We start from the raw sequence: 70,426 nt of genomic DNA, 5'->3' as shown, positions 1-70,426 counted from the left end.
TTTCAGAATTTGGCCCTAAACCTGTTTAATTTTCTCCTCTGATTCTGCACTCAAAAAGGGGGAAGATTTATGTTACCTGTTATATGTAGGCTTCTGCATTTCTCAGTTCCTCTTCAAATGACAAGTTATCAGGCTCTTGGGAGAAATAAGTGGGGGAAAATCTAATCAAAAATGAGGTCAGACTGAGTAATTTCCTCATCCCTTTTAGCTCCGAATGTCTGACAACGTGGGTGCTGGCACTTCTGCCTTTTTCCACTCTTCCCTTCCTGTCCTGTGTCACTCGATCGGCTCGGCTGTGCTGGAGACCCAGCTTTCCCTTTTGTGCCAGCACGGAGCAAGAGGTAGGCAGTGACCTTGGTTTGCAGGCATCTCGCTGTCCCCCGTGGCACTGTCAGATACCAGATAAAGAGACTCCGTGCTTGATGAGCACTTTTACCTTCCGTCTCTGAGCCAGAAAGAATATTTCAATTTCCCATCCTTATTTCATTTGTTAACCCTTCCCCACCAGCTTTCAGGGTGTTTTTCTTCCTCCCAGACTCCACTGGAAGTTACATTTACCGATTAGCAGTAGGCCAACATGCAGCGCTGGATGTTCAAAGACCCTTTTTTCCCCAAGGATCTCTAGGATTAGCCCTTTAGAGAAACATCATCCACCCTGCTTGCAGCACAGGTGTGCTGAATGCACAGGAATGGAAAACTACAAGTTAAAAATGTCTATCAAAAGTGGCTGGTTGTAGTTACAGGGGGAATTTCAGTGGCAGCATCAGCTAGGAACATCAGAGCTGCTGTCCCTTCTCATATACCTGTTTGATGTATCCCAGGGATGAGTTTAACACAGGAGGAAGGACTGTGACACCTCTGCTGCTGCGACCTGATGCCACACGCTCAGACCATGGCAGAACTGTTACTGCACACCCTGCCTCTTCATTGTGCCCTTGTGGCTGCATCCAGTCCGGAGCTGTGCAACGCTCTGAAATGTAATCTGCTCCTCCTGTCGTTTGCCACCAGCTGCACAGGGTTAAGAGCGGGGAGTGGGATATCCCGTGCACACCTGCAGCGTGGCTTCCCAGCAATCAGATGCTGCATTGCGACACGGGTGAAGCCCATAACTTCCCGACACACCTTTCGTTTAGCCTGGGAATAGAGGGGTGGCTCCTTGAACGCAGGCCACACAAAGCCTGTATTCTCCGGTTGCCGTATCGCACCGAGAGGCTGTGCCACCAAGCCACCCTTACTGCCGTGCCCTTGGGTAAACAAGGCGCAAGCATGCCTACAGGTTCCAGGCACACATCCACCTGCACACACCTACGGGCTTTCACTGATGAGACAGAGAAAACAGTAGCTTCTGAGTGTCCCTGGAGAACTTCTCCGTAACAAGAACCCATGTACTTCCCCATGGGGGGAAATACAGTGTATTTAGGGAACTGCAGTGCATTTACCTACATCCCCAGGTAGTCCTTTTTGGGGGAAGGAGGCTGCCTTCCCTCCAGCTGCATCCCTTTCCAGCCTGTATGGTGTCCACACAGTCTATCAGCCCAACCCACTTCAGTCCATAAATCCTCAATCCCACATGTTCCTCATAAGAAACATCCTTTCTATCATTTGATTTTTGAGTGTTCCTCTCCTTTACAGTTATATGAGAGGCAGTCTGAAAATTAGACAGCTCTTCATCTGGTATGTAGAGAGAAGAAAAGAGCTCACATAGCTTATTTTGAGCACTGTGATCATCTTCACCAATTTTCCCATGACCTAAGATATTTTTTTTTTAATGTTCCAAATTCTTCATTAATGGGAAGCCTGGGGAAGTCTCAACTTTCTTTGTAAAGGAAAGGTGGTTTCTGGATCTCACAATGCAGAGCAAAAATATGAATCCTTAAAATCCTAAAAGAACCCCCAGATTCCTTGCTTTAAAAACCTCATATATTGTAATTCAATTCTGGGATTATTTGGGGCTGGACTCAGGGGAGGAATGTCTGGAGGTGTTGGTATCACAGATGTGCCCTGGGAGTGGTGCATCAGGAGAAGGTGAGTCAGCTGCTACCCAGTTAACACCTGTGCTGGTGGGAGAAGGAGAACCTTGCATCAGGTTTACACAGTGACGCCTCTTCATAAAGACATGCAAAAGAATGAGAAACATGCACTGAACTATGAGATTACACGGGTTAAACCACGCACAAATGTATTTTCTTGGAACAAAAATCACGTGGGTGCAGAAATTATACTGGTCACTTGTTTTCATACGAATATCCTGTTATTTCACGTCGATATTTTACCGTATCTTCTCTGCCAAAACTGGCTTGTGCAACCCAAAATCTGAATATGAACAGAGTGTGACGCTTCCGACTCTTGTTTCCCCTTCAGTTAAGAGCTCTGTGCGGTCTGAACAAGAGGGCTGCTTCCACAAGTGATGCCCACACGTTGCATGCATGCTGCAGAAAAAAACATTGGCTAAACAGGAGGATATTTTGTGGGTGTTAGGCAGGGAAGAATGTAGAAAATGGCTACATACCCATGTTTATTCAAGCCCTACAGCTCAGGAGCTCCTGAGTTTTCCATGAAATTCAGTGCTGGTGGAGAAGGGTTGGAAGCTGCACAACAGCCTGATGAGCGGCTCAAAAGTGGTTTCAATTTTGTTTTCTCACCCCTCCTGCAAAGAGCTCTCATTGCATCGCCCCCAGCAAATGATGTCTGTGCTCACAGATATTGTTTGTCCCAGAAACCTGCCTCCTGGAGCAAAGCCTACCCAGCCGTGGCTCTGCGACACTCCTGTTATGCCTAACCCAGCCTAACCAACTCCGCTTTGTTTTAGAACCTCTGATATCAACAGCGCTCACAGCAGTCTGAAAAGCTGCATCTGAGAGGCCAAAGCGTCGGGAAAATTTTCTGGGAAGTCTGATCAAATGGGGACTGAACAACAGCAACAACGAAATAACAAAATCACAAGCCTCGGGAACAGAAAGAGGATTGTGCCGAGCGATCCCATTGTTTGCTGTAAATAACACGGTGCAGGCACGCTGACTTTTGCAAACACTGCAATTACTGTCTGGCTGCCCTAAATCTTCGCCTTCCCTCTGGAGACTTTCTCTGCTGTGTGTGATTTTTCACCGCTCTTCCCATGGGCTTTTTGCTCCCCAGCAGTGTTGCTTGCATGCTCGTTGTTTTCCGCTTTTCCCCTTCATTTCCCTATAACCAGGTCAACAAAAAAAAGCGGTGTGTAGGGGTAGGGTGTGAGCGAGTGCCTGCGAGGGGTCAGTGGCGGCTCAGTCGAGCCACACATCAGGAGGTGCCTGCTGACAGCGAGTTCATCTTCCGAACGTTGGAGACAAGTCTGCAGCAGAGATAGTCCTCAGCGAAGGAAAATGATTGATGCAGTGCTCTGGCAGAGGGGAGAATGGGAAGGAAATGAAGAGAGAGATGGTCCGGGCGAGAGGCAGAGATGCATTCTCGTTGCAAGAAATGAATCATTTTCACCTGAGGATGAGGGGACACCGTCTGCTCCCGTTTAGCCCGCCAGGAGAATTTGACTCAGCCGCAGCACGCTTGTCACTGCCAGCAGGGCACGCACGAGAGACGTGGCCGCGGAGGAGAGATGTGACTAAATCCTCTCAAATGAAGTTTTCCGCTGATTTTTCTTGGCTTCTGCGTTTTAACCAGACCTGAGTGTTTCCAATTCTTGGGTCAGAAATTACACTCAAAACCCGCTTCTATTATGTGGACCTCGATCTGGGCAGCTGTGCCGATGCTGGCCAGCTGCAGCGAAGCTCAGTTTTAGGGAATGTTGACGAAACATTTCCTCGTGTGGCCACGATCTGAAAACCAAGGAATACAGGTTTCTAAACTAGCTTATAACAACTAGATTTATAGGTTTTTCATGGCTCTCAATTATAAATAGAACACAAATTAGATAATTTCAAGTTACTCTTTCTGCTTGCAAAGCCTTTTTTTCCTACTCCGTCCCTGATGCAGCTATACCTCGCTACTCCTAGGTGTTCTACATGTATTATATGTGTTTTTCAAGGAATTCAGTGCAACCATCTGCACAGGAAGATATTAATGCGTTTTTAGGATATAACGCATTTAGGAGGAGTAGGATGCTGAAGTAGGCTCATTGGTGAGGTGATCAGGAAATTAAATTTCGTAGCTTTAAAGCTGCTGAGTCCACTCCCGGAATCTGTGCAGCCGGTGTTTTATTGATGTTGATTTACGTTTATAGACACCGGGTGATTTTATCACTCCTTCGTTTACCCAGATCCGTGAATGCTTCCACATCTGACAATCTTAGTTAGATGCTAACTGACAGTAATTGCTGCACGGCTGGCTTTTTTCACATTCCTTAATTTACCATTAATGCCTCATTTATTATTTTGACTGTAAAAAGCTTAGGTGTTCATTACTAGCTTCACAAAGGCCAGGCAGTTACTCCAGATAACTGCTGGACAGATTTGAGTACCAGTGCTAAAACTAATCGGGTGTAGCAGAATGCCACGCAACTCATTTCCCAGTTGATTTATAATCCTTCATCAGCACAGCAACGCTTATCCGGATTTGACAGGCAGATCATACAAATCGATCAGGACACCTTTGCCGAGCTGCAGGTACGGAAAACCTCACCTAGATGACACCTCTGTGGCTCGGGTTCGTCCTCCTTAACCTCGGACACTTATCTGATGCTCCTGTCGGTGAGCCGCCTTCTCCCCTGGTGGCTGCAGAACAAAGGGTACACGCCAAAGGCTATTTATTTGCACAAAACTTTGGCTGAGTGACGGAAAGGGTAGTGCTGGGGGAGATTTCTGCCTGCACTCCCGCTGCAGCTGGAGCTGTGCAGGGGGACGGAGTTGGCAGCTTCCCCCACGCTCCCACCGTGCAGCCACGGCACCAGGATTAACAGCCTTCTCCTTTTTCCCCAGCCCAGCAAACCCCCTCCCGTTATACCCGCAGAAGTCTTGATTTATGTGAGGAAGCTTGAAGGCTCCATTTTGGAAATCTCTGCGTGCTTTCAGATACAGCCAGTCCTCATCTCTTGCGCTGCGGGAAGTTTTGTTGTGCCTCGCAAGGAGCAGGACAGGAGGCTGCACAGCCTTGAAGCTTTCTCCTGTTTCTCTTGATCTCACACAACAGCCCTTGCACGTATATTTTAAACTGATCAAAACGGAAGATGCCACAATTACCGTCCTGATACAATGACGTTTCAATGATTAACTGAAAACAAAGAATTAAAAGGGGGATTACAGTATATCTTCAATCACAAGCAATTACTGTTTGCTAATAGCAACAACTGCAAGCCGTTAAGTGAGTACGCCAGCACAACTGACAGTAGGTCTGCAGTATTAGCATGCCACTCAACTAGAGCAAACCTACGGCACGCTAGCCTGCATTTCAAGTGGGAGCTAGAATAAATACCAGGCTATTTTATTTATATTTTGAGGGCTACAATTTAGAGCCTAAAGTAAACGCCAAACTGGTTTATTGATATGTTTACATTCAGGTTGTACTTTAAGCTCCTGCCTTCTCCTAAGACAAACTCTTCCGATGCAGAGGCATAAACAAGATTCTCACTAGATCACCCTGGCAGTTTTATATCGCTCTGTCAACCAAGATCTTTTTGTATCGAATTAAGTGAGGCCAAACGCTTCTGAACTTCCAGCACAAATATTTTGCGGTTGTTGCAGAAAAGAGAAATTGTCGTTCCCAAGCAGATCGATGTAGCATCCTGTCTCTGAGCGTGGTCAGTGTTGAATCTTTCAAAAGGCGAGCTAAACCCTCCCCTTCCCAGCCCCTCTGTCCCTAAGTGCAGACGATGCACTTAGTTGTTCAATCCAGAAAAAGAATATCTTCCTGACCTTAGCAGAGCATAATTGCATATAGCTTTATTTATATCAACATTAGCATTAATCTTGATGGTGATTACTGACACCGTTAGCAGGAGGGACTGCATATTTTATTAATCCTGTACTCCAAGCTCACTGTGCCAGCCGAGGACTCGTGGCAATCCTTCACTCCCTGAAGTTCCTGCTATAGAAACCTCCCACTTCTTTGCAGGAGCTCCCTGCGTGTACCCATCCCTCTTTCTCATCCCAATATCCACACACCAGAATTTATCTGCGGCCTCTTTTTTCACTGGGATTCTCCATTCTTCCCCCCGCGCCAGGGGCAGGTAGCTGCTCCCTTTTGCCTGCTCAGATCCACCGGGTATTACACGCCTCGCTGCAGCATGGCTCTGCTAACTTCTCTGCTCATCTCCTTACTGGCACTGCTCTCGATATTAATGATCGTTGTGCTTAGGAGCCCTGGCTGCAGATTCACCGATCTAACACCGGAGCAGAGTGCTGCATCAATTAGCTTGACCTCCTAGATCGTGGGGGCCGCTACATTTCCCCCAGTTACCTTTGCGTTGCGACCTGAATTTTGATTTTTAAAACGCCGTCAGCTCTCAGGATTTAGATGTACCTCCGATGCCTTTGCGCAAAGTCAGCTCGGCTGCCATATGATTTACTGGTTCGGGCTGCGCAGCGCATACAGATGAAGCTATGCTTGTTCTGGGGCCAAGCTGGGTCCGGGAGCAACGCAGCTGCCTTGACACGGTGCTGAGCCCGGGCTAACAAACCCTGCCTGCGCGCAGCCGGTCCTGCCTGCAACCGGCTCGAGCATCTTCTGTGCCACGTGTCACACCCCTGGGATCGGCAGCAGTGGGAGGACAGCGACAAGGTGTCCCACGATCGCCACATGAAGCCACATCTGGCTCAGCGCAGCAGACGAAGCATTGCTCGTGGTAGACCTGGAGCCCCTTGGATGTCTCTGCTCCGTGGCCCCCAACGCAGGCTCAGCCCCGAACCCGTGCTTGCTGGGTACGTTTGCCCGGCATCAGAGGTGAATTAATAAACCCTCCTGCAACCCACTGTGCTGGCAACCAGGGTGCAGAAGCATCCAAGCCGTAGCTACTAAGGGCTGAAGTACCTGAGCTGACTCGGTTCCAAGCGGTCCCTCCCGTGCTGCTCAGCGGAGCGTTTGCAGACGGTGCCTGGTGAGAAAAGCAAGCTGGGCGTATACATCTCTAGCACAAAGGTAAAAAGATAAATAAAACTTCAGAGAAAGGAAAAAGGGGAAAAAACACACAAACAAAAAAACAACAACAAAAAAAGGCAAAAAGAATCACTGTCCCATTTTCCCCTCGAAAAGCTGTTAGTTATCAGTTTGAATCAGAGGGGTCCATTTCGTGCCAAGCCTCTCGCAGGGTCAGTGAGCCTTCTTCAGCAAAACATATCATCTTTCCTCTTTTCTATTTGTTCAGTTCAGTTTCTAGTTCTAATTTCTACCTCACCGCTGAATAAGGGTAGGATTTTAGTCTAAATTGCCTTATTTCTTTTACGGAATTAAGACTGATACAGGTTGTCAAACCGCTCACCAAAATACATTTGTTGTTATCCGTTCCAAAAGCTTAAAACCACCGAAGACAACAGGCTCGGAGAAACAGATGGGGGACTGCAACAAGCCAGTAACACAAACAGCCTAATTCTACCGTGAGAGTAAAAACTGACTTGGGCTGCTGCCATGCAGCGTGGCCCCTCAGTGCTTTCCACGCAAGACTCCACATGCAAAATCAGGCATCAGTAACCTCTGCACTTTGCTGTGGCACCAGGATTCACAGGTTAATTATATGCTGCCTGAAATAATCTCTCTTTTTTGACCTAACCGAAGTATTATAGAACGGGTAAATCAAGTCTGATGTGAAACAGGATTCACCCTTCGGACGAAGAATAGTCTTGATGACTAGTAAGACATTTTTTGTTTCAATAGCCTTGAGTTCTAACCCACAGCAGTAAAATAAAAATAAATAAATTGCACTGAGGTTTGGATCAGGCCAAATGAGATCTTCAGATCTACACATTTTATCACCCCACACATCAGACACCTGGCGTTATGGATGAAGAAACTATGAAGTCATCAACCCCCTTCCCTAAAAGGAGTGAAAGAAGAGTGAAATGGAGATATCTCTGTAAAATTATTTGGAGAGAACCCAGATACTAACGATGGGGAGCAAATAAGCAGCCAGGCAGCTGGAAACATTGTGGAGGTAGGGATCAGTTTGGAGCAGCTGGGAGAATTTTATAGGAAACCCTGTGAAACGACAGGGGGTTTCAGCTCCTGAACTCACTCGTATTCAGGTTCCTTCTCAGCATTTGCTTTTGAGTTTTCGGGGTGAGATGTTGGCACTGCCGAGATTTATGCCACCTCAGCCAGCGGGGCTGAAGCTGTTAATTCATCCAGGGAGAGCACAGACAGCTAGAGAAGACCCCTTTCACCGTATCCATAAGCCTCCCAAACCTCTCTGCAGTTGGCAGGCGTTATTTCCAGGCTCAGCAAGCTGCTAGCCATGACCCGCACACAGCGTGCCTGCTTAAACCCCTGTGTACCAGTTCCTCTGGGTGTCAGGGCCTAAGGAAGCTGTACGCACAGGGATATACCCTGACCACACAATTTAGTGTGAAACAGATTAATGATTTGCTTATATTTTTATCACGCTGGGACAATCATTAACAAATTCTGGTTACTGCCTGGGTAGCAGATGGCTCCACCTACTCATGCCAGGGATGGAAACATTCCTCAAGCTTCAGGGCAGGACGGGGGAGTGAGCTCAGTAATCTGCTAGGAGGGATGTTAACGGTTCAGGTACTAAGAGTTATGGTTCACGGGAAATCCCTGGGGAAAGGATGTGTGAATAAACAGAACCACGGGGAGCGTTCGGATGCGCGAGGTTACAAATGCCCCCATAACCTGTCTGAGGAAATATGAGTCCTCAAATCAATGCTCTTTTCAGCAAAATCAAGTCTAGGACAAAGGCTTTGCTTGAGACATGGCTTCCAGCTATGGCACAGCTGTGTAAGTGTCCTAAGAGCTGGTCAGAGACAGAAGAGAGAGAAATCCACTGGATCGGACTTGGCGTACGGGTGCCTAGGATCTGGTTTTATTTTACTTCTGTGCCCCCATCACTATGAAGCTATTCATGGCATTGCTAGGGAGCTAATAGTAAGAAACATACTCTTCCTTTATTTTTACCTAACGTTCGTAGCCTGTGAAAGAGTGATTCCCAAAGATCTCCCTTTCCAAATGGGAAATGGGCCAGCTATCATCAAAGGCAGGTGCTAGTGGCAGTCCACCTGCCCAAACCTCCAGATTTCCCTCTGCACATGCAGCATTCGCATTTCAGTAGGCTGGGGTTCCCATTTTACTCGGTTCTGCCAGAGCAGGAGCCACAAAGTGCCTCTCCTGCCAGTCTCCATAAGCACCCACCCTTATAATGCTCCCTGTAACGTGGACAGGAGCTTCCTGCTGGCCATACGCAGCTCATCAGCATCTTGGCATTCGGTGTATGGAAAAAGGTCAGATATTACTGACACGGTGTGGATTTTGATCAGCAGCCTAGAGCTGACAGATTTTGCTGTTTGCTACTTATCCCCAAGCCATCTAGTTCCCTTTAGCACTCTGAACTCCTCACTCCAATGCTGGCACGTGTGGCTTTTAATTTGGTACCTTTTCACTGGTTAAGTTTGCTTAACAGATAACTGCCTGTCGGCTTTTACTTTTAACTTTGTGTTTGCTCAACAGCAAGGCTTTTCATAATTAAAGCCATTTTTCAGTTATTCCAGTATGCAATATTTATACTTCAGAAAAAAAATACCGAAGAAATGGTTTTGCATGACTGAACTACTGAAGGAAACACTCGCAGTGCTCCTCTGTTCTACCACAGTAACACAAGCTTTTAAATTTAGCTGGAGAAATTTCTGGCTCTCTCATCCGGTGTCTCTCGACGTTCATCATTTGTGACCCTCGTGAAGAGCTCTGAGTCAGTTCTCTCAGCACCAACACCTCGTATCCGTTCACACTGGATGAGATCCGCGCGGAGCAGCTACAGAGCGAGATCAAGAATAAGCAGTCACGGATTTGCCTCAGAGAAGTATTTTGAGCACCACCACCACAACCAAAATGCTCCACATGATGAAAAGCTACACTGAAAATTCCTCCTCTTTCTTATCTAAGGTGCCTGCAAACCGCAAATGAGGTAAGAAGCTAGTCAGCATGCAAGGAACACACCAGAGGTTTTTAGGACACCGGGCCCTCTACAATATTACAGTTGACAAATTAAATGTAACAGCAATGGCAACACCTAGAATTGCATAAGAAAGAACTGATCAAAAACTCGTTGCTCATAAAAAGCTTGCTTTCAGTTTCAGACCCAGGCTCCACCTACGGAGATATCTTTTATCCAAAAAGATAAACAAAACCCTCTATAAATACCTAAACATTAACCTTGAAACAACAGCTGGTTAGGTAGAGCTTCCATGGCCACATTTAGACTAATACTTATTAGGACAATTAAAGACACTTTGGAAAATAAAGACCATGTCCCAGTTTGAATGGTTTCCCCCTGATTTGTATGTAGGCCACAGAACCTAGTATTATTCAAAAGCAATTCGTCATCCATAACTCCACTGCCTTGCCACACAGGCCATAATCCCCCTCAAACAGCCTACGTCCACGGTCGCTGAAATCAATGGGGACTTTGTCGCTGTTTCAACGGGCACAGGACATTTCCAGAACAGCATCTGCAGCAGTTCCTACATAGGAACACCAGGAGCGATCTCCATTTGTAACTAAATGTTTCACGTTTCAAAAGACTGGCCTCAAATATGCTTTAGATTTTTTTTTTAATGTCTTTCTTCCACCAGGCTGCATATTCATCAGCTTTAGTCCTAGAGATGATCTTAAGAGCTTCTCCCAGGGGACCAGAAACTTCTTTCTAATTTGCGTCTTTATTAAAATAATCACAGCTTGAAATTAACTTTTTTGTTTTAATTGCTCACAATCTTTGCTACTTGCATGAAAAGCAAGTAGCACATTTCCATGCCTTTTATGAGTCTTTTGCTTATTTCTTTGTCCATTTGCCTTTAGCAAGCAATTCATATTCCAAACACAGAAAAGCAAGAAACTGCAGGTAAAGAGAAATTAATTAGCAGTTTATTTTAGCTCAGGAGGAAAAAAAAAAAAAAAAAAAGCAAAAACATCAAAATGCAAACATATGATATTCCTTGTTTGGGAAAGATTAGGGAAATCAAGAAGACATTTTCAAATGTTCATTTTGGAAAGGAAATCCTATAGAGCTACTTAATTTATAAGTGATATTTCTACTTGAATACTTAGTATTAATTTCTCAGTAGCCTTGTTTCTCAGTTTCTAGTTTTAAAGTGAGGCAAATAATAGCCTTCTATATTATAAAGGCATTTCATAAATAGTTTAGGGCCAGACTATGCTACATTTTTTTATGTTGTGTGATAGCCTACAATGCAAGTATCCCTAAAGGACGTATGCAACAGCTCCAAAGACCAGCTTCCTGAGGGAGCACTCGCACAACCAGGTATTAGGGACAGTAAGGAATGCCAGAATCCGGCTGTTAAAACTTCATCGGATGCTCAAATGCTGTGGTGACAGCAGCCATAAAAGCTATAGATCAAGTACACCTAAAACAATTCCACTTTGTTACATTCCTATTGTCGAAAACATCCCTTGATCTCAGTGCTGCCACTGTTTATTCTCAGCACATTTCATTTTTCTTATCTAAGACCTCTGAATTTCTCTGTGGACAAGGACATAAGTGCAGATACTGCTGCCAAGTAAAACTACTGCAATGAGTTCTGCTTTGTACAACTTTTGAAAAACACAGAAGCAGATTGCTTCTTGGGTGGTGAGGGCTTAGTAAGGGTGTCCCTACTGCTCAGAAAGGTACAAGTCATAGAATCACAGAACCATTAAGGTTGGAAAAGCCCTCCAAGATCATCTGGTCCAACATCCCCCCTGCCACCAATGTCACCACTAAACCATGTCCCCAAGCACCACGTCCTACCTCTCCTTGAACACCCCCAGGGGCGGTGACGCCACCACCTCCCTGGGCAACCCGTCCCAACGCCTGACTGCTCTTTCTGAGCAGAAATGTCTCCTCATTTCCAGCCTGAACCTCCCCTGGTGCAACTTGAGGCCATTCCTTCTAGTCCTATCACTAGTTACCTGCGAGAAGAGGCCGACCCCCAGCTCCACACACCTTCCTTTCAGGAAGTTTTAGAGAGCAATGAACTCTACCCGAGCCTCCTCTTCTCCAGACTAACTATTCTCCAGACTAAACTTATTACTTCCAGAAAGTCTTCTTTCTGGAAGCAATACAAGATATCTCTTGCACAGAGTGGTGGGGCTGTGCTTTAGATGGAGTCTGTACGGGATGTAGGTGCCATAGGTCGTGCAGGGTATGTGCTCTGCTGCCTTCCGCCATCTCCCACAAAAAGATGACCGTAAGGATGCGAACAAAGTAATTACACAAATGAGATGGATATGAGGGGACACATGAAAAGCTGTTGTAAGCTGCTGGGCATCCTTGCTGTGAGGCATGCCTGAAGGATGTTGTAGGCTCAAAGTGAGCAGGGGATTTATGTAGTTAGCAAGGAGACTGGCACCTCTAACCTGAACAACTTGACAGTTCAGTAATTAGTAAAGAGCTTTTTTTTCCAGGCCCTGGGATGGTCGCATATCCCAAATTTAACACATATATCTGCCTCTTCTTGCAGATAGCTAGTGATAGGACTAGAGGGAATGGCCTCAAGTTGCGCCAGGGGAGGTTCAGGCTGGAGATGAGGAGACATTTCTGCTCAGAAAGAGCAGCCAGGCACTGGGACGGGTTGCCCAGGAGGTGGTGGCGTCACCGTCCCTGGGGGTGTTCAAGGAGAGGTTGGACGTGGTGCTTGGGGACATGGGTTAGTGGTGACATTGGTGGCAGGGGGGATGTTGGACCAGATGATCTTGGAGGGCTTTTCCAACCCTAATGTTTCTGTGATTCTATATATGAGCTGCTGTAATAATGACATTTCCTTCAGCTCCTCCTGACGCTGGCTAAAGGAAGCACCAAGGAATTGGGAGCATGACCAGGGACAAATCGCGGTGAGCATTTCAGTCAGGACCTGCCCCAGCTGCTCAGACACCACCAAACGGCGGAACCACAGCGCGGAGCTTAAAAACAACCAAACGCCCCTTAAAAACAACCAAAAAAAAAAATCCCCCCTCAGCCCGGGGAACGCAACATGGCCGCCCCCCGCGGGGGGTTCCTTCCCCTCAGAGAGCGGCGCGAAACCGCTGAGGGCGGGAGGGGGCGGGGGGGGGGGGGAGGGAGAGGAGGGGGCGGGGCGCGCACGCGCGCGGCGGGGCGGGGCGGGGCCGTGCCGAGCCGAGCCGGGCCAAGGGGCGGGGCCGTGCCAAAGGGGGACAGGGGCGGGGGGCGGGGCCTACGCGCGGCCGGTTCATGGCGCCCGGGCCGGGGGGGGGAGGGTGAGGGGGCGCGGAGCGGGGACAAAGCGCAGGGGCCGCCAGGTAAAGGGGGGCGAGGGGAGGAGGGCTTGGGGGGCGCCCCATTTTGTCCCGTTTTTTCCCTCCCCCCCCTTCCTCCCCTCCCTCACACGGTGAGGGGAGAGGGTTCTCACGGGGCCGGGCCCGGCTCGGCTCGGCTCGGCTCGGCTCGGCTCAGCCCCCGGCGGTTTCTCTCCGTGGGCAGGTGGTGAGGGCGAGGGGGCAGCCATGGGGGTGCAGGACCGGCCCCAGTGCTTCTTCGACATCGAGATCAACCGGGACCCAGGTACGGGGAGGCGGGGGGGGGGGATTTGGGGGGGGCTGGGGGAGGAGGAGCAGGAATTTGGGGGGGGTGAGGGGGCTGGGAGGGGGTGGCAGGGTGGCAGGGATTTGGGGGGCTGGCAGTAATTTGGGGAGCCCTTTGGGGCGTGGGGGGCAGTGGAAGGTGGTCTGGGTCCTGCTGGAAGTGTGCTAATTACCCCTAATTAACAGGGGGCTGCTGCCCCCCTCCTGCCCCGGGGTGGACATAAAGGGCCGGCCTGCTTTAAAACAAGGAAAAGAAATGTCTCAGAACTCCTCTTTTCCACGTAGAAAGTGTGACCCGTGTGGCTAGCCGGGTGTTAGCCCTGCTGGCTGCAGGGGGGCTCCTGGTCCTGGGCTCCCAGCACCGGGTGCCTCCCGGCCCCGCCGCTCTCTCACAACAAGATTTCTTTGCTTCCTTGTGCTTTTGCTTTCATTTTCTGCCTCAGTCTTTCTCCAAAGGACTTAGAAAATGGAGATTTAAAAACTCTCTCCGCAGGTTTGCCTTGCGTTCAGGCACGGCTGTCAGGCGTTGGGCTTGCTCCCAAACTTCAGCCCAAATTCGGCTCCGGTGGCCCGAGAGGGCTCCTGTGTAAATCCCTTAAGGTTTACGTTTGAGTTCCTTTGGTTAGCATTTCAGAACTCATTTCTGATCAGAAAAACGCTAAAGGAAGTGGAGTTTATAACGCTGTGCTTTAAATCCAGATTTACTGTGGAATTAGGCTACTAAAAGCTGCTTTATTGTGGCGGGGTTTCTGGTGTGGGAGCTGTGGTTTGAGGCTGAGCCTTTGCCGAATTTCCATCTTTGGCAGGGATTTTCGATGGGGCTCCTCGTCTGGGGAACCTCTCCTTACTGTCTGTATGCTCGCAGCCCCATCCCCACTTGGTTTTCCCTCCTGTTTGTTACCTTCTTGTCCCTCCTCAGCCTTGTGAATCCCGAAGGCAGCAGGTTACCCCGTTTTCCCTCGTATCTGCTAGGATTTGGTGGCTGGTGCTGCTGTCGGCGAGGAATCACGCTGTTACGTTCCTGGTGGTGCAGAGCTTAAGTTACCTGGCATAGGCGCGGGGCTCGGCTCCGTTGCTGCCAGTATTTATTTTCCCTTTAAAACAGGGTGAACGTGAAATGCAGAGCCCTGCTGCTTTTATTTCACCTGATTAATCACTCGTATTTTTGCAGGGAAGCATGTCAGTGAATAAAATACTGGTGCAGGACTCGTGTGTAACGTGGCTATGCTACTGTATGCGAGCGTCTGTTTATCAATTTGCTATACAACTCTATCTCGGGATGTAAAGTTGCATTTAAGAAACTTAAACATCACCCTTTGGCTGTGAGGTAACCTTCAAGAGCCGAATGAAGTGTGAATGATAGAACAGTGCTTCCAGATGACACGAAGCGTTAGCTCTGCGAGATGGAGTGTCCTGCTGATACTAGGGTGGTACTAATTTTAACTTCCAAACTGCCAGCAGTTTGCCAAATTAACATTTTGCTTGTCTGGCCTTAATGTGATCGGTCTAGCTGCTTGTTTACTTTTATTGAATGTAGGGAGAAAGACCTGGAGGAAAGAACAGTGCTGCATTTCTTGCTAGCCAGGAAGTAAAGCATTGGCCCCTGCCCTGTACGCACTAAGAAATCGAAGTAACATCTCCCCAGAAAATGCAGAGAATCAGGACGTGCCTCTCGCTGCAGGAGACATCTCGCCTGCAGGACAGGGAACTGCGTCGTTTTTTGAGTGTTGATTGCTTGGAGACCATCGGTGTTCCCCCAACTCTCAGCTTTCCCTTCCCCGATTACGTTTACCCCGTGGCTGTGCAGATACCTGTAGCAATTAAAAATAGGAGCTCAGTGCACAGGTCAGGTTAGGAGGAGCCGCAAAAGGTGGTGTGTGAGAAGGAAGAGGAGTGCAGAGTGTGAATTAGTTCTGCTGTTTAACTAGATCCCTTACAAAACAGGGAGATGAATGGTGTGGCTTTGGTCGTGCTTTCAGAAGCTGCGTTACAGCTTTTGTGCCTCCGTGTCTGTTTGGTAACTTCAGCTGCAGAATCTCGAAATGAAACTTGTGTGCCTGCTGGTACGGGCTTCTTGCTCGGGGCAGACTCTGTAGGCTTGGTTTCAGTGTTTTCAGTGTAACTCGAAATTGAGACTACTTTAAATAAATTGCCTCTTCGTTTTCATGAACGCACATTGTGGTATTTTTTTAAAAAGCAAAAGGAGATGAAATCAGGAATAGGGATGTGTTGTGATAGTTGCACAGGCAGCACTTGTCCCTCGTTTTGGGTCCATCCCAGCTCAGACACCCGGAGCGTGCCCAAGTAAACTCCTTGCAGCAAGCCAAGAATCTGGGGATGGCAGCAGATGCCTCTCTAAATAATATTGGCTTTGCTCTGTGGTGCAAAACCTGTGTGGATCTCCTGTTCTGACCATGATACCCGAGCCTGATGCCTGGCTAGGGTGTCACGTATATAGCCTGCTGATGTAGCAGTTTGTGTGGCCATGCCAATTTTTTCTTCCCCATTCGTGCTGCTGGCTGGCTTTGTCCATCAGAAAACACGTTACGCTTGGGTTTGCTTTGTTTCGTTGCTCTTCACGATAGACTTTTCCTTATTCTTACCATTTTTTCTCGTGCCTTCTGTTGTTGCTTGACCTCTTGTTCATTTTTCCTTTCACTTTGGTTTCTTTTCGTCCCGTCGGTCCCTTTGTCAGGCGGGCTGTTCCTTCGTTACTTTTCTCCTTCTAGTCTCCAGTCTGAATTTACATTAAATAAGCTCCGCTGCAAAAGGCATCGCAGGACTGTCTGCGTTAGTAGGGCCTGGGAGTCCTCATGGGGTCTTTCTTGCCCTTCCTGAGGAGACGAATTGTTCCCAGCTGGCTTCCCTTTAACTTCTAGCACTTGGAAGGCAGAAAGGTGCCGGTGGGCAGGAAACAGATCCGTGCCTTGGCTGTCCGTGAACAGTTCGGCAATCCAATTGAGTGCTATATGTGAGTCAAAAGGACATACAGCATGGGGAACCCTAATCGCAGAGCGTGAGGGCTGTAGGATATAGCTAGAGTCTGTGGGGAGCTGGTTTAACAACACTGAAATCCACTTTTTATATAAAACTGCCGTGGCCAGTGCAGGACGGAATCCCCCAAAGATTTGTCTGGAGGTCTGGGACAAGTTCAGTCGGTAAACGGGAGACCAAAGGGATCGGCTCGTGCCTCTGGGGGAAGCCAGGATGTGTTTTCTCCCTTTCTCTCTGCGAAACCGAAGCCAGTAAGTTGGTGTGAGCAATAGCGAAATGGTCGCTTTTGGGGAGAGCGTGGAAGATTGGACCTGCGGATGCCTGGGGACGGGGCTTAGCAGAGGGCTGGGGAAGGAGGCTTGCAGAGGCTTTCCCTGCAAAGAGGGGTGGTGGAGGCACTAACAGCGCTGATGTGTCGAGACCTCTGCAGGTCTGGGCTCAGAGGACGTGCACCATCCATTAACTGCTGTTTTGAATGAAATCTGCTCTTTTCCTGCAGGCAGCTTTCATTTTTTTCTCAAATCAGTAGCCACGCTCCCACTTTAAAGCAGTCTTTTACGGTGTATATAACTTAGAATTCCCCAATTTAGGGATAAATAAATAAGCTCGTGAGATTAAAATAACTTCATTTTAGTGGGGTGCTATCGAAATTGTTAGGCAAACGTACCCAAGCCCTTTGGCCTTGGGTAAACTTCTGCTCTCAGCCTGCAGGGGCTGTGCCTTCGGGCTGTAACCCCGGGGTTGTAACCCCAGCTTTTTCCTCCAGCAGGGCCTTCCCCCCATATCCAGGGGAAATTCTGTGGTGTCTTCTTACCTGGCTTGCTCTGAGAAACCGGGAAAAGACAAGCGTGTTCAAATCTACTTTAAATAACAAGGTTTATTCTGGGAGTGTCTGAAATTGGCACCTTTGTGGCCTAAACCTAACGCGGGCGAGGGAAACAGCTTGTGTTCCCTGGGAAATGCACTCCGCAATATGTGGCCGTCTCCAGAGCTGGCTTCCGAACAGAAGTTAAGCATCTAAATGGGGGGGAAATCGCTGGGTAACCCCTTGAAATCAGTGATCGTTTTAACCAGCTGTGCTAGCAGGAGTGCTTAGTATGGTGTGGTGGGGATATTCCTGTCCTGGATTCTTTACGGCTTCGTTCGAATCCAGAGCGAGCGTTTCCACGGCTGAAGGATTGAGGGGTTCAAAACCAAAAAGTTTTCGTCTTTCAGTCTGGAAATAGAGCATTGAAATAGGCCCGTATCTGGTCATTATGCTGTCTGGTCTCTCTAATTGGCGGAGCTCATTAGCTTTATGATAACGCTTTATGAAATCAGACTTCAAACCAACCTAGAATTTATCTGTACATCACTCACTGTAGTTAATTACAGCAACTTAAACGCTACTTTTACCACTTCCTCTAATTTCTACCCCAAGATATCTTTAAGGTAAAAGCCTCCAGCAAATTAGAGTACTTATCCAAGTACAGGTTTGTGATTAAGAAGCAGATGTGAAGTTATAGTTGGCTAAACCTCCGTGGTGTGGCTAGCACAAAAAGCAAAGTGCTGTCAGAGCTGAGGCACGTCTGTGGAGCCGTGAGCTGGTGAGAATCGTCTTCCTGAGAGCAAAGTTAAGATTGAAATGACAAATAGCCTGCCTGCTTATCCAGTCTTACTCTAAAACAAGACTTTAATAGTTGGTATAACTTCCTTGCAGAGCTGGAAGACTTGTGGCTGAAGCTAGGTGAGTTTCATCGTCAGAAAACATAATTAATGCCAGTGTTCTTGCTTTGGTCTAGGAGCGAGCGACTTCTGCGGGCTCCTTGCTTGGCTACAGCCAACAGAGGAGCCGGTGTAGGTTTGTGAGCAGGTGTCCCCCAATGGGGCAACTCTCGCCAGCAGGTTTTTGTTTCATTTAGCTTTCAGTTCACGACGTACAGTTGGTCGCAGCGAGCTCGTTCCCCATCCAGGTAACTTCAGCCTGCTACCAGGGAAATAAATCCAAAGGAACCACTGGAAATTCTCTGCACGCAGTGACGGCGATTACTTCAGAGCAGAGGTGTCTAAATTAGAGTCAATTAGCAACACAGATGCTTTTTTTCACCTGTGCTCTGTCAGCGAGAGCCTCAGCTCCAGGTTTAAAACCAGCTGTTTCCCTTCTTCAGGGCGCAGGTCGAAGATGTCTGTAGGTTCGAAGCAGCCTTACAACAGATTTGTGTGTGTTAACAGCGGTAGCTCACGAGGTGCCTGTCTGATCAAGGTGTCAAAATGCGTTGGATCTCTTTGGCACGTTTTATTAACTGTTTACCCGGGGAAAATACAGCCTTTCCCTGGCAGTGCTGTTGGTGCAGCTCAGGTAAGGTACGGGCAGCAGCCCACCAGCTGGGCGCGCAGCGTGTGGCTGGTGTGGGTGTAAGCACACCGCCGCGTTTCCTACAATGGGAAATAGGAGGGTGAGAGCGCTGCAGGCGATGGGGGGGGAAGAGATTTCCTTAATTTTTGAACTGCTTCCCTATTTTTTAAGTTTTTTTTTTTTTTTTAGACTCTTGATGCTGTGCGGTGTAGTTCGTAGGGGCTGAAGGGCACGATGCGGTGCAGATGTTAGTGACAAAGCACTGGAAGTCCTGAAATCACGGTACCTTCGTTATGGACCTCTCTTTAGTTCTTGAAGATGTCAAGGCAGAACTCCACGAGGGAGTTCTTCCACCAGAAGACAGAAGTGGTGCGTGCTGCTTAGGGTGCTGGCTGCCGTGCCCTGGTGTGTAGGATGGAGCCTGCTTCTGCGCTTCGTGCCTGGGGGCTGAGGTCCCTCCTGGTGGCAGCAGCACCCTTGGGTTATTGGGCAGCTCTCACCCTGGTGCAGCAGCAGCTGCCCTTCATTTTTCTGCTCTTGGTGCGAGGGGGATTGTGCCATTTCCCCTCCCAGGAGGATACTTCCTGCGGTGGATGCAGGAGGGGACACGCGCGTGGCTTTCGGAAGCACCCTCACCGCTCAGGTCAGCGCTTCTGCAAACAGGAACGGGGTTTCTCTTGCCCTAAATTGCTGGGCTCACAATGCGAATGGAAAACTTTTGGTACTTAACTGCCTTCTCTTTGTGTTCTTGCGTGGATCTTCAATGCACGTCGCTTACAATGGATCCTTCACGTCCAAATAGCTGTCCTTTCACGGTGGCAGTTACAGCTGCCGCTGTTTAATCTGGACTCACTGAACATTTGCTATTTCTTCCTGCTTTGAAGACTGTCCCTACCCATTTCCTTCAGTCTTTCCTGCTGTAACAGCTCCTCAGAGAATATTCTCGCTGCAGCTAATGAAGTGCAGGCATTTCAACAGCTGAAGGCATCTTGAATTTTTATCTAAGCGTTCAAAATAAAGGTGATCTCTGTGGTACGTCTCACTTATCCCCTAGCTTTTTGAACCAAAAATACTCCTCGTTGGCAATCGTATATATTTGGACAAGGCTTTAAAATTGAATGCGGTGTCTTAGGAGCCTCTTGGAACGGATCTTGGTGCTGAAGTATTGAGTAAAATAAGTCTGAATTTTTATTTTTCTTTGAGGGAAGGAAAAGAGAAAATCTTTCTTAGAGTAGTTGCTGTTTAAATAATTATGTTGAAGTCTTACCAGCGTATGCCACTAGAGGGTAGTGCTCCTTTAGAAATTATTCCTGGTTGTCTTCTAATGTTGGCCAGCAGCGTGGTATTTATTGCTGATTTCACAGCCTATAGAGAGAACAACAACTTTGCTAATTACACATTTCTGTAAGATTTTCTGTCTGGGAGCATTTAGAGTTTTGCTTTAGAAATGTAAGTCCCAATATCTTGGAAAATAATATAGAAAATGAGAAACAGTTCAAAATGAGTTTTTCTCCACTCTGCAGTGTTTTAATAGATTTCCGAGGCGCACAGCGTAAGTACTACCAGTAGTGTGGGAGTAGCTATGCTGAGGGTGGGAATTACTCTGCTCATTTCGTGTAGGGAGGAAATAGTGTTTGTATTTGGCAACTGGAGCATTCGTTAGTCCTGAAACAGCTAGTGCTGTTCCACCTCGCCTGTCTTTCTTTTTTCCTGCTCAATTCATCTGTTGCACCCTTCTAACCAAAAGGTTTGAGGCCAAGAGTTCGATGTAGTTATAATCCTTAACACAAAGTGGGGCTAAGTTGGATTTTTTTTAAGTGATGGTCACGTGGAAAACTGCAGAGGCATAATCATGTACTTGCATAAACTTAGCACTTCTTAAAAAAAAAAAAAAAAAGACCCCAGCTGTCTGAGGACCTGCACTCCTGACAACGCTTTTTCCCAGAGCAGAAGTTAATTGACACAACAGAGTTTTAAGCAAGTTGGTTTGGTTTCCAAGGCTGAAATCAAAATGAAATCATTGGGATTTTTGATATTGCTTAATCTTCATTTCTAGCAATTGTAATATCTCCTGCCACATGGCTTGATGTTTACATATTTGAGGTGTCTTCGTATTCTGTGTGATAAAATAACTTTTTCCCGCAAAACTAATGTCAAAATATGCTGACTTGTTTAGATGCAGTTTTTTATATAATGAAGTATTATAAAACTTTTTATTTTTTTTAATCTTCTAGTTGGTCGAATTATGTTTCAGCTCTTCTCAGATATATGTCCAAAGACTTGCAAAAACTTCCTTTGCTTGTGCTCGGGTAAGTAGCGTGCTTGCATTTAAGAATTTTAACGTTTCTTACGATTACTGTTTGTTTCAACAAGCATAAACCATAGCTTAATAACAGTGCAAATGTTTTATGTTGTTTTTTTGCCTGGTAAGAGCAAAGCTGGGACGTGTTAGTGCAGAGGATGACTTGAAGAACACTGATATTCTGTTACTCAGTTAGAGTAGCGGAGATTCTGCATATAATTCATCGGGCCAAATTAAGTTCGTGGAGCAAAAAGATATTTCCTGAACCTAATGTGGGGCTTCTTTAGATAGAAGTGATTGGTAAGTGTGAGGCTGGGGTGGGATTATTGATCGCTCAAGCTGCACATGTGTGAAAGATGACCAGGACTTGACAACTTCTCAGGACAGACATTACGAGATCGTGTCATTGCACAGCACGCCGGTGATGTATGGCTTGATACCATGTCAAATTCTGCTTACTCTCATACCAAGAAAGTGTATTTTAGGTTCATAGGAGTGGTACACAGGGATCAGAAGAGAGAAGCATCTATTAAATGTGAAGAGAAGACGTCTTCATTTTTAGCGAAATGAAGGACTGAGTGGGAACGTGATGATCCCTTAAAAATCCTGGGGTTGTTTGAGGGGAAAGAAAGAATAGATCTGGGAAATCAAAGGACAGCATTAGTAAAATAATGGCTGGGTCTAATCTTTTACACTTTAAGCAGGAATTAACATTTTTGAAAGGCTTCTAATGATCGGAAGAGTGAGGGTAGGAAGGGCTTGGTGGTTTTTTGATCCACGCTGTTCCCTGGTGAATTTGCAACCATAAGTTAAAGATCAGCCTTGATGAGGTTATTACAGGAACTGCTGCGTGGTATTTATGTGAAGGATGCGTTATGTGGTTTGTTGGTCTTGTGTACAGGAATGCTCAAGTACTCGTAGCATACCTTAAATCAACGGCATCAACGAAGCCTCTTTGTATGTGAAGTAACTGTTCTCTGGATGATTCAAACTTTCCTGCGAGACCTTCCAGACAGCATTCTAGTGCCTGGCTTTAGTGAACAGCTTTCAGCTAACCGTTTATGGGGGACGTTTATTTGCTGATATCCTCGTACATTAACTTCTTGAAGCCTGTCCTGTCAGGGCTCAAATCCCAGAATGTGACACATTCCAGATAACATCTGACAAGATTTCAGGGTCTTGCATCACTACGAACTTGTGGAGGGGACAGTATGTAACTCAATTTTTTTTGAGGTGTGTGTAGTGATGCCTCGTCTTTTGTGGTCGTTGAAGAGAGACCTGGGGATAGACTGAGAAGGGGGAAGAAAGTTAAGACTACCGTAGAAAAATGGGCAGCTTCCTTGTAATTTTTCTTAATCAGAATAGATAACGGAAGATGAGAAATAAGATGGAGTAGCAGACCGAATAGCATAGTGTCTGAGCCTCAAGTCCTTCATCTTGTTTTTGTTTAAACCCTTACAGCGGCTTTGCTAGAAAAAGTTAGACGGAAATAAAAGGCTGTTGTGGTTTAGCCCGGCTGGCAGCCAAACACCACACAGCCGTTCGCTCACCCTCCCCCCTCCCTCTCCGGGATGGGGGAGAGAAACGGGAAAGTGAAGCCTGTGAGTTGAGATAAGGACAGTTTATTAAGACAGGGAAAATAATAACAATAACAATAATAATAATAATAATAATAATAGTAATAATGTGTACAAAGTGATGCACAATGCAATTGCTCACCACCCGTTGACCGATGCCCAGCCTATCCCCGAGCAGCCGGCCCCCCCACCCCGGCTAGCCACCCCTATATATTGTTCAGCATGATGTCAGATGGTATGGAATACCCCTTTGGCCAGTTTGGGTCAGCTGTCCTGGGTCTTTCCCCTCCCAGCTCCTGCTGCACCCCCAGCCTGCTCGCTAGCAGGACAGAGCGAGAAGCTGAAAAGTCCTTGGCTTGGTGTAAGCATTGCTCTACAACAATTAAAACATCGGCATGTTATCAGCGCTCTTCTCATCCTAATCCAAAACATAGCACCCTGCCAGCTACTAGGAGGAAAATTAACTCTGTCCTACCTGAAACCAGGACAAAGACAAAGGAAGGAAAAGGTATTGGAGATCACAGGCAATGAAACAAGTACTTAGCAGAATAATTAAAGTTTCACAGCTTTGTGTTGCATCCCTTTTTGAATTGTGTTCTGCAGCTGGCTGTACAGGTTTCGTTGAAGTCTCCAGCTAGAACCTGTGTTTCAGTTAGCAAAACGTTTGAAAGATAGCACGGAGTCCTGAGGTCTAATGTAGAGATCAAACTCAGACCTAAAAGCTACCTGAAACGCTGGTTTCATTCCTGCAAATGTTTGTGCTTGTGTGCTCACAGGATGGAGTTATATTTGCTAGGTGTTTTTAAAAACTTGCTTATGTATTTTCCCCCTCATAATTTAATTATTTATATAGAGAAGCCTGGAGTAACATTTTTTTTAATTTTGGTGTAATTAATGATGAAGAGAGTTAAATTGCATTCACTGCTTTTGCCAGTAGAAGCCACCTCTCTGCTGCCATGCTACTTCTCAAGTTTGAACTTGGGATTTCGGGGTTTAGAGCCTAGCATCGTGCAGCTAACGTTAATCCTTACCTTGTTCGCACCAATCACACCTGTGCTGCTCTTCTGTTTGCTCGCGTTTCTTCCTATCAGTTGCTCTGTCTGCCTGCTTCTCCTTGACAGGTTCTTCCAGTCCATTTGTTACTGCTAATCGTGCATGCCACCTCCTCTGCCCTCTTTTCTTGTCCTTTCTGTATCTCTGTTGCCTCAGCACCCGAGCTACGAACCTGCAGCCCGAGGATGCTGTCTGCTGCGTGGCGCCGCAGGTGACCGCTGTGGCCAGGAGCAGCAGGCCAGGTTTAGGGTCATTCGTGCTCTTCGCAGCAGGATCCAGCAGCGCTGGCACATCTTTCTGCCTGTCCCCAGGGACGGATGCAGCTTTGTGGTTTGACCTCTACTTCTGCGTTTGCCTAGACTGTGTTAGGGGGTTTTCCAAGCCTGTCTTCAGAAGAGCAGCAGTTCAGTGGTGGGAGATGAAGGTGAGATCACGTATACCTCTGGCAACCAGAGCTGAAATGAGGGCTGCTTTAACTTCTTGGGCTTTTAAGCTGCTATACCATCCTCAGAGACGAAATAAGTCACTTTTAGGAGCTGGGCTTCCCTGACTCCTTTCACTTCTGACAGCCAGATCCGTTTAGTCAGCATGAAAGCCTGGGTTCCTGTCAGGTATATCTTTTACTCTTATCTTTGCTCTTTGCAAGAAAACCTTGAATCATTGGAGATTTACCCAATACAGGGTCGTTCCCTGGTGTCGACATCCTGCTGCAGTCTTACACAAGGACTACGCTTATTTAAGGAAGTAGATAATAGAGAGGGGGTGATATCCCATTATTCTGGACAATATAATCAAGGTAATAGAATACCTTAGCAGCAGGCTGTGAGCATTGCGTGTTTGCATAATACTTAACTGCTGCGTGCTAGGTGGATCTAGCATGTTATTTTGCTTCAAGACATGTGGGTACCCACCTGCACTGTAGCTGGTGAAGGCATCGTGGCTTCTTAGTGTCATGTTTCCCCACTTTTCCTGCTGGGGACCTCACAGACACTTGGCTGGGGCTGTGCACGGCCATCCCCTCGTTGTGAAGAGGGGTTTCACTTGTTTCAGAGCAACGTGCTGTGTCCCGAGAGAGAGAGACCGGAGGTCAGGGTTTCAAAAGCTGTGCCCATCGCCATGCCCCTGCTGCACCCTCCATAATCTGTGAAGCAAACCTGGAGGTCAGAAACAGGTGGAGGAGGACAGGGTGATTCTGGCTGCCTTCCTGCAGCCTGACGTTGTCACAAATAGGCCTGGCTCCTGGGAAGGAATGCTGTCTGCCTTGATAGCAAGACGCTCCTTGCATTTAAATTAAACATCTGGACTTGCAAACTGGCATTTGCAGATCTTTCGGTCCCCTCCCAGATAAACAAAAATCTGCTTCTTGGAGCTTAGTCAGGAGCTTGCCTTCCTATAATCTCAACAGGAGACTGCTGTTGGGCACCTGGAGCAGAATACCTGGGATTAGGTTGGCAGTGCAGGGTGGTGAGAGGGCCTGAAACTGAAGTTTACCTGGCAGAGGTAGAAGGGAACTTCGGTAAAGGTCCTTGTGTTGTGCTCTCCTCAGATGATGGATTATCCCTTACAGTCTCAGAGTAACAACTTTTCATCCATCCCATGTCCAAGTGATTTGCAGCACGTGGAAAGAATTCTTTAGGCAGGGAGGAAGCAAGTAGGTAGGGCTGTAGGAGCTCTTAGCGGACCAAGAAACTAAGAGTTCTTAACACAAACTTGGGGCTTATGTGTGTTGACCTAATTTGTTCCCTGACTGGGGTCTATATAAGTGTCTCCTGTAAACAAGTGTTTCCTACTAACTGGGGTCTCTGCACTCCCAGTCCTCACACCCCCGTCCAGGTGCCTAGTGGCATAATTCTTCCAAACTTTGGAAGATATTTTAATGCAGGTTGAGGTGCTGGGATGTCTTAGAAATCAGCAGGCTTGGATTACAGCTGCGCCATGTATCTGTCCACTGAGCTCCACTTTGTAGGGAGTTTCATGCTCAGAAACTATTTTGAAGAAGCCTAATTTTTGCTTGTGCCTACTTGAGTCACCTTGCAAAAGACTATGCTGTTAATGGGAGGTGAAGAAGCAACAGGTAGGGCTGCTTTATCTTTTATAGCTGTTATTTTATGTCTCTCATGTTCATTAGCACTAGAGGGCTAGAGCACTAAAATCCTTGAATTTGTTCGGTGACAGTCTGTGGATTCTTTTTGTTTAAACTTCTTGCAGGTGAGAAAGGAATTGGCAAAACAACTGGCAAGAAGCTGTGTTACAAAGGCACTACATTCCATCGCGTGGTTAAAAACTTCATGATTCAGGGTGGGGACTTCAGCGAAGGTAAAATACACCTTTAAAACCTAGGTGTTTTAAATGGAACGGAGATGTTGTCTATGTGATTATAACATAATTGTGGAATACATCGTGGAAGTATTAAAAATGCCATGAAAATACTTCATTTGCTGAGAAGTATAGCGTAGATCCCCTGTGCCTTCATTAATTTCTGAGGTTCTAAAATGTTTCAACCGAAGTGATACCTCTCATCTCAGCGGTAGTACTAGTAACGCTCATTACTGCTTTATTGTTACAAGGACCTTTCTGAACAAGTTAAAGTGGGGGAAAAAAGGGAGTAAATGAGCTAGAAATGCTTAATGAATAAGTCTCCTTTTAAAAGCAGGTTTTCCAAGAGTGTTTCCTTCCCCGCAGTATGTGCACAACATGATGTTTCAACTGGTTGTCCTGTGAAATACCTGTCAAAGTGTCTGTTATCCTCTATCTTGAAGTCTTCTAATGGATAAAAATGGGTGGTGGGAGAATATACTGTGTTGAGAGTCAAGTAGAAGTAAAGATGCCTTTAAAAAAAACCCTTTTCTCATCTGTTCCAGTGGTCTCGGCTGCTCTGAGCAGGACAAGATCATTGGTCATGCCCACTGTCCTTTTTTTGGTTGTCATTGTATTTTCTGTTGCTGCTGCTCTAGCAAATGGCAGTGGAGCCTCACTTCAGGTTTTCTAGTGTTCAGAAGCACGAAAGCAGTCTTCATTCTCAATATTCTGAGTGTCAGCAGGACAGTGAACTGCATAACGAACAGCCCTGCCTTTTAATTAAGGGGCATGTGCTCATGTATTAGTAACTGGCTAGCGTGTCCTGGTGTGTTATAACTTGGAATGTTACATGCAGTGTTTTATAAACTGAACAAAAGGTTTAATCCATGCTTTTTAATGCACAGGTAATGGAAAAGGAGGTGAATCTATTTATGGTGGCTATTTTAAAGGTAAGAGCAAGTATATTTTTCCATATTCTCAGCTCAGTTGTGAGATAAGCCTCGATTCCCAAGATACTTAATGAGAAGAGTTCTACTTATACATCACCTTTTGCATGAAACTAATGTTGCATGAGAATTATTTTTATATGCATGACTTTCAGAGTTTTTTTTTGTAATATTTAACTTTAACTGACAATTAATTAAGGCTAACATTATTGATTAAACATGACTTTCAGCATGGAGGTTAGGCAACTTTATTCATGAATAAACTCCTATCTTCCTGCCTAAAACTGTCAACATATTCTTTTGTTTATAGAGAATGTGGTCTTTTGCAAAATGAAAAGGTAAGAGACAAAAGCTCAGTAACACAAATTCAAACTCTGTTCCCCTGTACCTTCCCTAGTAAATATATAGACAACTGATACATCCCTTTGTAGATGGATATCTGTGTTGCTTGGACAAACGAAGAGTTCTGTGTCTAACCTTTGTGAGGGTTAATGACTTAATCTGGGAAAGAATTACTGGCATAATTTTCAGTTCTAAACAATTATTTCTTCTTTTAACGTCCCTTTTCTCCCCTCCCCTGTTCAAGGTTTGTATGCTTCGTGCTCATTTCCAAGTGTTTGACTTTGTTTATATGCTACGTGAGTTATTTTACTTGGAAAGAAGTTTTAATGTGCGCTTACCTTTTTAATCTGTTGTTGGAAAGAAAATGGTGATTTTTTTAATAAAGTATTCATTTAAGGACATAATTCTTTCTTGCAGGGAAAAAAAAACAGGTAGTTACTATGGTATTGAAGCCTTAATAAAGGCACTATGTGTACATAACAGCCCACTGGTTCTGAATGTTTTGCAAGCAGGTCTGCGTGGCTAAGTGCATGCGGTTAAGTTTGAAAGACAGATGAGTATTGCAGTCTCTAGTCAAAAGAAGCTCTTGAATAGAAAAAATTGCTAAGATCTTACTAGCCTTAGTTTCTAAAGAGTGTACTAAAGGTGGTAAGTGCTGAGCACGCAGTATCGTGTTTTGGTATGTAAAATAACAGCTGTGTATGCTCAAACTATTTTTAGCTTTGAAAACAAATTTTCGAAAATCACCTGCTTTAATATGAACGCTGTAAAAACAGAAGTCCTCTTTAATTCACTGGAATGTGAAATACATGTTTAGTTTTAATTGGATTTACATTTAGGTTGAAGGAAGAATGTATTATTTGGTCTCTCTTTCAGGTATCTAGGGGTCTGGGGTTTTGTTGTTTTTTTCCTTATGTGTTTTGATGCATCCAGCTTGGGATTGATAGGTGGCTGTCTTTTAACTTGCCATTCCAGGGATATGGCTGTTTCAGTAGATCTTTCTACTTGAGGTGCCTGCTGTGTAAATAATAGTATCATTTATGTTTTGTTTTAGGATAGCAGTAAGTCTACCAACTTTATTTTATTGAGAAAATGCTGGATTTAAATTTAAGTCTGAGGATCAAGTGCTTACTGAAAACACTAATGATGAGTTTAATTTTTTCCATTAGAGAAGTTCTTGCTATTTCTGAGACTTTATTTGAGAAATGTTTTCTGTATTGAATTTTTCTACTGTAACTTTTGAGTCTTCATTAGATTTATGTTTTTTCCAACCTGTTCAAGTTTCTTTAGCGGCGGAAGAATTTCTCCTTGTAGCACCCATAAGTTGCTAAGAAAATTACTCGTATTCCTTGTCAGGGAAAATCTGACAAACATATTTTTTCTTCAAACAGATGAAAACTTTATTCTCAAACATGACAGAGCGTTCCTTTTGTCAATGGCAAACCGAGGGAAACATACCAATGGTTCCCAATTTTTCATGTGAGTAGATGTAATGTGATAGTTGAGCTTTTGTTAAACAGAGGAGCGCTGTTCATGAGAAAGATGGTATTGCTAAATTACCTATAACGATGTTATCCACCTTATTTTGAATAGGGTCGAGTGGGTGCCTCCTGTGTGATCTATAATAGGAAACATCAGTTCTCACGACTTGCTTGTGGCATTCATTTAGGATAGAAGCAGGTGCTACATGATTGCTCCTTGTTCATTGCTTTTTACCCTGAAAGTATGGCTATGCTATTGTGTGCTCTTAGTGTCCAGAAAATAATAGATTCTTTTGGTTTTGTGTGTACCAACCACATTTTAATAGAATATCTGCAAATTACAATGCTGAGCATTGTGTGCAGAAAGGAGTGAGATCTGTGATAGAGATGGTTTGTATGGTTTTGTATGTGCCCTTCAAAATCCTATTATTTATTTTGGGGGGGGGGGGGGGGGAGGAGGAGGGAGGAAGGGGAATGTCATTTTATTTGGAGAGAGCACTTTATTTTTTCCCTTTGGAGTATTTGTTCCAGACATGATTTTCTTCTGCGTTGCTGGATAGTACTGTTCATACACACATACTATTTACTTTGGTCCCATCACTATGGAAAATAATGTGCTGAAAATGAAGTTTTCCCGTATCTTAATAAAAAAAAAAATCAATCCATTCCAGTATATAGCCACATTCTATTATTTTGCAGAAAATGCATGACTCTGTCATGAATAAATGGTCAAGTCTGATGTAAATTGGAGTCTGTTGATTAAAGTAGTTATATTCTAGGTCCAATAGTGGTATTTAAGGTTACTAACATTTGTCAATATTCATCCTGTTAACTCCCTTCTAAAAATGTTGCCAAGTCTGATGTAAATTGGAGTCTTTTTGATTAAAGTAGTTGTATTCTAGGTCCAATATTAGTATTTAAGGCTGCTAATGTTTATGTCAATATTCATCCTGTTAACTCCCTTCTAAAAATGGCCTTCTGTTAATGTTTAACAGTTTCTGTTTGGGAAGATGTAGTTTATAACTTTGGGCTTGTGCTGAGAACTTTCATTGTGAAATAACGACGGTGTTTTCAAAATTAAACTTCACTGTAGTTGCTTAGCTCTAAAAACTTTTTTTCTTTGCCATCTTTCTTGGGGGATAAGAGTGAATGGCGCTTCCCTGTCCTCAGTAAAAGAGTAAATTCTCCTGAAGAATATTCCTTTTTTCCTTTGCCTGAAAAGAGCTTCAGTATGATACAGTGAAGTTCAGATAAGAGACATTTTTAGGTCTCTTCCTAAAGAATGCCCTAAAAATGGAAAATTAATGAGAAACCTAAGAGTGAGTTTTTCACAGTTACTCCTGTTCTTTCTGTAGAGAGAGAACTGTGTCAAAAGCTTATTTTCTGTTAACCTTCAAACCAACTTCTAAGTGATATGCTTTCTTACATTTATCCATTCAGATTTACTGGATATACTACTACGAAAATCTCTAGACAAAAAGTCATTTTAAAAGCTCTCTACAAGACACAGGTTTGCTATTTATTACTTGGTGATATCTGATTCTCTTGTCACAATTTTCCATTTTTAAGCTTATCTGAACAATACACATCAAAACTTAATGATGCTACATCAATCACGAAGCTATCGTTTGAGGGCTCTAAAGTTTCTTTTCATTCCTGTATTTAATTCAGATGTCTTCCTCTTTCAGTTATGATAGTCTCAGCTTACTTGTTCAATTTTAATGGACTTAAAACGCCCTGCCTCTCACCATGCAGAGGAACAACCTAAGCTTGTGTCAGATGCTAAATTATAGTTTATGTACGAAGACAAAATTAATAGTGTTTGAGAGTACTTTTACCAAATATGAAAGTATTTTAAAATATGTTAATGTTTCTCAAAGAATTCTTTTTCTTAATCATTGTAGTGAGAAAGCTTTATGGTTTGGGAATTCAGGCAGAGTAAGGCATAATCATCTCCACGGAAGCTAGATTGACCTCAGCTGCCTGTAGTAATCTAAAGCCATTTTTAGTGTCCTGGGGTGTCTTACCAGGGCTTCAGCTGCTGGGCAAGAAGGCTGTGGATGTTCTGAATGTCATGTCTTGCCTGCCTGCCCCATGTATTTTTCTTGGATATCCTGTAGTGTATTTAAATGGCACTAGCTTTCCTTGGGGTCAGGCAGGTGAATAAACTTCTGGAGTAAGCTCCTGAGCTCCTGATAAGGTTTAGGTGGGCTGCTGTATAAGTCTTTAAAGCGTGCTGTAATGCTTTAGACCCTTTTGATCAGGACTTCTTACCACATGCAGACATCAGTGTTGTTTGAGATAGCACTGGGTATCTGCGAGACAGGGTGTGCCATCCACAAGACACCCAGTGCTCCTGGAGTAGCAGCTGGAAGCCAGACAGGATCCCACAGGGCGCTCACAATCTCTATGCTGGCCATTGAGTGTTCTCCCTGCATCTGGCCAGTAGCTGAGGTGCCCGGCACGCTTTCTCTTAAGGCTTCACCCTGCTGGGCAGCTGAACTCCACCACAACTGCTCTTACTCCTCTTCCTCAACAGAACCGAGGAAGAAAATACAACAAAAAAGGCTCGTGGGTTGAGATAAGGTCAGGGAGTTCCCTCCCCAGTTACTGTCATGGGGAAAATACTCAGCATAGGGAGATTAATGTAACTTATTGCCTGTTGCTAACAGGCTGAAGCAGTGAGAACTAAAGGCAAACCGAAAACACTTTCCCTCATCCATCCTCTTCTACCTCCTCCCCTTGAGCAGTGCAAGGGAATGAGGAAGGGTGGCTGGGGACAATCTATGACAGCTTGTCACTGTCACTCTCTTAGAGTCGCAGAATATCTTGAGTTGGAAGGGACCCACAAGGATCATAGTGTCCAACTCCTGGCTTCACACGAGACCACCTAAAAACCAGTCCTTATGTCTGAGAGCATTGGGCCATGCCCACTGCCCTGGGGAGCCTGTCCCAGTGCCCGACCACCTCTGGGTGCAGAACCTTTCCCTAACACCCAGCCTGACCCCTCCCCTGTCCCAGCTCCATGCTGTTCCCTCGGGTCCTGTCGCTGTCCCCAGAGAGCAGAGCTCAGCGCCTGCCCCTCCGCTCCCCTCACGAGGGAGCTGCAGGCTGCCATGAGGCCTCCCCTTGGCCTGCCCTGCTCTGAACAAGCCAAGGGTCCTCAGCCGTTCCTCATAGTGAAAGGTCTAGAGGGCAAGACCTATTTTTGTGGCCTTCCTTTGGATGCTAGTAGAAGTGTGTACTGCCCGAAACTGCACACGGTGCTCGAGCTGATGCTGAAAGCCCTCCTGTCTCCTACGGCACTCTGTTTGCTCACATTCACCTGGCCACTGAGCAGAACCCCCACATCCATTTCTGTGGGGCTGCTCTCCAGCCTCTTGTCCCTCAGCCTGTACATACAGCCAGGGCTGCCCCTGTCCTATGTGCAGAACCCAGCACTCGTTAAACTTCATATTGTTGCTGACTGCCCAGCCTTTGAGTCTGCCAAGATCTCTCTGCGAGGCCTCTCCACTCCCAAGGGGGTGAACAGCTCGTTCTCGTTTAGTGTTGTCTGCAGACTTAGTATACATTCAAGTCCTGTGTCCAAGTAATTTATGGAAACATTAAAGAGAACTGGCCCTAAAAGGGAGCCCTGGGGAACCCCACTAGTGACTGGCTGCCAGCCTGCTCTAATCCCATTTATTATAACGCTTAGAGCCCCAGCCCATCAGACAACTGTTCACACATTGTATTACATATCGTGCTCTGCCCATGCTCTATGTGGGGTCCCTCACATGGGTTGCCATCCTTCCCAAACTGATCCTGTGTGGGTTTTCCATAAACATCAAGAACTGCTCCCATACGGCTCCGTACCACGGGGTCCATCCCCCAGGAGCAAACTGTCCCAGCACGGGTCCCCCACGGGCGGCAGCTCCCCCCAGACCCCCTGCTCCTGCGTGGGCTCCTCTCCACGGGCTGCAGCTCCGGCCCGGGGCCTGCTCCTGCGGGGGCTCTCCATGGGCCGCAGCCTCCTCCAGGCCACATCCACCTGCTCCACCGGGGGCTCCTCCACGGGCTGCAGCATGGAGATCTGCTCCGTGTGGGACCCATGGGCTGCAGGGGGACAGCCTGCTCCACCAGGGGCCTCTCCACAGGCCGCAGGGGAATTGTGCTGTGTGCCTGGAGCACCTCCTGCCCTCCTGCTGCACTCACCCTGGGTGCTGCAGGGCTGCTTCTCTCCCATTTCTCACCCCTTTCTCCCAGCTGCTGTAGCACAGCAGGTTTTTCCCCTTAAATCTCCTCTCCCAGAGGCCCAACCAGTGTAACTCATGGATCTGCTGTGGAGCTGGCTCTGATCTGACGTAGGGCAGCTGCTGGGCTCTGCTTACAGAGGCCACCCCTGCAGCCCCTTTGCCACCACAACCTTGCTGTGCAAGCTGAATACACTTGCAGATGCCTTTCTTAATATATTCAAGTTTTGGCATTTAAGCTCAATCCCTTATTTGGTCTCCAGTGCCGCAGCTCATCCTGGGAATAGGTGCAATTACAGAATCCGTAGGAAGCCACTGAGGCTGCTCATAAAGGCAGATGTGCTTGTATACGGTCAATTTGAAGTCACATTTGTGTCCAATAACTGGATTTACAAATAGGCAAGGATGGATGGTGAAACACAAAGTCAGCAATCTGTGCACTTTTTTCAAAGTGAAACTTGGCTTCTCCTTCATAATATATAGAGTTTGAATTTGCAGTTTCAAAGTAGAAAACAGCTAAAGATTATAGCTAGGCAGTTTCTGACTTTTAACTTTAAAATGCAATATTTTAAAGCAATGAGTTTTGTTTGACATTTGTTTGATTACTTTAGGGAATATACTTTGCATCTCTACAGCTTTTCTTTTACTTCCTTAAGTGGTGTGCTTTAAGTTGAAATTAAATTGTCCTTCTACTCAAAGAAGTAGCTCAATTATTCATTAGTTTATCATTAGGAAAAATATTTTTCAAATGCATAACCTGAGAATTGTGTGAAAGGCAGTCTTAAGTGGAAATCTTCAGTCCTTAGATTTTTAAATCTGAATATGTTTAATTTACTGATTCTATTTATAGAAAAGGAAATAGCTCATCTCAGTCAAACTTTTTTAAACGTTTACATTTGTTATAGTGCATAAATAACTTCAGGGATTAGAATTCTGAATTCCTCTGTCATATCGTTTCCCAAAGTAGCAAATAAGGTGTGCAGATAAGTTATTTTTTATGTAAGTATTCGTTTGATTGGGGCTAAAATAATAGTAAGAATTCTGAATATAACATTTTTACTTACTCATCAAAAGTACTTCCCCCGCTTACCACGGATGAACGTCATTTGGAATAACTGGTCTTTACAGTAGCGAATCAGGCAGCAAATACCTCTTTGGCAGACTGCACTAGCAAACTGGTCACAACAAGACTAAAAATTATTAAAAGTTGAACCACAGTGATCGGTTTACTTGAAATGGAAGCTCAGACCAGTTAATGAAGCATCTGACCAATTCTAAAGTATCATCAGTTTTCTTTGATTCATCAGGAATTCCTCTGGTATGCGTGAATGTGTTGAAGCATTCATAAGCAACAGTAGAGAACTGGACATCGAAAAAAACAGTGCAAGTGAAGTTGGGAAGCTTCAGTGATGCCAATTGAAGAAGAATAAATGTAAAGCATGGGTAGAAATTGGCAAGATGCAAAACTAGAGTCCAGAGTAGGTATATGTCAGAAGTGTTATGTTTAATGCTCATTGACTATTTTTTTTCCCTACTTGAATAGGGGTAGCAGTTAGGCTGAAAGGAGAATGTTTGGCTACAGCAGGATTAAGATTTTCATGCATATGCACTTTACATATACCAAGTCATTCACACACGTATCTTAACCTGGTCAGATGAGAAGCATCTTACTGAAATCCAGCAGAAAGGACACACAGGCCGTCTGGCTTTGTGAAATGCTGGAATTTCAACTTTCTGTACCCAAAGGGGTCTGTTATAGCATTTTATTGCAGATTTGTATTGAAGACATTTGTAAGACCCTAGTTTATAAATTAGCTATTTATATTTTCAGATAGCTCCACTATTATTTTCTTTTTTTTCTGTGAGTAATTTCTTTCATTTTTTTAAAGCCAGTTACTTAACAAGTGTTCTAAGCACAACCTGAGTGTGGTAATCTTTTTTTTTTTTAATTGTCCTGTTTCCATGTTGCTATTAAGATCCAGAATTTCTTGGGTGGGGTGGACGTTGACAGGAACCACACTAGAAACATCTTCCTTTTTCTGTATATTCCAGCACCTGCTTTGGACTGTTGTTGAAAATGGTTTTTTAAGTTATATACTGTTATTACTGGGAGTGAAGGGATGCATCTAGAGTATTACAGAAATGCCTCTGGGGTCTTCAGGTCACAGATTGAGAGCGAAGGGGAATATTCAGCCCGTTCTTGGATTCTCCAGCTCAGTGACTGTATTACTTGCTGGATGATGTTCTTCTGGAGCAATGTATTTTGCTTCTCAGACGAGCTGATCTGGTGAAGCTATCTCATCTCTTTGAGCAACTCCCTTGTGCCTGTGGCCCTGCCCAGCCTGCTAGTAAGTTGTAATACAAAATAAGTGCCACTCTTACGGAAATTAATATATAAAGCACTATAAAACTTGGGAGTCTACCGATTCTACAAGTGCTAACAAGTAACTGTGCTTCTGTTAAGTCATCCAAAATCTACTGAGCTGTATTTACTGCAGAAGTAGAAAAGTGAATGTGCAGAATGAGACATAAAGAGAACAGCAGGAGGCAAAAAGAGTAACCAACTTCTTTGTCACTTGGAAGCTTTGTATAATTGACTTACCACCTTGCTATTGAGTCATGGATTCCTCTAAACTACCGAGGCTGATACCTTCTTATTGCAACTTAGAGGAGTGCTAGGTTTATGTTCGTTATCAGCTCGAACAGTTAGTTCTTGCCTTTGTGTTAAAAGCTATTTAAAATTTGAGGCTGTTTTGCTATTAGAATGCATTTTTCCCCATATTGAGGGTATTGTCAGTTAACGTGGCTCTCAAGCTTTTTTCTTGCTCCAAACTAAATAGCTTTTTTGGTTCAAAAATCTTTTCAATGTATGGTGGTGTCTAGTTACTAAATTTAAATAAATTAACTTATTGGAACTGCTAAATGGCTAAAGGCTAAAATCAATGGTGAAGATTTTTGGGTTGGATTTTACAAGTGATTTCTGAATATTACTAGCTTATTAAGTGGCTCACTTCTAAGTTTTTTTTCCTTCAGTGTCCCAAACCAGGTATTTTTCTAATCAACACTTTTTTTTTTTTTTACTTTGAATGAAATAACTTTGAGCTGATTGTTGAACAGTTTACAGAAATACGAAAGAGAACTACAAAAAATTCACATTATCCTTGAGCAGAGGCGATGTATGTGCACTTGTCACGTAAGCAGGTCCTGTCAGTTTGATCAGGTTTACGTAGTTGTACAGCCCATGTGGAAGCATTCATAGGATGATATTTGCAGTAAGTTACAAATGGATCATTTCACTGTTTGGATATGCAGAGAGATAATTAAGAGCTAATAGTCTGTATGGGAGAAAAAGCATAGATTTATACTTAACTGATAGTGTGTTTTGAAGTTACAGCTGCTCATGAGAATTATACCAGAGCAAAAGCACAGAATTAGCTGGTGCACGTGCTTTGTGCTTTTGCACCTGCAGCATTCTTGTTTTTCCCTAATTCTTAACGCAAGCAATAATAGCTTTGCACGTATTTTAGAGGGCACCTTTTTTTCGTGGTTTTAGAAAAGCTTCATAATACAAGGGAGGTACAAGCTAACTACGAAATCTAAGAAGCTGTGGACTTACTGACACGTTTCATTTTGTAAACCAAACCATTTCGCGTACGGGCTGCCATCCTATGAAGTATTTACCTAGGACTGGGTTCAGACGAGCATTTGAACACCTATGTAACTGCAAGCATGTGAATAAGCCCATTGAAATCCGTTATTCATCTGCTTAAAGTTGTGCATGTGTTCTAACACTTGGATTGAGGCTCAGAGGGGACTGGGAGGATTCTCTAACAGTTTTCCTGTGTAATAGTGGATGCAAGCAGGCTATGTCTGTAGTTTTTTTTTGTTTTTAAAGAGAACTTACTGTAGTTTTCAAAGTACCTTGTATTCTAAAGAAAATTTAGAGCCCTCTTTTAGGCATCCTTGTTCTGCATACAACTTGATTAATATTAATTTTAAACTTGTATTTAATAAAACATAGACTCAGTTTTGTCTGAAAATGTATTACAATTTATTTCTGCCATTTTTGTGTAAAATTTACAGAAACAGTGTTACATCGTGCGCTCCAAAGGTAATGTCTCATTCCTCTAAGGCTGTGTCCTTTTCTTTTCTCTTTCTGTTTTTAATCTTTCTTGTTTTTCTGATCATATTGTTACGTGCTTTGAGTCCTTTGTTAGGTCTGAGGCTCTCGGGGGGTGGGCAAAAAAGGTGCTTTTATCGAAAAGATGTTCTTCTCTTCACCAATATCTTAAACCAATTTTCTTTAAATTGGGGGGTGAGTAAAGATATTTGTCCTTCTCCAAATAACATGGATAATAACATCTATAATAAGGCAGATGTTGAATGTTTTAAATTATAAAACTTCTCTATAGAAATGTTTTAATAAAACACTATTTCTTGGGAGGGACTCATCCTAACTAGGTTTCTGTAGTGCAGAAGTAGTAAGTAGGTTTTCTCCTGGGGAAGTTTTGAAGTCAGTGTTCAAGAAATGTAGGGTGGAACATGGGCAAAAAGAGCTTTGACGTGGTCTTCTAAGGTGCAAATGTTTGCAGAATAATTGCAGTGTTCCAGCCCTAACCTCGCGATGAGGGAACTTTCAGAAGCACGACGAGGAGTTTGGTTTCTGCTTCCCGTGGAAAGTCTTGCAAGTTGCCCGACTCCTCCTTGTGCATCTGAGAAGTTTGCTTTTGGGTAATGCTTTTCTGTGTGCTTCCACTTCGTGACCAGGCAAATGAGAAAAATCCTGTCCACTCTATCAAATTGCCAGCGTAATGAAAGAAACTAAATGGCTTTACTAGTTGCCAGCCATCCATTTCCTTGCTTATCAAGGACCAGTCCAAAGAAAGTACTTAAATAATTTGCTTAAATAATTTGCTCAATTGGCCTCCAAGTGCTGCTGCAGCATGGCAGGAGCACGCTACTACAGCATTCATAGCAGGCGTGTTTGAACCTGTTGCTTTCTCGAGCTAACTCTAAACGCTAAGACTCGTTGACTGTTGGTTTCACTGAAGTAACCCACTTCTATTTTTCACTACTTTAAATCAGCTTTGTCGTTAAGCCTGCCAAAAACATTCACCTAACAGCAGGTTGTTATTGCAGTTAACTTTTGCTTACCGAACTCCCAAAGCTCTGAGACTTTTTCTGTTTGTAGCCACGTGCTGGGTTAGCGAGGGAAAAACAAAGATCAGCCCCTGCTGCTGAGAGATGAGACGTCTTCTTGATAGCATTTCTTTCCCTTTGTTTTCTGTAATATTTAGGATTACAGAAGTAGAAGGTCTGGTGTTTGGAGCTTAGAAAAATCAGAGTGTAAGCACTCCTGATTGCAGTTCCAGCTTCTGGCACGGGTCCCAGCACTGCAGTGCTCTGTGGCCTCCTAGCTGAAAGCCAGAAGGAAGCTACGTGCTTTATCTGGAGTTATTTCGTTGTAGCAGTGAGAACCTGACTTGGTTGTACCATCGAGAAGCATCTGGGCCCTGTGGGGTTTTTATTTTTATTTTTTTGAGAGTGTAGTACAGTGGAAGGAAGCTGGAAAGTCAAAATAGTGCCTCGGGAAGAGAGGGAGAATGTTTTCAAATAATAAAATAGCTTCAAATGCAAATTAGATCGACATTTATTTCACCTCCCCTCACTTCCCCCAGTATATAAGATCAATGCAAGTTCTGATGTTCCTCATTGAATTTGTCTGTGCAGCCTGGTTCTCTGGGCAACGTTGCTCCCGTAGGTATGCCTGCATTAATTTCCTTTCCCTTCTAGAAGAGGATAGAGAAAGGTACGAGGTCATAGCATTGACACCAAAAAGGTGAATCTTAAAATACAGCTGCATATGCAAAGCCTTGGCTATCGCAATTATAAGTCAGCTTGGAAATTTGGCGTAGCTCCCACCACCACCACCTGTGTGCAAAACGTTATGCAGTGGCAGTTCCCCTTTGGGCTGGAAACAGCTGAACGTGGGAACCTGAAAAAAAGGGAGAAAGTCCGAATTTATCACAGAAATAGAGTATAGGGTACCTTATAATGTCTGCTTGCATTGTGCTACTGTTGCTTTGGGGAAGCCTGTGAGCTTATGAGCTGAATTGCTGTAGTCTTGATGGTTAAAGTAGTATTGCTTTGTATTGTGAGTCCTGAGGCCAATCAAGTAGATGGAAAGTAATAAAATAGCAGGGAAAAAAAAAGCAAAGAATCTATCACATATGATAACTCTGTTTTCCTGTTCCTTTTTTAAATTGAACTGACTTTAAAGTGACCTTGTAATGTAAGAACAGTTTCAGAAACGTTAAATTCCGTTAGTTGGCCAGTACTTATTTCCAAATTGTATCTTTGTGATTAAAGATGTTAGTGAGTTATATTTGAGTGTGTATGTAAAGGCATTTGAATATTGTTTATTGCATGCATCCAATGGTATTTGGTACAACTTTCAAGTATGCACAGTTAGCTAAACTTTAAACAAAATTCATGTAAAAGATAAGATTAAAGGAAAAAAAAAAGCCTGTATGTGTAATCTGTAAGGTTTTTAATTCCGTGTGTGTAACTGGATTTTTTCACTATTTTGTCTTACCTTCACCTTTTTTTCTGTGACATTCTCCTCTTACTTCATCTGAATCCTTGATTTTTTTTACCATCTTACCATCTCGCTGTTTGTCAAACAGAACAACAAAGCCTGCTCCCCATCTCGATGGGTAAGTCCTTTATAGTTTCTTCAGCGATGAATAAATTCAGAGTTTATTCATGAGGCTTTGCGTATCGTGTTGGCAGTAGGCAGTAATGGGGAAACACTTTTACTTCTGTGAAAGATTATACGATAGAAAAAGATGGGAAACTAAAATTTGAGTTCTATAAATATTTCAAATTGCAACTTATTTCCTAAAACGATTTGAAAACTTGGAAGGCCCTTGATCTTAGTATTCATTTATTTAAATCTGGTTGCTGCCCTCGGCCCCCAAATCAGGTTGAAATGTCAGGTTTAACGTGTTTTGATAGTACTTTTTGTGACCTGTTTTATCTCCAGAATATGTAAGTTCCTGAAGTGCAAGTTATAGGGCAATTGGAGGAAGGAAAGAGGAATGTGGGGCAGTAGAACAGAATTGGGGATTTGTTAATAATTGCACCTTCAATGTCAGTGGGAACGTGTAGGCTGAGATTGCGTAGACCTAAAAATGCTTCTTTTCTGGGGAAAGCTGTGCTTTTGTGCTGTATTTATTTGATCTGTCTACTACACAATTTCAAAAGTAAGGTGGATGAGAAATTATGACCTGTTTAGTGCCTGCTAGAAGAGAGTAGCATGACATCATGTTGAACCAGAGCAGACCTCCATTACATGAAGTCTTATTGTTGTAAATATAAAAGTAATAAAGTTAAAAATAAGATTTTTTAATATCTTTTAAGGGCCAGTCGATGCCAGTGAAGCTGAATGCTTCTATTTCAGAATGACTTTTTAAATCTGAAATTCATCGGAGAAAAAGCGAAATATAAATGTTGTACTTCCCAAATGTTTTATTTCTGCAGCGTACATGTTGTCTTTGGACTGGTTATTTCTGGTTTTGAAGTAATAGAGCAAATAGAAAATCTGAAAACCGATACTGCCAGTAGACCCTATGCAGATGTACGAGTTATTGACTGTGGGGTGCTTGTTACGAAATCAGCAAAGGATGGTAAGCATACATATGCTGAAGTTAATTGAATGTTGACATTTTTTTCAGAGTATAAAAATTATGCCAGCATCCAGAAATCACTATGGTGAATCTCTAGAATTTTAATTTAGTTCTAACAACCCTTTAAAACTTAAAGGTTGGCGTAGGTGCGTAAGGCACAGCAAGGGAAAAGGTTTTCTGACCTAAACCTTTGTGCCTTAGAAAACGTATGCCTGCTTCCTGGTCTCCTTAATTAATATTTGAGGTTCGTGTGACATACTCAAAAGAAATTATGACTTATTTTTCTGAGTTTGAAAGACGGTAATCTAAACAGAAGCTTTTCTTGATGTAGAATTTTGTGCAGTTTCTGAAGGTTTATTATAAGATATGTCAAGTTAATATCTGCCATAAACATAGTCAACCTAATTTACCTTTTAGTGAGAATTCGTAGGAAATAGATGGTGTTAGATATGTCTTTGGACAGGTGCTGTAAAGCTTCAGGTTGTTATGAGTTAGGATATTTTAACTTTAGTTTTGACTTTCCTCAAGGATAATGTGTTTTTTATGTCCTGCGGAGAGTCCGAGGAAAGATAATGTAAAAGTATGGGAATGCAGAAAGGAGAGGATGGCAAAGCTTGGCACATGTGGATGTTTAACTTCAGTTATAAATTTCAGTGTATGGCTTATCATAAAAATGCTTTGGCTTTGCAGTATCTTAGATGGCAGAAGCTGTGCATGGAGGTTCTTACAGTTCACTGAAGGTGTTTTTTACAACCATATTTGTTGGAAAATATCTGTGTAACTTTATTGGTTTACACGGCACAATAAATCCATATAATTGTTCTTTAACAAACATCACTGGTAAAAAAAAAAAAAGCTCATGGTTTACACACAGATCCTCTGGAGAAGCAGGTGTGTATTCACATATATAAAGTTGTATATCTTGTGTTATATTTATATACACACTATGTGTTACATGCATATGTGCACACTGTAAATATTATATCTGTTTCTAAGCTTTGGAGAAGAAGAAGAAAGTATGTTCTGAATCAGAAGAGTCAGAATCCTCCTCCAGTGCATCAAGCTCTTCAGAAAGTTCATCTGAAAGCGAAGCTGAAAATGAAAGAAGCAGAAGAAGAAAGCGTAAAAGAAGAGCTAAAGCAAAACAATCAAGAAAACGGAGAAAGGAGGAGAGGAAAAAAGAGGATTCAAGATGCAAGCGAACCTCAAACCAAAGATGGTGACTACTTTCTCAAATTTAAGAATGTCAGAGGAATTTGATAAATTTTGCTTTTTCATGAAGTACTTAAGCAATTAATATGAAGGTGCTTTTATTCTGTAAGTTTGGATTTTGATTTTTTTAAACAAATCACTAAAGCTGAGCTTGTTGGGTAGACTTTTCTATGAAACAGTTAAAGATCTTTGTAGATAGAATCTAGAGTAACTTTGAAATAAATGTCTAGCATGTTAAAGCGTTTGGGATTTGCTATACCTGTGTAATGTTAGGCAAATAGAGACCTTTGATTCATACTTGATTATATTTTAAAAATATTTTATGACAAATGGCAAATTAAAAGCAAAATTGTTTGCTGTAGTGTGAGAACTGAACCTTACTTCTAATAACACAGTGTCCTCCTTTAGCATAAAATGAGCTGTTAATGAAACACCTAAGTCATCTGAAAGCTTGTTGCATCACGTGGGCTTATTGTGGGAACCTGAACGGTGGTGTTTGTCATTGATTTTTATTTATAAACGTATTTTTCCTCCTAGCAGCCTTTCTGACAAGAGCGATGTAACAGAAAAAGCAACTGATGTTAGCACAAAGAGGGATAAGCCTGTCGTACGTCCTGAAGAAATTCCCCCAGTGCCTGAAAATAGATTTTTGCTAAGAAGAGATGTGCCTGTTGTCAACGCAGAACCTGAGCCGTAAGGAACATTGAGTTGTATTATTGTGTTGACTTTCGTGGTAGAAACTATGCATAAAACTTTCTCACTAACATTATTTTACCAGAACTCACAGCAAGGGATGGCTGTAGTGTCAGAATTTCTAACTGAGGCAATTTACCTGTCCTGTTTACTGTTTTTCTTTGGAATTTTCCTTTCAGTGTGGTTCAGTTTTTTTTAGTGAAAACTCATAAAATACTTTCATCGGTCCTTAAGGGTCATGCATGTTTTGACCTTAAACACAATTACAGGTGATGCAGAAAAACAAGGTTCATTAATTCCAGAGAAAATTTTGCAACGTAAAATATAGCCGATATTTGATTGCAAGGTAAACTTCAGTAGGAGAGGTAATTTTTCAATTTCCTTAGACTAAAGGATCAAACTTTAGTGCAAAATCAGTCAAACAGAATCTTACAGCAGTTTGATTTTTTTGGAATAGGAGAAAATCCATATTTTTAGCAGAAAAGATGTCATGCATTCACAAGTTGCTTTCAATTTGTTTTGCGTGCCTACCCAATTGCAATTTTTTTCCTATCAAATTTCTTCACCTTTGGATTCAGAAGAGTTAATATAGCACACTCCTGGGCATCTCTAAAATCCAATCACTTTATTTGTTTTAATTCAGGTATAGTCTGCTGTAAGCTCTTTCTTCTTTACTCATGTTTTCAAAGCTTTTGTATCTGCTTCTTTCAAACTGTGTAAAAAGGAATACTGAATTACTTCTTGCTGAGGAAAGAAAGAAGGCTTTAGAACCTGGGACTGTTATGACCTGCCACTCTGTCTGCTAAGGCATTGTTGTGTAACTGCTGCGATCTTGAAACTGTTCTTTCCATGTCATCTTCACCATTTGTCCACTAAACATAAGTTAGCTGCTTTAGAAAAGCTGTGTAACGCTGTATCAGAGGACTTTGGAAGTTCATTGTTAGCCTTTATTTATCACAAAGGCAGGTCAGATCTGCAGAGCTGGTTGAAAACCAGTATGTATTGATCGGCTTTCATCGCAGGTCTGTGTGTGGCTGGCTTGCTTATTGGAAAGCCAGTTGCTAAATTCTTAGTTCTGCCATATCAAAATAGGTAATTAAGGTACTTCGCATGATTAATTTAAAATTAGGTTTAAGATAAAATTGTTTTTTTGTGTACACTTATATTTTATTAATTTCTTTAGGAAGCTTCTTGATGCTACACCAGTTCTAACCGACCAGAAACCATCAGTCTCTAAATCTGGACGAAAAATTAAAGGAAGAGGCACAATAGTATGTGACTTACTCTTATTTCCTCTCACCCAAAGTATCTTGTCTGACCTTGAGCTATGAACTTTGAATTTCCTTGAAGGCTTTGTGTGGCACTGTAACTGTTGTTGACCTACAGTAGATTCAAGCTTAGAAGGTTGAAATCTTGTTGCCAAGTAGTTCATTTTGCAGTGCTTTTTCCTTATTCTTCTTCTTAATGTCTTCTTGCCTAAGCATTGTTTGGGAAAACAAAGGCTTACCCAGCTACAAGAGTAGTGTCAGCCATAAGAAGTAGCTTCAAACATAAGAATAAAATTTTCTTTGTAAAGACTGAAATGAAGTCAGGAAAGGTTCATCCTAGGCAAGCTGCAAGATCTGAAGCAATGAGAAAAGACAAGCTTTTACTCTCTCCGTTGCTTGGATTTCCTCACTGTTTCTCCTAAGCACTAGGACTGTTTCTGTATAACAGCAGACAAGGCTGTTCTGAAGTGTCCTAAGTATGTACAGCCCTTTCTGACATATCAGAACTGGGAGGACAAGAGATATACTTACAGTGTCTGTGCATATGTTGCTGATAAACAATTTTTCTGGCAACACTGGCAGAATCACTTGTCAAAATGTCAAAAAGCAGAACTAACAGTTTAAGTGTATCTTTTGTTTCTGTTTCTAGCTAGTTAACATAGTTTGCCAAATTTCATCCGCTCTCCTGCATGAGATGAAGTCTGTGTAATTTCAGATAACAGTGCACAGGCAAGAAGTTACTTTTTGCCATGCTTGGACAGAAGGCTTTTTGCAACTGCACAGTCCATTTTTTCCTACTTTGTGAAGGCTGTCACTGCTTCTTTAGATCTCATTCCTATTTCAGTGCTCTGGTAACTTTTGCTTTTGCATTAGTGCCACTGTTCTTAAGCAAAAGTTTTCTCATCCCTTCTTTAATCCATGATACAGGGCCCAAAACTGTTGATTTTCAGTCGGTTGAAGAGGGAGAAAGTAAGAAGATATTTCTTAAATGAATTCTATGTAAACCAATGCATTCATCTTTCTCTTTTTATTCTGGGAGACAGTCTAGTTTTTTTTTTTTTCCACATATCGCTTATTTTATAAGTGGCTCAAAATAATTGAGTAAAACCCAGATGTTTTTCTTCTTTGTTAATTGAGTCAAGGAGCATCTAATTTCCTTGTATGAGTTACCTAAGTGTGTATCCAACTGGGTAATGGAAAATAATGACTTGGCAATATTATGACCATGTTTCTGCTGCTGCAGGAAAAGCTCTTCTTACCTCTTATAATGTTGCGCCTAAGCATCATTTTCTAGCATGAAGCTTCATTACACTTTTTTGAAAGATTTTTTGCTTAGCAGATGTCTTAAACTGCCCATTTCTGAAGGGCTGAACAGCAGTGACTTTTGAAATAGAGCCTGTTTTTATGATTACAGGCAGCTAAGTATCTGCTAACTGAACTGAAACATCTGTGCTTTAGTATCCTGGAGGGGGGAAGTTTGGTTATCTGCTGTAATTGTGTTATTCCAAAAAGTGTAATGTAAAGAGAACTTGACTTCCTAAATTCTACATTTTATGTTTTGGAAAAACAGGTTAGCTGGCCCCTCTCAGGCTTTGAGAAGTGCCCTCAGAGTATGAAAAGACAGCTAGCTATGTAATCAGGCTCACCTATAGCATATATTCATACCAAAAGTGGGTATCTTTGGCAGGGAATTCAGAATTTGTGTTCTTCCTGCCCTTTGTGTAAATAACATTGTCTAGCTTGTTATGAAGATGCATGCAAAACTTGTATGAGAGGTACCAGATACAGAATATATTTTTTCTTTAAAGGAGGCTGTATAATATAAAAAGTAATTGTCTTTCTTTGGTTTTATAGCGGTATCACACCCCACCTCGATCGCGGTCGTGTTCTGAATCCGATGATGATGAGAGTAGTGAGACCCCTCCGCACTGGAAAGAGGAAATGCAGAGATTACGAACATATAGACCACCTAGTGGAGAAAAGTGGAGTAAAGGCGATAAGTAAGATCCTTACTGCACATTTAAAATGACTTTTTTTTTTAACACAAGCAATAACGGGTTATATAGCTGTTCCATGTCATTCCTGTTTGACTGAATAAAATGCGTAAAACTATCTTTGTATTTAATATCTTCCCACTTCCAGTGTTCTGAATTTAAATGGAATCTTTCTTGTAATCTTTCCTAAAACTTTTCTTCTTTGGTGATGTGACAGCAGATCAACACATGCTGAAAAAGCGTAAGGTCACAGAGTAGTTATTTCTGATGGTACTATCTTCAATACTTAAGAAGAAATTAATTCACCTGTCCAATTTCCTACTGCTTTCCTCTGAGATAGTCACGTCAGATTTCCTTTAGCCTTGAACTTGGTTAACTGTTTTTTTGATAATAAGTAAGACAACCAAATCCACAAAGCCTATATTAAGTTTTAGCTTCATGTTCTTTTTACTGTTACTAGCTCTGTGATGTAGCTGACTTTCCAGAATTTCTGGTGACTTGATAATCTGAGCTTGTATCAAAATGATAGATAAACCCCAAATGCAGAACTGAAGAACATATTGAAAAATTGCAAATGTTTACCAAACCTGTTTATATACTGAGTGCATGCAATTTATTGCATTGTACTAGCTAGATGGTACCTAAATAAGGTGATTAAAAAATACATTTAAACATAGTTTATAAATCCCATAGTTGCAGAGTTCATAATGATGTGGACTAGGGTAATTAAATCTCTTTGCGTGGGTTTATAATGGGCACAATTGGGTGGTGATGTCTGATTCATCTCTTACAGAGAAGTGGTAGCTTTCCTCATAGTCTTGTAATTCCAAGTCTTAAAACAAGTGTAACAAGCTCATTCAAAACGCAATTGTCTGGTGGTAAATGCAGGGATTTTATAGTTCATAGACCTCGTTAATTGCCTTGGGACAGGGAGAGGGGAAAATACTTACGAAGTTCTTACAGAATTTCCACTTAGTGTGGGGCTCGCTTGTTTGTTTTTGAGGTTGAGTGACCCGTGTACAAGCAGATGGGATGAAAGAAGTGCATCACGGAGATCAAGGTCTTGGTCACATAACGGCTATTCTGATCTGAGTACTGTGAGATATTCCAGCCACCACAAAAAGCACAGAAAAGAGAAAAAGAAAGTGAAACACAAAAAGAAGTCTAAAAAGCAGAAGCATTTCAAGAAGCACAAGCAAACGAAGAAAAAGAAAACATCAGCTTCGTCAGATGTGGAATCCTCTCATTCCTTCGTCAGGAGGAAGAAGTCATCTTGTGATCGTGAGAGGAAGTCTCGTTCTTCTTCATCATCTTCTAGACATTCATCCAGAAGAGACTGGTCTAAATCTGATAAGGAAGACCAGAGTTCATCAACTTTATCAAGCAGAGACACTCGGTCATACTACAGGTCCAGGTCCAGATCTAGGTCTAAATCAAGGTCTTACTCTCGAAGTTCCAGATCAAGATCAGCCTCTAAATCATCACGTTCCCGAAGTAGATCAAGATCAAGTCCTAGCCCTAGGCATCAAAAGACTGTTTCCAACTCTCCACGAAACACTTCGACACGATTAAATGAGAACAAGCTGAACAAGACTGCTGACCCTGTAAGAGCAGTTATACTGCCGACGGATAAAGTCGTCATACCACCGGTTGTCCCAGAAAGCCTCCCTGTCATACCCTTAAGTGATAGCCCACCACCTTCAAGATGGAAGCCTGGGCAGAAACCATGGAAGCCATCCTATGAGCGAATTCAGGAAATGAAAGCCAAAACAACCCATTTAATACCCACCCAAACTAATTATAATGTAGTTGTTGTTAAAGAGGCTAACACTTCTTCCTCCTTCCGAAAGCGACAAAGGAGTTCAGATAGTGACCGAAGTGGTTATTCCAAATATCGTAGCGATAGAAGCTCGGATAGTTGGCCGCGATCGAGAAGCAGGTCCTCCCGAAGCAGGTCGTACTCAAGATCTTACACAAGATCTAGAAGTCTGTCTAGCTCAAGAACAAAATCTCGTTCTTCTGGCAGATCACAGTCACCGAGTAAATACCGCAGTGACAGGTCGGGTTATAGTGAGTCAACATCTTACTATTCCCTTAGTGATGATGATAGGCACAGAAGCAAAAGAAAATCTACATTGGGGGATCAGAACGCTCGGTCTCTTAAACTACGGCAGGAAACAAGCTCTGAAAGCACTCTCCCTTATAAATGTACAAAAGACTATGACGAGTCTTCTCAAGGACTGAAAGAGAGTGACAGTTTATCGTCTTCTGACTTCTCTACTGACAGTGAGCATTCCAGCAAAGTGAAAGGAGCCCAAGAAAAAGAAGGCCATTTTCAGTTGGAAGGAGATGCTCAGCAACAGGATAAAAGCAACTTAAGTTTGGTGAGAGGGGAGGAGAAATCCAAGTGTGAACGGGATGCTGATCGTTCTAAAAACAAAGCCATTAAAGAGAAATCATCTGAGCAACCTAGAGGTGGTGCAAAAAGTAAACGAAAATCCTATTCAGGTAGCAAATGGGACTCTGAATCAAACTCAGAAAGGGGAGAGGCTAGGCGTAGTAGGGCAGATTCCAGAGCCTCCTCTGGTAAAGAGGAAGGAGAGGCCACATCAGGATCTGATACAGAACTTAGCGTTACCAAAAGGATAAAAAAATCAAATTCCTCAGAAGGCTTTCTGGATTCTGATTGTACGTGGAAGGTGAGCAAACAGTTGTCATCTTCCGAATCTGAGAGTTCTCATTCTAGCTCAACAAATACTAGAGGAAAGTCAAAAAAGGCCAAACATGAATCAAAAAAAACTCTTAAAAAATCACACTCCAAAAAAGCAAAAGAAAAATCCAAAGGAAAAAAGGAGAAGAAACACAAAGTTCAGAAAAGAAAAGAAATGTTTCATTGGCAGCCCCCGCTGGAGTTTGGTGAAGAGGATGATGATGATATAAATGAAAAGCCAGTTATCAAGGACGATAAAAAAGAAAAGCAGCTTACCAGGGACATGAAGGATAAAAAACAGCAAGCTTCTGAAAAGGATGAAGTAGTCAAAGACAAAACGGGAAGTGGTGAAAAGCCTTGTACGGATGAAAACCTTCCAGGTAAAAGCACTACTGATGCCTCACCAGATGACAGTAACCTTAATAAAGATAACGTTGATCCAGACCCTTCAGCCAATATTTTAAACTCAGGAATAAAAGTGACTGCTTGCAAGAATGAGACTAAACACGTTGAAGAGGGTAACCAGAATGGGTTGGAAGATGTTGTTCAGACAGATGACAACATGGAGATTTGCACTCCAGACCGTAACTCACCAGGGAAGGTGGTTGTGGACACATCTCCTGTCATTCTCACTGCCAAACCTCAGGCTTTAAGTGCTAGTACAAACAAAGATTTACAGCCTCCTGAACAAGATGCTGTCAAATTAGGAAACAATGTTATAGACTTTGTTAATATTAAAGAAGAAAAAGAAACAGGGAAGCAAGAAAATAACTCTGTCCCTGTGTCTAGCACTAAAGATTGTAGTTTAAAAAGTGAAATCACTGAAAATACACAAAGCAATCCAATCGATAATAAATGGAAGCCTTTGCAAGGTGTTGGTAACTTGCAACCAGCTACAATTAGTACTGCCACAGAAGTAAAGAACGTAGCTTCAGCACCAGAGCCTAAACCAGCAGGTTTAAGGATTGAAATAAAAGCTAAAAATAAAGTAAGGCCTGGATCTCTGTTTGATGAAGTTAGGAAAACAGCACGGCTAAATCGAAGGCCAAGGAACCAAGAAAGTTCCAGTGAGGAAGAGTCTCCAAGTAGAGATGACAATAGCCCATCCAGGAGCCTCAGTAGGTCACGAAGTAAATCTGAATCTAAATCCAGACACCGAACAAGGTCTCTGTCTTACAGCCACTCAAGAAGTCGATCCCGAAGTTCTACATATTCGTATAGGTAAGGCATTCATGTTCCTGTTCTTTGTGTTAACTTGAAAGTTCCCAATATTCTCAAGGCATGTTTTTCTTGATCTCAGCTTATGTTTTTCTTTTAAACAACACTGTATATTTTAGCACATATGGGATAAATACTTAGCTTGAAAGATAAAGCTTTAAAATGCTTTTGCTTCCCATGTTCTTGTGCTCTTCACTTGAGTTATTCTGGTCTGTGCTTTTCAAAAATTGCTTCTTGATTGTAGGTCAAGAAGCTACACGAGAAGCCGAAGCAGAGGCTGGTATAGTAGAGATCGGTCAAGAAGTCGAAGTAGTTCCTACCACAGTTACAAGAGTCGTAGGTGAGTTTCTCTAATTGGTAATTTTGAGGTGTATTAGCAGACCAGTAAATGGTGCCCAGAACTCTGATGCTTCAGTCTCTGAGCAAGTTGGAAATGGGCTTAGCAGTGCATGCTGCTGTCTGAAGCATCTGCTTGAAACATGCAAGTTAAAACAATCAGATTTTGAAATTTCCTGTTACTGAAAAGGAATTGTATTTCATGTTTTACAGTATGAGTAAGGAATTCTGTGAAAATCATGTTCCCCTCCTCTTTCCCCTTCTTCCCTGTTCAGCACTTGTTCTTGATTAACTTAACACACAGTGTTTTGTTTTTGTTTGTCAGTCGAACCTATAGTAGAAGCAGATCGAGAAGTAGTTCCTATGGTCATCACAGCCGATCCAGGTATGGATTGTAGTTCTGTACCAACTCTGAAATGAATGTATTTACTATAAAAATATCTTAGCGTAAGAGTACCGCTGCATACGTGCTATTTAAAAATGTACTGTCATGTTAGCAACTTTGAGAGCAACCAAAGCAAGAATAACATCAGCGAGACGCTTGGAAAATAACCAAGTCATACTGGTGTTACAGTGATAGGGGATGGTATGGCATAAATAAAGGTGAACACATTTCCCTTTATTGTTAAATGGAATATAAAAATGAAATATAAATGGGAATAATTTTGTTGTTTGTTAATACTTCTGAAAGCAAGTTTTTATTTCACATACCGTTTGTAGTGAAAACTCGAAACTTTAAATGCTTACTAAGTCTCTTGTAGATTAATAAGTTTAATGTTGTTTTGATAATACTGAATTCTGGTATTTAAACTTCTACAAAAACTTAGAATTGTCCTGTTTTCCCCATCCTTCAAGAGTAAATTCTATATAGCGATGCATCTCTTTGCATCTAAGATTGATGCATTTGAAATAATTGACATTTTAGACAAGGAACTGTAAATCTGCAATGACTTTATTTTCCCTTTAAAGCAGGTCGTACACATATGATAGTTACTATAGCAGAAGCCGAAGTAGAAGTAAAAGGAGTGACAGCTATCGGAGATCTAGAAGTTACGATAGGCGATCCAGGTATGTTATTTACTTGCATGTCTCTCATACCATATTTATGCAAAAGAATTTGCAAAGTACGTACTTTAAGTTCATGAAGGCTACAGTCTTTTTCCCCAACCATAAAAATATATTGCATATATAAATCCGTACATGTTCAAAGTAAGCATGTAATTTTTTAATAATGCTGCCCGTAAGTGGTTTTTAAAATCCTGCAGTGAACTAGCTCTTAAGATTTAAATCAGGTGCCCTGTTACAAACTAAAAGCTACCTGGTATGCAAAGAATTCCATTGGATGGTGAATACTTTTTTTTTAAAAACCGCTTTTGCAGTCTAGCCAAAAAGCATCTGCAGAGGAAGTGAAAAATTACAGCGCTATCCAGAATTAATTTTTAACTTCCTAGAACATGTTTTGAAAGAATATCTTAACCAGCAAATCTGGTGTGCTTCTGATGCCACTGTTTGCACTATTGTAAATTTAAGCTAAGTTATCCTACTCAGTCCAGGGGAATTACCATAGGTGCAAGTGAGCACATTTCAACAGAGATAGAAGTGGAATGTGATCTTTATATAGGGCATAAACTTCAGCGGTAAGTCAGACAGATATCTGGCTGCTGTAAATTTTCATCCTCTGCTGTTCTCATACTCATTTTTTCACGATGTAGTATCACCTCTTAATGGACTCTGGTGTCACCAGTTTCCTCATCAGATTCCGACAGTAAGACAACTTCTTCATGTGTCGGAAGGGAAATTAATTATATTAATGAAAAGTGTGGAAATCGTTCCAAAATCCTTGTTTTGGGATGTCAGGAAGCATCAGAGAAACAATGCTTGATTAGGATATGCCTATCCATTCAGAAAGCTTTCCTTACAGGCATGAGGCTAGAAAATGTCTAATTAAAATTCATTCTGTATAATTTGAATATGTTTTGTGGCTTATCTGAAACAATCTGTACCATTTCTTTATGCTTGGCCAGGAGGTGCTGAGCTTGGAATTCTTTTGGTTTGGATAAGCCAGAACATTTGAACGTATTGCTTCCCTTCTGCAGACACTCACGCACTCCTGTTGTTGTTATGGAGCCTAATTATTCAGATCCTTCTTCGAACTTCAAATTGCAATATGTAAAGGCAAGGAGCTGCAAAATCATTTTGGTTGAGAAATAAAACTATATTTGTTAGAATATACTTCTTAGTCAGCTGTTAGCATTAACAAAAACTTAACTGTTTTTTGGATGATTTCTTAGCTGTATTAATGAAAGGAAGAAATCTTATAGTTACAATCAGAGTTTGACTTGAGTTGCACAGGGATTTCAGCACGTAAAGTTAATGACTATTTTAATTTTGAGTGTCCATTAATGTATGTTTCAGTTGTTATATACATGACTGTTTTCTTCTTGTCTCGTGCATCTGTCTCAATTTTTTGACATGATGCAATTTTGAATTTAAAGCTCAAAATAAAATTTTAAAGAATTCAATCTTTTCTTTGTAGATCGTATGGCTCTGACAGTGAGAGTGATCGCAGTTACTCCAACAACCGAAGTCCCAGTGAAAGCAGTGGGTATAGCTGAAAATGTTCCTTTGACGATTGAAACCATATTTAATAAGTTTGTCAGTGTTATGTTTTAAAAAAAAAACAGAACTGTTCTGAGGATGTCACAAGTGAAGTTGAAGGATGTTTACTGAGCTAGCTGAAACTTTACCATTTATCAGTGAACTCACTTGACTGACTGTACTTAAGGAGAGAAGTACTGAAGCTCAACTCAACTGTTTTTTATGTCAAACGCTACTTTTACAAAATAGAAAAAAAGGGTTTTATTTCCTCGAATCGGATTTTCCAAGCCATGAATGACACTTAGGTGAGTTTGCTGACGCCACTTTTCTCGGTGCAGCAACCAGTACTGTCTTCAAGTATGTTTATAAACACCTTAAGGCTTTCTGCCTGTTACTGTTAAATACGTTAGCAACTATAAAACTGTGAAGAACTTCTTACAAAGGCTGGCATTTCTAGTTTATTAAAATGTGTTTTTTTTTAGAGCTGGAAGGTGGGTTCCATGCTGTCTTGTGTGACTGTTGCGTTATATAGAGTATATATACAGCAGCTAGTTGATGAAAACAAAGACTGCCACGATGTCTTAATCCTTCCTGTGCTGTGGTGTTACAGAAGTCTGCTCAGAAGGGTGAGGTTACACACAACAGGAATTGTCAAACTGACAAGCAGCGAGCGAAAGTGTGATGAATTAGTTTTGATCTCAAAATCCAACCTGTCTAAACTTTTGCATTTAAAAGCCAAGTTTGTGTTAAATTGCAGTGTTCTTTAGAGGCTAAAGAAGTGTTTCTGAGCGGTCACATTTAAATTCCTACGACAGCGCTTGGCATATTTCAACACGTTTTGAAGTTGAATGGTGTAAACTTGAATATATCATGAGTTTGTTCAAAACACTTCTTAAAAACGTAAGTGATAAGTTTTGAGAAAATAAACCATAATGGTTCCTTTATAAAATGTCTGTAGATGTATCCCATTTGCCAGAGGGAATATCAGTGTGCAGGTCCTGAATTATATATTGTTAAAGTGAAATGACTACGAAAATACTGGTATGCCTGATAAAGTGTGGAAAGTACTTTCCAAGTGAAGTTTAATACCAAAAATGACTACGTGTTACAGGTAAATGGCTTGCAAAAAACATAGACTTAAAGCTGAAGAGCATAATTTTTTTGCAATATTCTGAGTCAATTTAAAATCATTTATAAAGTTTTTCAGTGTTTAGAAAGTTGTATACTAAGAGACCGTTTTTTAATGGCATAATGTCGTACCCTAAAAAGCGGGGTCTGTAGTAAAAACAAAAACATACTAACGTAGCTTTATTAGAGCTAATGAGTACTGTTGTATTATAACTACTTTCATTACTGATTTTCTGTAATACCTTGAGATGCTTTAGTTTTCTTGAATGTTTTCAAACCTTGAAAATGACTTTTTAATCTCATCAGGACCCAACAGCTTTGAAAACGAAAAGTAGTAATTTCTTGCTTAGACATCAATTCATACTGTTTTTTATTGAATTAAGCTACTCCAAATTAGCTTTTGGTACACTTCGGAAACATGAAAAGAAAGCTCAAAGTGAAATTTGAAGACTGATGATGCCCTGCGCATCTGTACATGACCAGCTAAATAAGACATTTGTGCGCAGGTTCCTAAAACGGAATCTGTCATACAGTTTTCCCCCTTTTTAGAAGAACCCGCAGTCCTGAACTTAAACTCCTGCTCTTATAATTCAATGAAAAACTGCTTGCACGTAGTCCTTTCAAATCAGTATTTTGTAAGGTTCTTATAAATGTACTTAATGTTCAAATGCATTACTCAAATCAGTATGTTTGCAGATTTCTTTTTGAACGGTAGCAGCCATTTCAGAGTCTCAAATAAATATTTCTTTGCTAACTCAAGGTAATGTTTGTCGCAGTTCCGTAGTTTTAAGTAACTTGTTATTTCCCCTACAGAGACAATAGCACTAGTGGGCTAATGGTGTAACAAAAGTTACAAACGTAAGCGTTGTCACTCAACGTTTCCTCAAACAAAATTGCTCCAGAATCTGATTTTGTCACGTTTCAGATCTGATTTGTTTTTTTTTTTAAGGCCAGGAAAAGGTAGCGAAATAGATATATTGTCAGTCAATTGTAGTTGTCCAGAATCGCTGCAATGTTACCGATGTCTATTTCGTATCTTGAATTAAAGCTTTATAAAGAAGTTCCATCTGGTAGATGGTTGGGGAGGGATGTGAGGGAAGGGGGGGAGTATTTTTACTTGGTGAGTTCTGTTAAATTGTGCTTCAAATAGAAAATGCACCACGGAGCTGGTTTTCTAATGTCAGTCTGGTTTTGCAATTTTGTTATTCAAAAGTAGTTGCTGTTTGTAAAATAAACTTTTGTACATATCTGCAAATGCTGTTTTCTCTAAATCTGGAAAAATCCATTGCTGCTTGAGGGAAACATACAGGAAAATGAGAGATGCGCTTTAATTTCTGTAGCTGCTTGTCCCTTGCAAGACTACAAGTTGTCTTTCCTTCTCCTGACCTAGATAGAGAACAATTCCTCTGCAAGACTCCGCACTAGGTTTACGTAATAGTCATCGGAGGAACAAATATTTTGAAATTTCCAAGTGATTTGAGGTCTCGCCGTTTCCTCAAGGTACATGACAGTTTCTTACCCTTTGTGAACAGATACACTTAACAGATCTTGGCGGAAATCTCTGAATGTGCGGAGTTTAACTGCCCTGCTAAATATTCTTTCCCAAATTTACATTCCCACATCGTTTCCGTAGCACGTGGGAGATGTGGTGTCGGTTGAAGTCAGCAGATGTAATGGCTCAGCACGCTAATCCATTAGTCTTGCAGACCTTCTGTTCCAGGGAAACTGGATTTCATTGGATATGCCAGCTCTGTCCTAATGGAAAGATGAATTGCCTTGATCTAAGGTTTAAAAAATGGATTTCCTTATGGGCGAGGACAAGCGGAGGTGTTGCCTTGTTTAATTTAGCCCTCAGCATGATCCGGCTGACCTGGCATTTCCCAGACGTGGGAACGTGGCTTTGGGGGAGGCAGCACAAGAAACTCCACGCAGGAGAAAAGCAGGAACACCAGGTGATGTGGGCCGTAGCAATAAAAGGTGTAAAAATGGGAATTCAAGGTAGGGAAAGTCTGAGGGGCCACCTTGGTTTGGGAGGGAAGACGGCAGACGAAATAGCAGAAGAAATGTCAGACAACTTGTGTTGCACTAGTACAAAACAGGTTTCCTCTTCCTCAGTGTCGGAGAGTCAGCCTCGCTCGCTTTTGCGTGCAAAATGTTCCCTTCTGTGCCTGAGCAGCCGTGGGCCGTGCAGAAAGCGGACGTCGGAGCAGCGCAGGTGCTGCGGGGCTGCTCCTGCAGAGCTCGAGCTGTCCCCTCCTGCGGGCTGGCGGCGGGGCGCTGCGCCGTTAAAAAATAGGGTAGGTGGCACCCTGCTACGTCTTCCTTGTTAAGGACTTCTTCCTGTTAAAAAGAAAAAAAAAAAATCGTAATCCTGCAGTGTATTTCTTAGCTCTCGCTTGATTATAACCGGGGTTTGGGATGGGGGAAACGTGGGGCAAGTGTTTTAAATCTGGTTCCGAAGGTCAGCTCTGTGTTCCTGGTTGTTTTGCCAATAGGCTCCCTGCCGCCCAGCACGCGGAGTGTTGTTGTGGGGCAGCTCCGCGGGGCAGGCGCGCCGCCCCCAGCTGCAGGTACGTGCTTTCCTCCTAACTTGTCGAGAATAAGAAGATAATAAACGAGCTGCCTGGCTGCAGGGGTGTCGATCAGATGAGGAATTGGTTTGCACAAAGCATGCATTTACAGAGCCCCAGCATAAATGCAGCTTTCCTACCCTATCTACACGCAGAGAGCCTTCGTTCCTGCTCCCGTATCACTTTTAAACAAGGGTTATTTGTGTCGTCGCACTCGAGGGTAAGAAGCATTTAAAGTGCTCTTTCTGAAGATCTCCAAGTATCTGGCGGTGGATTAAATTTCTCTCGATGGCTTTGGTGGTTCGTGATGATCACGCTTACAGTTGGGAGCTGAGCGCAGTGTTTAGATGACCTTGAGCTGCACTCTGTGATCCAGCTGGTGTAATTTCCAAACCCAGCGCTGCCTGGGATTTAAATCACGAGGAGATAAAGCTCTGCAGGCTCCACCTCTACTTAACATCCATATAAATACATTTTTTTTTTTTCCCCGTACGGTTGTGAAACAGTCATGGTTTTCCCTGGTTTTGAAATGCTCTAGCAGCCTGACTGTGGGAAGGCAAAACTGTTAAAAACCCTAAACCGTTAAAGGGACCCGACCACGGATTTAATAAGGTCTGCCTGGCCCTCTGTGATGGGACTGCACGCACGAAACCAGCCTGTGATTTATTTTTCGGTTTGTTTTTAATGGAAGCAATATTTCACAATTGCAGCAGAGGCACGAAGACTGGGGGGGGGGGGCGTCATTAATTTGGCATTAATTGCTGCTTGCTGTGATGTGAGTGTGCCCTTGAAAGAGCACGGTGCTGCCCGAGAAAACAACTCTCCGTACTCCACCAAGGGGCTGACGTGGAGAGGGAGCGTTCCCCACGGATGCTCCCCGGAGCACAGTGGAGGCCAGCAGGGAGCTGGAGGACGATTTGGAAGGTCCTCGGAAACGGGAGAGGGGTTAAGGGGCTGCTTCCAGGAGAAACGTCCTGCCCTTTTGGGAGGGGCCCGGCAGAAATACTGCCATACCTGGCACGATGAAAGCTTTTTTTTAATCAGTGATCCCGTACCAGCTGAGATCAGAGGCAGCTCCGTGGGGGGAGGCCGCTGGTGTTTCACCACCTCGCCGGCTGTGGCCTGAAAGAGCTGAGGGCCTGGATGTGGCCGTGGTGATAACCGAGCTGCAGGTGCACCAGGAGAAAAAAAAAAGAACCAGGAAAAAATGGAATCCTTCAGTAAAGTCCCCTGGCTTTTGCAAGAGTTGTAATACCGGTGTTTTACGTAATACATAATGACACGTAGCATGTGTAATACATGTAATACACGTGTGCGTTTTCTGTCCCTGTTGTCCCCTTGTGCTTTGAGGTCTGCAGCCTCCTCTGGTGACGGTTTCCACCGTCTAAAGAAAACACAGCAAGGGGAAAAATTCATTCTCTATGCTATAATGTGCAGTTTTGGTAACGTTATGAGTGTGCTTGGCTCTGGTTTGGGGAGAAGTAGTGAGCAATTGCTTAAACTAAGGGAGAAACGAAGCCAAGAAGTAAAAATAAATAAATAAAAACTACTCAACCAGCTTTAGCTATGCCAAGCATGAAAATCCAGCTTGTTTTGATCTGCTTGAGTGACAGGGTTCCTCTACACCTCCTGCAGCAAGCTGCACGCATCCCACTCTTGTTTTCCATCCCCAGCCATAGCATTAAACAACCGCCCTGCTGGAAAGGGGGGTGTCTGAGCTCCTAGCCCCAGGGCCCTCTCCTGCTGTGGGATGTCTCCTCCTGCCCCCCCCCTTTCTGGGGTAAATCACGCAAGTTCCCATCCAACCTGTCTGTAAAATGGGCTAACGCTGGGTTTCGGCAGCTGCAGTGCCAAAACCAGCACTTCCTTGAACTCCTGTTTAAAAAAATAAATAAATAAATGTATTTTCTGATGTCTGAAGCTCTTTTGCTGCTGCTGGAGCCCATCACCACTACTTCCCGAGGTCAGAGAAGAAGAGAAAATGATCTTTTGGGAAGTGTTGTGCCAGCCCTGCCCCGCTCTGCTCCCGCAGCTTTGTGCCCCGGCCTTACACAAGCACCAACTTTTTCCTTTGTTTCCACTGAATTGCAGCCTATTTTTTTTTTTTTCCCCAAGCCGTTTCTCTAATGTGTCAAAGCTCGTTTTGAAGTCTCAGCCCATCCTCCCCGGTACTGGAAGTCCCTCCCGGCTCGCTATCGTTTGCAGCTGTAATAAGCGAATTCGCTATTCATGCAAGTAATTATTAAAAAAATATTTTGAGCAGTACCAGGCCTGGGACGGCTCCCTGGGGACTCCGGGGCTGTGTATCTCTCCGGTTTCATGGCGAAGTGTAAATAACTCCTCCAGCAACGTTTCCCTCCAGCTCCACGTCACCGGGTCCCTGCCACCCCTCCGGTGGCAGCAGCGCGGCCTCGCGAGCGGCGCTCCCCTCGGTTTTAACTCCCCCGTGCCAAATCTGGGCACGGTTTTTGATGAGTTGCTCTGGGGCTTCATTCCACTTCGTAATAACGAGCTGAAACTCGGCTCTGGCTCGAGCTTGTCTGACCTGAGCCGGGGCTGCTGGAGCTTGCGAAACGTCGCCCCGAGGTGCCCGGTGCCTGCCGGTCACGCTTGGACGCTGCCTCTCGGCTCCTTCAGCTTTGGAAAGCTGAGCGTCCGTGCACAGTCCGACAGCTCGTACTGCTTCTTTTAGCATTAACATAGAAGTGTTCACGTACTTCATGTTCCTCTTCCTCACCCCAGAAGTTTTTGTCGGGGGGGACTGTCTCCCACGGCCATCGGTGTCAGCGAGGGAGGGACGCTCGCTGGTTTTCCCTGTTCGTGCCCGGTTTCTCTGCACAAGTATTTACTGAACGAGATGGCTTCTGGCCTCCGAGCTCGTCTTTCTCATTCCCAATCTGTAGCCCTAACGGGATGGAAAAATTCCCCATGGATTCCATTCCATTTGAGCCACAGGGGACCAAAACTACTTAGAAATGAACACACCTCGCATGTACCTGCTTTGCCGCTCCGCCAAGCGTCAGCATTCCCCCGGCAGTCCTGAAAAGCGCTCTCTAACCGAGGTCCCATAACCTTAGGGTGCTTTGGGGGGGAAGGGACCCCAAAACCCACCCCAGTCCTGACCCCAGAACCCCCAGCCCTGAGCCCAGCCATGGGCAGGGCCCCCTGCCACCAGCCCAGGAGCCCACAGCCCCATCCAGCCTGGCCTTGGGCACCAGGTGGGGTGTCCCGAGGGCACAAATGTCCATCTAAGGGACAAGTAAGGATCTGCTCTTAAGAAATAGGTAAAAATTAGAGTGTGCTTGGAGACCGGCATGCTCAGAAGGGGCCAGCAGGCAGCCCAGCCAAGGCAGGGCTCATTTTTGGCACGCAGCATCCCGCAGCCCTTCGCTTCCCCAGCACAGACTCCAACCCGGGGCGAAGTTTTCCCGGCTCCCTGGAGATGCTCTTGACTTATAAATGCAGCTCTGGCTATTTCCTGTAGTTCTTAATCTTGCTAATTATTTCAATCAAGGTGTCGGTTGCTAACTTCCTGCCTAATGAAATGCCGCCTCTCGTCCTTCGCGGTGTGAAGATGCCTTTGAGCCGCCAGCCCCGTGCTGGGAAGACCCGCACAGCTCTCACACCTGGCTCCTCGACAAGCAACGCCGGTGCTGGAGGTGACTTTCCTCGCCAGGTTTCCGGGTGATGGATGGACGGAAAGTCACCTTCACGGCGCGTGTCCGAGCTTTGTGGAAGTTCAGTCCTTGAGTGTGCGCGGCGCGGTGCCGGAGCCGCTTCGTGTGCATTTTGGTAGGGGGTGGGATGAGGACTCAGGCTCATTGGTAGGACTTGATGGGGTCTAGCTGGGCTAAGAAGTCATCTGCCTGCATCTGGCTGGACGTGGTGATTTTGGTCTTTTCCAGCCTGGATGGTTCGGTGAGTTGGGAGAACCCCGTAGTTCCCTTCTCCATCCAGATGTGCCCTTCTGATTTTGGCTAATGTTTTATCCATCCCAGTAGTCTGCTTCCAGCAGCAACAGGAGGAGACGATTCTTCAAGAGAGCAGGCCAGGCAATATCTGCAGCTCATGCACCCCTACTCCCCCAGCAGCAATCCTCACATTGCAGGCACCAACGAGGAGCAGCCTGCCCATTCCCTCTGGGATCTGCAAGCATACTGATGGCCTGAGCATTTCTCCAGCCCTTTTTTGAGCCCACGAACATTTCTAGCTCCTGTGGCAACCTGCCACCTAAAGCACACCTTGGCCACACATTGAGGTGGCAACTGGGATTTCAGCTGTAGCTGCCAGCTCCAAGGCATCACATCAGCGTGGTCTGGACTTTTTTCCTCCTGATGCTTTACCGTATGCATTCCTGTACCAAAATTCATTTGAAACTTTTGTATCTGCTTTTGCATTTATTGGGGTCCTTGTGGGGTTGCTCACCATCCATGTGGCATTTGGGGACACCGGGAGGGCTCCCCTGCAAGCATGAGCTGTGGCTGTGCTCCTCGCCCACCGGGTTGCTGATGAGGATGGTGAAGAACCCCAGACTTGGTGCCGGCCAAGGCTTCTCCATCCTGAAAAGTGGCCACCGAGCCCTGCCTTCTGCTTGCCGACTTTTATCCAGCTACTGAGCAATAAAGGGGCCTTCGATCTTGTCCTGCAGCAACTTGTTTTCTTTAAAAGTCTTCTCAAGGGTGTTAAAAACAACAAATATTTATAAAATCCTGTGGTTGTCCCACCTAGAGCATAGAATCCACATACATTTCCATGGAAAAAAAGGCAAAGTTTTGTTGAATTCACATTTGGCTGGCGCCCTGAATGCAGCAGGAGTTGTTCGTGCAGGGAAGTAGTAGCCAAAACTGGCTGGAGACAAGTCTGGTGGGAGAAAACAAATATTTCTTCCCCCAAAATGTCAAAACTGCCAAGTCGAGTTGTTAATGGAGAGAGCTCCTCCAACACACCAGCAGCGAGGACAGCTCGGCTCGGCTCGATGCACCCAGAGCAGAGGCCTTGATCTTTAAACCTGCAGCTGAGCGACACTCAAAAGAGCTTTTTTCCCCCCAATACCTGACCCAGTGATGCTCTGTCCCTCTGCTGTAACACCCCAGGGACGAGCAGGAGCAGCTCAAGAAGCAGGGGGATGACCGCTGGGCCCCATTCCTGCCCCTTGCGGCACTTTTGTGTCACCCACCTGGAAAAACCCCAAACCCGGGCCTGGGGCTGCCCCCAGAGCTGCGGAGGGAGCAGAGGAAAAGAAGTAAGGTGGAAAACCCTCTGCTTTCAGCAGCACCTTGAATCAGCACAAAAAGCAAATCGGTGACTCCACAATTATTTTTCCAGGGGTAAAACAAGCTAAATGTTTTTCAGGAAATCTGGAAGCGGGGGGGAGGGGGGGGTTCCTCCCCCTTCCTCCTCTGAGCAATTTTTCCTTTAATATTTCGGTCTTCTCATCATTCAAGGGTTTTAAGTAAACTTCCTCATGCTGGCATCGTGGCGTATAAAAAGCAAACCTAATTATTACGGAATTTGTAGAAAACAGGGCCTGCAATCCAATAACAGCTCCTCTGGGAGCCGAGCCCTGGCTGTGGCTGGCTGCAGCAGCTCCCTGCGGGGGGGAGCGATGGGGTGCGGGAGGGTGCCTGCAGTCCCCTTCGCATCCCTGCCAGCCCAGGAGAAAAGGCCTTCGGGGTGGGATCCTCACCCCCCGAAAGGAAAATAAGTGTGAGGGGTGGGCTGAGGTGGAATGCACTCAGCGGGGTGAACCCTACAGCGTTTTGGGGCCAACCCCACAGCATTTTGGGGCCAACCCTGCAGTGTTTTGGGGCCGGGTGCCGACCTCCTCCCCGCCTCGGACCGCAGCTCCGGGTGGCCTTGGTGAACCTGATCCGGTGCCGTTCCGTCACCTGCAACCACTTAAATAATTTTATTATTATTTTTTTAATCCAGTTTGGAGTCAGGAAAAAAAAAAAAAAAAGGAAGAATTGGGGTCAACGCGAAGCGGCCGTATTTCAGCCGTCCTGTGAGAGCTCATCTGCTCGCTGTGGGTGTTCTCGTTGCGAGCGCCGAAGCGGGCGACGTTTTCCCTTAGTAGGGCAGGATCCGCGCCGCGGCCCTCCATAAAAGGGCCATAAAAGGGCAGCGCTTTCGGTGCGACCCCCGGGGCCTCCCGGCCTCTCCGGCCGTGTCCCGCCGCGGTGCTTCGAGCCCCGCCATCCTCACCCGAGCGCCTCCTCGGCTCCTTCTCCTCTCGTGCCTTTTGTTTCATCCCTCTCCTCCTCCTCCTCTCTGGAGGCTACAGGGAGAGAGGCCAGAGAGCCTCCAGGAATGTTCTTGCTTTCCCTATTTTTTTTTTCTTCTCTCTCTCTTGGCCTGATTTGATCCCTTCTTTTCCATAATCTGCGTGGTGCCTGCCCAGAAAATCAGCTGCTGAGTGGAACCCGGTTGCTGAGCCGGCAATACACCCCCAGCCTCCATCCCGCATCCCCCAGGCCTCCATCTTGTATCCCCCTGGCCACCATCCTGTATTCCCCCGGCCTCAGTCCTGTATCCCCCTGGCCTCTATCCTGCATCCTGTTGCTGTGCCTGGGCCTTCATTTAAGATTTGTGATGACCTTATGGGGTCACTTGGTTGCCATCTCATGGCCCAGTGCAAAAAATGAAGAGTGGGAGCAGCAGGAGATGTCCCCTCGCGGGCACCATGCTGCCTCGAGGTGGGCTGGGACCCAAGGCTGCTGCCATGTCACCAGCACCCCCCTGCCTCTGCTCCTCACCCACCAACACCTCCAGGGCTTCCCTTCTGCCACTGCACCCATGTCCCAGCGGCAGCTGAAGTGACCCTGGGGCTGGGGTGCCTCTGTGGTGTGCTAGGCCCCGCTACCCTTACGTTGGTCAGTGAGGGTGCGCACAAGGCCCTGATGCCTCCACACCTTCCAGATCCTTCCACCACGAGCATGGAGCTACCCCTTCAGAGACCCCGGCAGATGACCATGAGGGAAAAAAGCCCCCAGGAGAGAGACCAGGCGTGGTGCAGGGCCCCCTGTCTGCCTAAATCCACCCGGAGGTGTCTCCTGCCTTGAGGATGAGGAGCAGAAGAAGCGCTGTGAGCGGGTTCAGAGGATGCCCACGCACCACGAGGACAACCACAGCCTTCCCCTCACGCTCCCCGTCCCGCATTGCCACCAAACCCGATGGAATCACCTCTGCCATGCCACAAAACCACCCCACTGGGCTGGCTGGGCTCTGTGGGCAGAGCTGGGAAGTTGCTCCACCAAACCCCACGTAGGGCAGCGTTGGCCAACGGAACCAGGCGTGCTTCATCTTTTAGGAACGTTGCTCTCATACGACAGTTTTTCACCCAAAAGTGTCGCTGGTGGTGCCCAGAGGACACATCCCCTTGCGTTGGTGGCCATGGCCACCATGGGCACAGCTTCTCCCACACCATGGAGGAAAACCCACAGCTGGCAAAGGCAAGGAGCCCAGGTGAGGGGTTGGCTCAGCATCCCCCAAAAGGGCAGGAACCCCGTAAGAAGCCCACCAACACCACTCCAGGGCTTTGTATGGCCACCACGTGTCCCCCAGCAGCTGGTGGAGCTTTTGGAAATGCAGCCAGGTTAGGGGACACGCCATCCAGGCCATGCTTTCATCCCAGGAAAAGCTTTTTGATAGGGGGAAAGCTCTGCTTGCTTCCAATGGGATTTTTTTCCTATAGAGCAGAGCTGAAAGCAAGACGGGGGGGAATTAAAACCAAAAACGAACAAAATAAACCCAGGAAGCCGAGCGCAGGCGGGACGTGGCCGCGGCGACGTTGCGCACGGAGCCGAACACATCTGGAACAAGTTACGGCGCACGGCAACCCGAGTGCAGCCCAGACAAGTGCAAGACGTTACGGCATTGCCGCCTGCGGGGTGGGACGGGGGGAAAGGGGCTGCGGACGTGGGATGGAGGCACAGCAGCCCAGGGGGTTTGGGGTCACCCTGAGGGGGCTCGGAGGGGAGCCTTGGGGGTCCGCTGCTGCCCCCATGGCGGTGTTGTGGGGTGGGGGGACCAGGGTGGGGGTACAGGGGGACCCATGCAGGTCTAGGGGCAAAAGAGCAAAACCCCGCTTGGCACACATGGGGGGCATGCCACTCCCCACCCGTGACCCCCCCACTCCTAAAAAGCACCTTAAAAACCCAAAAGCACCTTAAACCCCCCCCCGACCCCAGACCCCTCTCCACACCCGGAGGATCCCTGTTGCATTTCCACGCTGGCTGGAGAGCTCTCCACACCCCCATTCCCCCCCCCTATTTTATTTTTATTTTTTTTTTAATAAAACTGAGCTTGCTGACCCCCCACACGTCCCCAACTCACCCTTTCACAACCCAAAACCCTCTTTTTATATATATATATATATATTTTTTTTTTTAAATCTTTTGAGGCCGGACCCCTCCACGGTGCCTCAGTTTCCCCCTCCGGGATGCTCGCGGTGCTTGGTGGGGTCTCCCCACGGGGGGTAGGGGGGGGAAAGAGGGGGGTCAGGGGAGGATCCTGGGGGGTCGAGGGGGGTGACAGGAACGGGGGGGGGGGTCCCGGGGGGGCTGTATGGCGGCGGGGGCCTGTCCCTTTAAGGGGGGGCAGCGGCGGCCCCAGCTGATGCTGCGGCTCCAATCAGCGGCCCAAGGGCTCTTGGCAGCCGGAGCCGCCGCCGCTCCGCATTCCTCCGTTCTTCCCAAAAGGGGCTAACATGGCGATGGGCAGGATGAGGTGAAGGAGCGAGGGAGGAGAGGAAGAGGAGAGGAAAGGGGGGGAGAGCAAAAGGGGCGAGAAAAAAAAAAGGCGGGGGGGAGAAAAAAAAGAAAGCGGGAAAAAAGGAGAAACGATAAATGAGGGGAAGGGGGATGCGAGCAGGGCTGGCAGCGCGGTGATTCCCTCCTCCCTCCGAAAAGGGGAAAGAGCAAAAAAAACTAAAAAAAAAAAAAAAAAAAGGCAGGAAAAAAAAAAAAAGGAAAAAAAAAAAAGGCAGGGAAAAAAGGCGGAGAAAAAAAAAAAAGCAGAGGAAAAAAAAAGCAGAGAAAAAAGGCAGAGAAAAAAAGGAAAAGGGAAAAAAAGCGAAGGAAAAAAAAAAAGGCAATAAAAAAGCAAAGAAAAAAAAAGGCAGAGAAAAAAAAAAAGGGCAAAGAAAAAAAAAAAAAAAGCCACCAAGCCAGCAACCCACCCAACCCACCAGCTCCTTTTTTTTCATGGAGAGCACAAACCCCAGGCAAGCGGAGGAGGACCGGGACTCCTTTGCGCGGAGACCTTTGCATCAAAATGGTAGAGCCTGCGCCCCCCCCCCTTCCTTCCCCCCCCCTTTATTTTTTTTTTTCCGGCCCCCCCTTTTCCTTCCCCCCCCCCCCCCCCCTTTCTCCCCCCTCGGTTGCTTCGCAGAGGCCCTCCCGCAACTTGCCCCGGCGGAGGCTGGGGGGGGGGGGGCCCGGGGGGGCTCCAAGGGCGAGCTGGGGGCTGCTGCATCCCCTTTGGGGGGGGGTTGGGGCACGGGGCGAAGGGGGGGCCGCAAGCAGCGGGCCCCCTTTGCACCCCCCCGAAATGGGCCGGGGGAGCTCCTTTTGGGGGGTTTTATTTTTATTTTTTGGGGGGGGGGGGAGGCTGCTGCTGCATGGAGGAGCCCCCCCCCCCTCCCTGGAGCGCAGCGCGGAAATGGTCTGCGTTTGGCTTTAATCGCGGGATAATTAATAATAATAATTAATTAACACCCCCCCCCCCCCCCCCGCATCACACCCAGGCCCCCGTTTGCATGGGGGTGCCCTGAGGGTTGGGGGGGTGGGGGAGGCAGGGAGGCTGCACCCCCCCCCCCCCGGGGTGAGGCCCGGCACCCATGGGCCGGGGGGAGGCCGCTCGCCCTGCTTGGGTGTGTGTAGGGGGGGGAGCTGGGGCTGGGGGCTGGGGGGGGGGGGGGGGGGTACTGGGCAAAATGGGGGGCAACTGGGAAAGTTTGGGAGCCCTCCCAGGCCGGAGGATCCCGCGGCGCTGAGAGGCCCGGGGCTCCCTCGGCGCTTTGGGTTCCCGGATGACTCCTTCATGTTGCCGAGCCCCCGCTGCGGGTGGGGGGCACCCAGCGGCCACCCCCCCCTCCCCCCCTCCCCCGGCCTCACCCCATGGGGAGCTGCTGCAGGGCTGCCCCCCCCTTTCTCCCCCCCCCCTCGCGGCACCCTGGCAAAACCCCCATTTCCGTGCCGTTAAAAATAAATAAATAAAAATAATGAATAGCGATGATAATAGGAACGCGGCGCGGAGGTGCGTGGCGGTGACCTATTTTCGCCAGCGGTGGTTTTCTTTTTGGGGTAGGGGCAGCGAGCAGGCCTTGAGCTGGATTCGGGGGGTGGGGAAATCCCTCGGGATGCGCCCGGCGACCTCGCCGTCCCCAAAAGCGAGCGGCTGTGGGGTTGCCCCCGTGCCCTGGCTCCCTGCCCGTCCTAACAGCCGGGGTCACCCGGGCGGCTTTTGGGACGCGGCGAGGGAAGCGCCGGCGGGGGGATGCCGGAGCCGGCCTTGCGCTCGTGAAAACCCCGTTGGCATCAAATCGGGCCCCAAAACCGTGCCTGTGTCCCCCGGGATGAGTCTGGGAGGTTTCGGTGGTCCCCGGCGGCGCAGATGGGGATGGAGATGCCGGAGCCCAGCTGGGTGGGGAGGGCGAGAAGTTGGGGGCCTGAAATTTTTCTTCACGTCGAGCTGGAGGGGAACGTGCTCGGCAGAGGAAAAATCCTCCTTGTTGGAAGGAGGCTGCTCGGTTATTCTTATTTTCGCTCCCGACCCGAGGTGCTGCGTTAGGGTTTGGGCTCGAATTGCCGGGGCGAGCAGCGGTGAGAGCTGGGGGGGGACCCCCAGACCCCCCATCTCACCCAGCCTCGGTGCTGTGGGAGCCTCAACGGAGGCAGGAGGCCGGGGTAGAGGCTGGCTGCGTGTCAGGTGCGGGACCAGCTCCTCCGTGGATCTTCTGGAGGAAAAGGGGCACAAAGCTGGGGCGCACAGCCCCTCACACGGGGACGTGGCGGTGCCTGGGCCCGACAGCTCTCTGCGTGGAGGCAGAGTCCAAGATTTTATTTATTTGTATTTATTTTGGCTTCAATGCTGTTACGTTTGCTTTGCCCCCCCCCCCCCCCCAAAAAGAAGAAATACAGAGCATCCGTAGGTCCCCTCGCTGCTGTTTGCATCCTGGCTGTCCCCAGTGTCCCCACCAGCGAAGCTGGGGACAAGCTGAGGATGGGCTCAGCACCGACAGCGCTGCCATCGACCCAGTGCAGGATCCGGCCCCCGCTGGCAAGGCGTCCCCCACCCTGTTCCCTTCCATCCTCCTGTCGGGGACACGTGGGGGCCTCGTCCCCATGTCCCCACCGCACCAACCACCTCATCCCGAGTTCGGACGCGGGGAAGGACCGCAGGCGTTGGCACCGCTGGGGAGCACGGGGGGCCTCGCGTCAGCCCGTTGGCCTCCCCGGCCGGGCAGGGAGGATGGAGGGAGCGGAGGAGGCCCAGTTGTTGAGGCCGGGTTCGGGGCTGAGCTCTGGGAAGGGCTGCGCTCAACCTTTAACCACGCCGGCAATTTTGTGGTCTGGAGTCGGGCTCGGGGAGCGCCGTGTTTTTAGCCGCAGGAGAGCGAATCCCAGAACCGCCGGGGCCGATCGGGGTGCGAGGCGAACCTCGGAGGTGTCGAGGGAGAAACTGCCGCCGCGATGCGGGGACGCGGGGGCACCTGCGGTCCTCAGCTCCCACCTGCGAGGGTCGGGGACCCTCGGTGGCACCCCCCGGTGTGGCGCGGGCAGGGTGACATTGCCACCCGCTGCCCCTTCATTCCACGGAGCCCGCGTGGTGCCTGATTTCTGCGGAGATTTCGACCTCTTCTCCGCCAATTCTGGGGCTGGGACGCGTGGGGACATCCATGGGGGTCCCGTAGGGGGGATGCTCGCCTGCTCCCCGTCCCCGTGACCCCGGTGCACGGCGCTGCAGGGCGATGCGTGCCGCGGTCCCGCTCGTGCCAGCACCTCGCGCCGGGGCTGGGCAGCGGCTGGATCCGGCCCCTGGCGCAGCCGCTTGGCCGGCAGCCCGGCCGGGGAGGTTAGTGCTGGGGTTTGTCCTCGTTTCCTCCCTTCATCTTCCCTCCGCTTGTTTTTCTCGGGCTGGGGAGGGAGGCAGGCGGCAGCTTTGCGTGTCCGTGTGTCCCCCACACCCTCCTCTTCCTATTTGGGGTCCCCTAATCCTCCCCCCCAGCCACCCGGGGGGCTCGCGCTTGGTGGCACGGAGCGTGTCCTCCCTGCCAAGGGGCCCCCCCTGCAGCACCGAGATGCTTTTGGCTCTGATTTGCAAGCAGCGGGTGCCTGGGGGACCCCACATCTCTGCTCCTCTGTGGGGTCCCCCCCAGCATCACCCCCATGGTTTGGTTTCACCGGTTTGCTGGGGCCGATGGTCTGTCCGTCCGTCCGCCCTTACAAAGCATCGCTGTGGCTTTGCAGCTCCGTGCGCGAAAGAAAAGCAGAAGGACGCCGGGAGGGTTGAAAAAAAAATAATTTTTAGTTTATTTATTTATTTCTTTTTAATACAAAAGCACAAGCGCAACCAGCCCTTAAGCAGCGGCTCCTGCTCCCCTGCGCCGGGGCCCCTCAACCCGGCCTCTGTGCGAGGCCCAGCCCCGGGGATGGGGGAAGGATCCGTCCCCGATCCTTGCTCCAGGACTGGTTCTGCTGCCCTCCAGGCTGCTCCCTGGAAATCGTCTTTGAACCAAAGTGATGAGTTTGAGGGGAAAAGCAACCGAAGGGAGGGGAAAATAAGCCCCAAAAGCATCCGGCTGTCACCAGCGTGGGCTAATACGCTTCTTTGTTGGCTCTTGGGGTGGCACGGAGGTGTTTTTTGGGGTGTCTGACACCCCGAGGTGGGACAGGCACTGGGAACATCGCTCCCCCACCCGCACGCATCTCCTGAAGCCATGGGTCGGGACCTGCCGTTGCCGAACATCCTCGCCCAGCCAAAAATCGTCCTGTATCCAACCAGGCGAGCCCAGCGACCCCTACCAACACCTCTGCCTTCCGTCTGGCTCTACTCGGGGTGGCCTCGAGCATCTCCACCGTTCCCAGCATCCTTCACATCTTAGGGAAAACACAACCTAGGGAAGGGACGGTGACGTGAAGGCCGTCGGTGGTTTGGGACCGTGCCCACCTCGTGGCCCCGCAGCACCCCGCGGGCGGGATGCCGGCGGTGGGCGCTGCGAGGCGGCCGCTGGGGCTCTGCCCGCCGGCAGCACGGCCGAGCTATTGTTTTCCCTTCCTGCTTGTTTTTCCGGACGTCCTAGTGAAATCCTAACCCCCCCCCCCTCCCCTCCTCGCAGCAGCTCCCGGCGAGGTCCCGCTCTGGGAGGGCACGCAGCGGGAGCGACGCTCCGGCAGCTTTCCGCCCCCGTTTATCCAAAAAATTGGGCAGGAACGGCATCGGGAGGAGCTGGAGCCCTGCTGGAGGTAGGGGACAGGCGAGGGGGCGGCGCAGTGGGGAGAGCCTGTCCCATCGCCGGGCTTCCGTGCATGGCCGCGGTCCGAAATCTGGTGGCTTCTTGGTTTTTTTTGGTGATGTTTAATGGCTTCTGGGGGCGTTCTGGGGGTGTTCCTTGAGTTTTTGGTGGTATTTCTTGTTATTTTTCGGCTGCTCGTCCTAGGGTGGCTTTGTTGCCAGGATCGTCTCGTCGTATTTAACTACCTGGCCTCAAACCTACGAGGAGAGGCTGCAGATCCCCTCCGAGGGTGCTGGAATTTGAGGGTG

At 45.7% G+C, this 70,426-nt stretch overlaps 2 protein-coding genes across 6 annotated transcripts in view; both read left to right on the top strand.

Moving 5' to 3' along the window:
- The first annotated feature begins 13,329 nt into the window (after positions 1-13,329).
- NKTR (natural killer cell triggering receptor) lies at positions 13,330-55,344 on the top strand. 5 transcript variants are annotated; one of them, XM_035554415.2, is made up of 17 exons: positions 13,330-13,404; positions 13,586-13,666; positions 21,250-21,324; positions 26,156-26,263; positions 27,151-27,195; positions 28,926-29,013; positions 39,934-39,963; positions 40,790-40,935; positions 41,932-42,154; positions 42,685-42,840; positions 44,024-44,111; positions 45,963-46,108; positions 47,106-50,033; positions 50,275-50,370; positions 50,692-50,751; positions 51,336-51,434; positions 52,903-55,344. In XM_035554415.2, the coding sequence occupies exons 2-17, from the start codon at positions 13,609-13,611 to the stop codon at positions 52,979-52,981; spliced, it is 4,425 nt and encodes a 1,474-aa protein (XP_035410308.1). In that variant the 5' UTR covers positions 13,330-13,404; positions 13,586-13,608; the 3' UTR covers positions 52,982-55,344. The 5 variants fall into 5 exon arrangements, with proteins under 5 accessions (XP_035410308.1, XP_035410312.1, XP_035410309.1 ...); XM_035554419.2 differs by having other exon boundaries at positions 42,688-42,840; positions 51,339-51,434; positions 52,903-55,343; XM_035554416.2 differs by having other exon boundaries at positions 42,688-42,840; positions 52,903-55,343.
- Positions 55,345-65,311: 9,967 nt separating this feature from the next.
- Positions 65,312-70,426, top strand: part of ZBTB47 (zinc finger and BTB domain containing 47) — a 15,221-nt gene continuing 10,106 nt past the window's right edge. Inside the window, exon 1 of the mRNA XM_035554380.2 lies at positions 65,312-65,938. Within this exon, the coding sequence (XP_035410273.1) occupies positions 65,936-65,938 (3 nt within the window). The 5' untranslated portion in view covers positions 65,312-65,935. The remainder of the gene's footprint in view (positions 65,939-70,426) is intronic.

The sequence above is a fragment of the Cygnus atratus genome, chromosome 2 (assembly GCF_013377495.2).
Source record: "Cygnus atratus isolate AKBS03 ecotype Queensland, Australia chromosome 2, CAtr_DNAZoo_HiC_assembly, whole genome shotgun sequence".
Classification (NCBI taxonomy): domain Eukaryota; kingdom Metazoa; phylum Chordata; class Aves; order Anseriformes; family Anatidae; genus Cygnus; species Cygnus atratus.
This window is presented reverse-complemented; position numbering and strand designations above follow the sequence as displayed.

What these genes read in the sequence shown, in the direction of transcription:
- NKTR (XM_035554415.2), top strand. Translation starts at nt 13,609, where the DNA reads ATGGGGGTGCAGGACCGGCCCCAGTGCTTCTTCGACATCGAGATCAAC. An exon ending in CCTGCTCCCCATCTCGATGG is followed by an intron (nt 39,964 to 40,789) that starts GTAAGTCCTTTA and finishes TTATTTCTGCAG; the next exon opens with CGTACATGTTGTCTTTGGAC. An exon ending in CACAGTTACAAGAGTCGTAG is followed by an intron (nt 50,371 to 50,691) that starts GTGAGTTTCTCT and finishes TTTGTTTGTCAG; the next exon opens with TCGAACCTATAGTAGAAGCA.